Below are 72089 nucleotides of genomic sequence, written 5' to 3'. Positions count from 1 at the left end.
CAAATCAAGACGCATTTTTTTCGCGTTTTAAGATATAAATAGTCCAACATATACGTGGTAAAAAGCATTTTTTAATGATATTTCTGAAATATCGTTTGGCCTGTAAATTGTTTAGTACCAGAATATAATTTGAGTTGAAAAATCCTAGTCTACTATATAAACTTGAAAGAAGTAAGTTGGGGTATCTTAAGCCAAAGAAAGTTTGAATTTCGCGGGTTTTCTCCATATTTTGGTTTTGGTCGTTAATGCTTTTGTGCTTTGCACTGTAGTGAAATCCTTCAGTTTCATACTTATACTTATGGCGTTATTCTACTTATGATAATATATGATTTGTAATCTCCAGGATGCTGTTTTCGAATCACAATGTACGCCAGTATATGTTGATTTAATATCTGGTCTTTAGAAACTTGAGAACCGTACCGCGAATCAATCGATTTCAGACTTTCGCTTCTGCCATATAGTCCCAAAACGGCCAACTAAAAAAAAAAGTACCCAAAATCGTGGTCCGCCACTTAAAGCGTTTCGTGATCTGACGGGAAAGTGAACCCTCCGCTTTCACGACTGGTCTCGAATGCCTTATTCGCCTCGTTTTCGCTGGCTCGTTCGTAACTCCAGGACTTCGTTATGGCTGCCTACGGTGACAGCGGCAGTTCACGGTTCGATGGTTTTGAAACTTGGTTGATCGGCCTATCTAGTGTTTAGCGTGGCCAAAGGACGTCGGTCCCTGGCGTCTTCATCCGCAGCCATGACACACATTAAGCAGCCGTCTGATAAACAAAGGCAGAGATATTGAAATATGGCGTGAACGAAAGCGGCAGGTTGCGAACTTTACCGGACCCTCACTGTCGTGGCCTCGTAATTATCACAGTGCCTCTGGAGGGAAACGTTTCGAACGCCATGAGACGCGAAATATTTTATTCCATCGCGAATTCCACCTGAAATACTGCCTCTCTCAATTGTGACGTATCACCTCACTCTCTATGATTCTAAAATGAATTGTCGTTTCGTGTTCGGTTTATTTTAAGCAGAAATTTCAATTCCGTCATACAACCAGATTTTTCATTTTTTAAATATACTCTAAAAAGATTATTTGTATTTCTACTTTGGAGGAAAAACTATGTTGAGACGATGGTCTATTTGATAGATTTAGTCCCATTTCACCCAAATTAATTTCTCCCAAACTACTTTTCACCCAATCCCATTTCTCCCAAGTCCATTTGACCCAAACCCATTTCTCCCAAGTCCATTTGACCCAAACCCATTTCTCCCAAGTCCATTTCACCCAAACCCATTTCTCCCAAGTCCATTTCACCCAAACCCATTTCCCAAGTCCATTTGACCCAAACCCATTTCTCCCAAGTCCATTTGACCCAAACCCATTTCTCCCAAGTCCATTTCACCTAAACCCATTTCTCCGAATCCATTTCACCCAAACCCATTTCTCCCAAGTCCATTTCACCTAAACCCATTTCTCCGAATCCATTTCACCCAAACCCATTTCTCCGAAGTCCATTTCACCCAAATCTATTTATCCCAAAAAGATATAAAAACGACATCATACGATTCTTCGAACTTCTAACCCATTTCATGTTAACCAGAACACCAACTGCGATAAACTAACTACTTTAACATCTTAATATATGAAACTTAAAAAAACTGTATTTTTTTTTAAAGATTAAACATACAATATTCAAATTTAATGTACATTTTTAATCTATTTTGACTTGTTTTTTTAAAGATTAAACCAAGAATGTATTTATTTATACCCAGGGAGAATGAATATGTAGAGATTATGTTTAGCGTTTCTCCAATTCCACCCGTTGGGGCCCCCGGTATGCTCCTTCGCTTTAATAAAAATCAAATAATACTGCAATCTCATTGGTTCTTAAAAATTACGTTTTTCGACGCGATTAACGCTGCTGCGAGGACGCAAAAAATAAGACAGCTTCCTTTTTCCCTCTACATTCTTGATTAAACATACAATACAAATGTATTCAAATTTAATTTAATGCCATAAATAACTTTATGAATTTTGGGTGAAGTGGCTTTGGGTCAAACGGTACCACTCTTATCTTTTGGGTAAAGTGGGAATTGGGAGAAATGGGTTTGGGTCAAATGGGAACATACCGGTCTATTTGATCTCTACACGAAAAGGGGGAAGAAAACCGTCGCTGTCGGAGGAACCAATGAGATTAAAGGCGTTTCAATATTAGTTTCAACATGGCTTTTGATATTTCATAAACGCTGCTTAGTGGTTTCTTGGATTAATAAATAAATAAATAATAATCAGCTAAGCTAATACCAAAGGCACCCCCTAGGCCTAAGTCATCTCGCGACTTTTAATGCCTTTAAACAGGTGGCCGGTTACAATGCGTAGGAGGGTGGTGGAAAGCCCTTCATGCCACGCGAGCCAACAGCCCCCTACACTAACTATTACCGATAACCTCTATAAGTGTTACACTATTATTAATCCAAGGTGTTTTGTTGCGGATGTAATCCTCAAATTACATTTTAATTCTTAATCTTTTTAATTTCTTGTCTTAAAATACACCGAAAGCCGCTTAGGAAATATATCCGCTGATAACTTATAAAACCGGATTTAAACTTCGTTTCATAAATTTCAGTTTATTTATAAATTGTTATACCCTTTTTCAAACAGCTACAAGTGGACCTGAACGTTTAAATTATAAAATAATATTCCTTTTTTAAGACAAGACAATATTGGTTCCATATGAATTACAAAGCATAAGTAACCTATGAAAAATAATCGTTGTTGTTTACACCATTTTCTACACTGACACTCTCGCCTAACTCAATAAATTTTTGCTAATTGTCATAATTTTTTAGAACAACTTAACTGAAATTAAGAAAAATGAACTTTGATAAAATTAGACGTTAGAACTAAAATTTTAAAACATTAACTCGATTGTACCAAAATACTAGATTTAATACATTTTAATTGCACAACGCGTTCAACAATAAATAAGAAGTTGTTATAATCCCGTTTCTGATTGTTTAATTATATTTTTATAATTTTTAGAACTTGAACAATTTTCTCTTAAATAATAGTATAATTTTATTAAAATTTTAAGATTTGATATAACTATTTATTTTTAATTCTTCATTTTATTTAATTTGCAGCTTTTAAATGAAACCATACACAACTAATATTTTAATGTAACGTTAACAATGGCTTGTTTTAAACAATTTTTTTTGTTATTATGATTTCCATGTAATATTTAAATCATAGATAATTTTTGTAAACAATGTGTTATGACTTGCTGCAGCGAATATACTCTTTCATAGCGTAATAAAATTAATGTAAATTTTAGTTATTAAACTTGGTCTTAAACTTCTTTTGAGCCGTAATCGATGTGGTTAACCCGTAATCACATTGTAATAACTCGGTAATCGGCCATTAATTGCTGAGGGCGATTACATAATCGGTGTACAGAAAAATGTGGAGTGCTATAAATGAACCCATTTATTTGATACAATTAAAAATTTCCCAAATTTACTCTGAAAGACAAGTTATTTTTAACATATCGGGGATTGTATGTACTCCGATGTCTGGCACATTTTGTTTTCAGTTTTTCCAATTATTTTTCCAGTCGTTTGTAAGCCCAAACCGTAGATAAAACTCAACTGAATAAATAAATTAAGACTTTTAAAAGCGGTAGGCCTATTTCTTGAATCAAAACAAAATTAAATAATAAAATCAAATAATAATTTTAAAAACAAATCCATCTATCATTTTCCATTCAAAAAATATACTTTTAATTTAACGCGTTGCTCCAATTACTCATTAATTAAAAACAGCCACAATCTACGTTTTTCTGCGTGTCATTTTGCTCAAAGGTAAACTATTAATTTAAAATTGAAAATGAGAATCACGTAAGACGGGGTTCAATGCTTCCAAGGAAGATTGTCGAACAATAGAACTCTTTTCTTTTCCAGAAATTCCCATAAAGTTTGAATCAAATTTAATTCAATAAATAATTTCTAAATAAACCTTATCTATTAAAAATGACGGAAATTGCGCTGAGCCAATCATTTAAAGAAAGCGCAAAATATTATTTCTTATTATTTTCTATCTTTGAATAAATTGCGGTAATCTTTATAAAAGGAGCAAAAAGGTTTTTTTTTATTTATTAATGGAAAAATAATAGAAAAAAACGGTTATTTTCTTCAGAAATAGGAAGTTGCAAATTGGGTCGAATCAGTTCCTGTCCAACGCCCACCTTGATGGTAGCCTTTTTGTAATATTTATAAATAACAATGCAAAGCTCAGTTGTGTGGAGTAACTTTATTAGATTTTCCCAGATTTCAATCTTTATAGTTTTTGTTTAAAACAAATATAGATAATTTTTTTAATACTTTAAGTACGTAATTATTTTATCAGAATTAAAGTATAAAACACGTGAACTTTTGGACGTTTGTCTAGTAAATGGTGGTTCATTATTTGCATAATTAATGTACGTTTTCAATTCGAGGTGACGCAGAAACAACACAATCCTGTAAAATATAATGTAAATGAATTCCACAATATTGTACTATTTTACTTTCCATAGGGGTCTGACGGAGAACTTTAATTACAACTTGTAATTTTTACATCGGGGTCATTGTATTTTATACGAACCCTACGCAATAGGGACTAGGATTTTTGTAATTCCCACAATACGCCACTATGCGACAGGGTTAATATTATTTACATCAGTGGGTCGGATCATAAAGCGGAAGGCCCACAGCTAGTCTAGATTGAACGATCCAGCCACCGCAAAATTAAATTAATAACGGCTTTGGAAATGAAATAACTGGTTCTGATAGAAAAAAATATATTTAGGGTAAACCATTAAATTCCCTTAAATTGACGTTAAAACTACCGCTACTTTCAATTTAATTTTTTACATTTCTCCGATTGTGGGCTATTTTAATGGTGGTTAGAGTAAAAACCCAGTTTTTCCTTCGTTTCAAAGATTTTTTTTATTTTATTTGGATTTGTTTTTCTGTCTCTAACATCACGTAATCTCTTCCCACCCCGATACAAATATGAAGGAAACGATTTGCAAAAAGAAACGGAATGGGAAACCGCAGGAACTCTTTAAAAAAGTGATGTTTTTGCCCTTTTATTTGAAGCCACCGCAGCCTACTTTCGATTTTCTTTGATTCGCGGAAATTTGTAATAAACATCAACTACTTTTTTTTCCAACGAGATAAGTTGAAACGTATCGCTTTGTCGTAATTTTTCCTCCACATCCCCCCTTCGCAGTGAGATGTAAGCGGTACTCCTAGCGCCATCTGTCTAAATAGCAAAATGTTTAATCTACTCCCCCCCCCCCTCGTTACTGTCGCCATCTATCTAGATGGGCATAAAACGTTTTATTGGACAGCTTGGCATTGTCTGGGAATTACTGATCGGTTTATTTATTTTGTTTTCCTTTGTGTTTGGTGTAATTCTACCATTTGTACAGTATTCTTCGGGATTTTTTTGTTCATTTTCAAATTGCGCGCCTGGTGTGAAGGCCCCCACTATATACACCAAAAACTTGTAAACAAATTATTTCGATCCACCCCCGGCACTGTCTGGGTCTGATAGCAGTGGTAATGGACCAAGAATCTAAAATGAATCCCTTTATCACAACTCGAGGTGTTTATCGACCAAAGCGACCCCAAGTTAGTTCAAAATTAACTAAAAATTGCCATGATTCTCTAGTTCAGTGGTTCAACATATCAAAGCTTGTTCAAGATTTGATCATTTGAACCTGAGATGCTAGTTTGCTTTTAGAGTTATGGTTCATACATCGTAATTTGAGGATGGTTCATGTTGTGATCCATGATTGTCTTCGCGGTACTCCTGGCGCCCTCTATCAAAAACGAGAAAAGAAAATACTTATGTGAAATTAATGCGTTTCGAAATATTTGATGGCGCCACTGAGTCCATAAGAAGGCCTACATATATTTTAAACGAAATTTCTGTCTTAGATTTATCTCTCATTCAAACACGGACAGTATTATATCAAAACTACGATAAACAGACTTTGGTTTAAATATATTTATTTCTTATTTGTAAACATTTGTTAATATTTATTATAGGTGTCGCTCTATGCAACTTAAATTACTTTCTGGTCTAGTGCACAAGCATCAGCATCAGCATCACCCGATTGGCTCTACTTCTATACGACCTTTCATGCCAGATACCATTTAGCGCGGCCCTTTTCATCCCTTTTTCCAAACCCCTTATGCTCCATTTTGGTACTACACGATGTTTTGCTTTACAAGTGACTACGAACGACTATGGTAACGACCGCTTAGGATAAAATTGCAGAACCGATTGATTTCGAAATTACGTTTTTACGCGTGATTCTGCCACTACATTATGGGGTCTAGCGGGTTTATTTACTTACTTTTATGCCCTAACAATACGGCCTATTTTCACGTTAAACACGAATTTTGAGATCGACTGATAGGAAATACAAGAATATATAGAGAGCCTACAGTTTAAGGTGCAAAATACTTTTTGATGTCAGAAGACTAGAAAGGTTTCAGCCGACATATGGGGGGTATGTCAATGCAAGAAGCACTAGTCACTCAGCCGACGCATTGTAAGAATCACTAGCCACTAAAAACGCTTATATATACAATTTTTATTATATTATATTATTTTATTTTGGTAATAAATCATTTAAATGTAAATGTTGTCTGATGTATAAAACTTAATTTTATTTTCCTGCGCTCACTGTTGAGCCACCCTGTCTTCCTGATTGCTGCAATAAAAACTTTAAATCTTTATATTGGCCTAGTAATTTATGATGTATAAAGTTGCATAATATCCAAGTTACCCACAAGAAAGTAATATGTACAACAAATAGTTTCAAAGAGTGCAACTAGACACTGAATAACAGTGACAGTGACTCATTAAGCTCGCCAAGGCTTAGTGATTATGATAGGTTATTAGGTAGTGAATTAGGCAGAGCGGAGATGGATTAATTTAAGTTATCGTCTGCTACCCTAAACCTAGACGAGAACAGTTCACGTCTGTAATATCCCTACAGACGGCTCAAGGCGAACAATAGGATGACGTAGACAGACTTTTAACTCAATAAGCCGCTTAAACCGAACCATCTTTTTCATATGATGTCTCTGATATAAAACTAAACAAGTAGTAGCTATGGTAACCTACTAAATACAGTCAAACCCTTCCTTACAAATCTTCCTTATAATTTTGCCAAAAACGATTTGAAAGTTGCAATGAACCGTTAGAATTGTTTACGTTTTGGCATTCTTAAATACGTCACATGCGCGTCTAAAAGTTCGCAATGACGTACGAAATATTTTCATCCAGATATATTCAAGAACAATACAACGATTACAAAAGGCTTTTATAACCACCGTAAAAAACCGAAAGGGAATAGAAGGGTTGTTCTTCTATATTAGTCCTTGAAATTTTTGCGTAGGTATAGGTACGACATTTGCAAAGGTTCAAGGCCTACAACTGATTACGGATGCCTCTAAAGGTGGAAAGTCAAAATTCCCAAATTTATTTTTATAGAAACTCTATTATTTTTTTAACAGTCATAAACAAGCAATTTTTTCAGTCAAAAAGTGTAAAAAAAAGAGGCTAAAAATGGTCACCCAATAAAATATCAGTGAAAACGATTCACCCTTTTAACGTATTGGGACGCGGATCATTTGTACGCTCCCGTGATCATGTAGGTCGAACGATGTTCTGCTCGCTTTAATTTTGGCGGCTTCTGTACCGCGGGGAAAGGGGCTATCGCGGACAACAATCGAAGGCATTACGAGATCTATATAAAGACGTAAATTATCCCCATTAACACTATATAAGCGCGCGAAAGTAAACCTTTCCAAAGATAGTTGATCGAGTATAAAAAATTATCACCCTAAGCTAGCATTAAAGTCAGCGTTGATTGAATAATCAGCGTACGACTACTCGATTAATTTTCGCGATGACAAAAAGACGGAAATTTTTTTTCAATGGATGAAACCCGATTTGGAAGGAAGGAGTCGAAATAGTCCTCATTCTTGTGGTACCCATAGAAATAGAAATGAGACTAGAACCACTGCTCTTTCCGCCAATCCCAAGGGAAACGGCCAATCTAGAAGGCTGCCATTAGTGGAATCGAGCTATCGGCGCCATCTGGCAAGCGCATTAAACATTGTCGCCATAGTTACGGCGGAAATTTTGAAGGTGACGAGCCACTGACGGTACTTTTGTGTTTGCCTTAATTAGTATAATTAGATAACTAATTGTTATATGCCAGATATAAAAACCTGGAAATGAAAGGGAAAACAATTAGACGTAAGCTTTCTAAGTTTGTTTTATTTCAAGATCAGTAAATTTAAAACGTATATAAAAGAAGCTTTCTGTAATTTACTAATTTACGGTAGTGTAGATTCTTGTGAAAGTTAATGATTTTAAGTAACTTATACAGTCTTTTTTACAACTCTACAATGTCGAAAACCGATCGAAGAACCAGTGGCGTAGCCAGAAATTCATCAAGGGGGGGGGGTTGAAGTATGTGGATATTAATGTCGAGAAGGGGTGGAAATTTAGTATAGTCAAAGGTAGGCCCCAAGGGGTCTGGACCCGGAACCCCCCCTCCCCTTGTCTACGCCACTGCGAAGAACATAAACAAACTGATCAGAGACAACGTTGCATACGACGTTATACCAAGTGATCATATTTAGTTTTAATTTTTTTTATTAGATGGCGCGGATATGCGCGATCCCACTCTAATGGCGGCCTTCTAGCTGGTACATCTCCCCCAATCCGATCGTAGTTCTAGTCTCATTTCTATTTCTATGATTGTACCTGTATTATATAAAAAAATATAGTTTCGATTTTTCTCTTTTCAATAATTTTGAGAAGGTTAATTTTTGTATACACGTGATCCCGCGGACTTCTAGGAAATTAGGGTACGTGTATAAAAAGGGTTTTAGGCAATAATGGGTATAATTACGAACCGATTTTGTTGAACTTTTGGCATAGTCTTGTTGCTCGTAAAAAAACCGGATTATATCGTCGAAGGGGCCCCTTGGCTCTCAGCAAAAAATCCTCTCTCCACTTTTTGGAGAACCGTAATCGTCTGCTCGGTTAGAATAATTTGCGAGAGCTCTCCTTTTACACGATGTTGCTGGCCGGATCGAATGGCCCTTTTTTGTCGATATGGCGATGCCACCGGATTGATAGGCCCTGGGACATTTAATATTAAAATTATTATCATTTCCAAAGCGCCGATCGTGTTTGACGCTCTTGAATCATGTTTTGATGATGGTGAGCGGTGTATTTTGAAATTGATGCACTGCGTATTTTTGTAACGTTTTCGGTAACGCAGGGTACACGAAGGACACGTGTCTCGTTGGGCAATACTAAAGTAAACATACCAAATTTAACCTACAAACCTAACCTAAACTATTCGAGTCTAATCTGTAAAACTAATTTAACCTACAAACCTAACCTAAACTACTCGAGTCTAATCTGTAAAACTAATTTAACCTATAAACCTAACCTAAACTACTCGAGTCTAATCTGTAAAACTAATTTAACCTACAAACCTAACCTAAACTACTCGAGTCTAATCTGTAAAACTAATTTAACCTATAAACCTAACCTAACATACCCTGTAAAATTAATTTAACCCATACCCTAAAAACCTAACCTAACATACACCGTAAAATTAATTTAACCCATAACCTAGCATACCACGTAATATTAATTTAACCCATAACCTTACACACCCTATAAAATTAATTTAACCCATAACCTAGCATACCACGTAATATTAATTTAACCCATAACCTTACACACCCTATAAAATTAATTTAACCCATAACCTAGCATACCACGTAATATTAATTTAACCCATAACCTTACACACCCTATAAAATTAATTTAACCCATAAACTTACACACCCTATAAAATTAATTTAACCCATAACCTTACACACCCTATAAAATTAATTTAACCCATAACCTTACACACCCAATAAAATTAATTTAACCCATAACCTTACACACCCTATAAAATTAATTTAACCCATAACCTTACACACCCTATAAAATTAATTTAACCCATAACCTTACACACCCTATAAAATTAATTTAACCCATAACCTTACACACCCTATAAAATTAATTTAACCCATAACCTTATACACCCTATAAAATTAATTTAACCCATAACCTTATACACCCTATAAAATTAATTTAACTAATACCCTACAAACCTAACCTAACAGCCCCGGTAAAATTAATTTAAGCCATATCCTAACACTCCCTATAAAGTTAAATTAACCCATACCTTACATACCTAACCTAACAAACCCTGTAAAATTAATTTAACCCACACCCTGTAAAAATTATTTAACCCATAACCTATAAACCTAACCTAACAATATTTAACCAAACCTAAAAGTAAGCATAAAACGGTTTCGTCATTTCGGTTTCAGTATTTTTGAAGCACACTTTGATTTTCTAATCCTAACGTGAACGCAGAACCGTGCATACGCGTACCTATTTGGAAGAACACCTTTGTTTCTCCGAGGCGTTCCTTTTCCACCGACAATGAATTACGCATGAAAAGATTTTAATTAAAATTGAATTAGAATTGATACGAAACTTCCGATAGATTTTTCCATACCACTAATCAAATATTGAGCGGAAGAAACAGGAACCGGTTCGGGTTGGTTTGGGGGCGAAAATAAACGGAGCACCCAAGGCTCGTATCTAATTATCTTTCAATAAAAATAAGACTATGCATACATTATTTAGTTGAAAAGGAGTAAAATAGGCGGTGCACCACGCTGTGTCTTTATCGATATCACAGAACTGCGCTTAACGCGCCTTTAAGAGTTTGGGAAATATAATTACCTAGTCCTGCAAGATGCTTATTATTTTACGCCTTTACGCCATAACTTTTTCTTCTTCTAGGTGTAAAATATTTTCTATGAGCCATAAGTCTATAATATTATTCCATAAGGGAGTTTCTTTGGCAAATATTTCACTGAGAGCTATCACGAAGTGAGAATAGAGCTGCATTTGAAGCAGAAACAATAACCATTCTCACCCATTCCCTTTGAAACAATAACCATTTCCACCCATTCCCGTTGAAACAATAACCATTTTCACCCATTCCCTTTGAAACCATAACCATTTCAACCCATTCCCGTTGAAACAATAACCATTTTCCCCCATTCCCTTTGAAACCATAACCATTTCCACCCATTCCCTTTGAAACAATAACCATTGTCACCCATTCCCGTGGAATCCATAACCATTTCTACCCATTCCCGTTGAAACAATAACCATTTTCACCCATTCCCGTTGAAACAATAACTATTTCCACCCATTCCCTTGGAAACAATAACCATTTCCACCCATTCCCGTTGAAACAATAACCATTTCCACCCATTCCCTTTGAAACAATAACCATTTCCACCCATTCCCTTTGAAACAATAACCATTTTCACCCATTCCCGTTGAAACAATAACCATTTCCACCCATTCCCTTTGAAACAATAACTATTTCCACCCATTCCCTTTGAAACAATAACCATTTTCACACATTCCCTTTGAAACCATAACCATTTCAACCCATTCCCGTTGAAACAATAACCATTTTCCCCCATTCCCTTTGAAACCATAACCATTTCCACCCATTCCCTTTGAAACAATAACCATTGTCACCCATTCCCGTGGAATCCATAACCATTTCTACCCATTCCCGTTGAAACAATAACCATTTTCACCCATTCCCGTTGAAACAATAACCATTTCCACCCATTCCCTTTGAAACAATAACCATTTCCACCCATTCCCGTTGAAACAATAACCATTTCCACCCATTCCCTTTGAAACAATAACCATTTCCACCCATTCCCTTTGAAACAATAACCATTTTCACCCATTCTCGTTGAAACAATAACCATTTCCACCCATTCCCTTTGAAACAATAACTATTTCCACCCATTCCCTTTGAAACAATAACCATTTTCACCCATTCCCTTTGAAACCATAACCATTTCAACCCATTCCCGTTGAAACAATAACCATTTTCCCCCATTCCTTTTGAAACCATAACCATTTCCACCCATTCCCTTTGAAACAATAACCATTGTCACCCATTCCCGTGGAATCCATAACCATTTCTACCCATTCCCGTTGAAACAATAACCATTTTCACCCATTCCCGTTGAAACAATAACCATTTCCACCCATTCCCGTTGAAACAATAACCATTTCCACCCATTCCCGTTGAAACAATAACCATTTCCACCCATTCCCTTTGAAACAATAACCATTTCCACCCATTCCCTTTGAAACAATAACCATTTCCACCCATTCCCTTTGAAACAATAACTATTTCCACCCATTCCCTTTGAAACAATAACCATTTTCACCCATTCCCTTTGAAACAATAACTATTTCCACCCATTCCCTTTGAAACAATAACCATTTTCACCCATTCCCTTTGAAACAATAACCATTTTCACCCATTCCCTTTGAAACAATAACCATTTTCACCCATTCCCTTTGAAACAATAACCATTTCCACCCATTCCCTTTGAAACAATAACCATTTCCACCCATTCCCTTTGAAACAATAACCATTTCCACCCATTCTCTTTGAAACAATAACCATTTCCACCCATTCCCTTTGAAACAATAACCATTTCCACCCATTCCCTTTGAAACAATAACCATTTTCACCCATTCCCGTTGAAACAATAACCATTTCCACCCATTCCCTTTGAAACAATAACCATTTCCACCCATTCCCTTTGAAACAATAACCATTTCCACCCATTCCCTTTGAAACAATAACCATTTCCACCCATTCCCTTTGAAACAATAACCATTTCCACCCATTCCCGTTGAAACAATAACCATTTCCACCCATTCCCTTTGAAACAATAACCATTTCCACCCATTCCCTTTGAAACAATAACCATTTCCACCCATTCCCTTTGAAACAATAACCATTTCCACCCATTCCCGTTGAAACAATAACCATTTCCACCCATTCCCTTTGAAACAATAACCATTTCCACCCATTCCCTTTGAAACAATAACCATTTCCACCCATTCCCTTTGAAACAATAACCATTTCCACCCATTCCCTTTGAAACAATAACCATTTCCACCCATTCCCTTTGAAACAATAACCATTTCCACCCATTCCCTTTGAAACAATAACCATTTCCACCCATTCCCTTTGAAACAATAACCATTTCCACCCATTCCCTTTGAAACAATAACCATTTCCACCCATTCTCGTTGAAACAATAACCATTTCCACCCATTCCCTTTGAAACAATAACTATTTCCACCCATTCCCTTTGAAACAATAACCATTGTCACCCATTCCCGTTGAAACCATAACCATTTTCACCCATTCCCGTTGAAACAATTGCAATTCCCATTCCACTCCCGTTGAAACAATTGTCCTTCCGATTCTATTCCCGTTCAAATATTTGTCTTCCATCCATTCCCATCCCATTTCCGTTCAAATATTTGTCTTCCATCCATTCCCATCCCGTTTCCTTTCAAATATTTGTCTTCCATCCATTCCCATCCCGTTTCCGTTCAAATATTTGTCTTCCATCCATTCCCATCCCGTTTCCTTTCAAATATTTGTCTTCCATCCATTCCCATGGCATTTCCGTTCAAATATTTGTCTTCCATCCATTCCCATCCCGTTTCGTTTCAAATATTTGTCTTTTATCCATTCCCATCCCGTTTCCGTTCAAATATTTGTCTTCCATCCATTCCCATCCCGTTTCCGTTCAAATATTTGTCTTCCATCCATTCCCATGGCATTTCCGTTCAAATATTTGTCTTCCATCCATTCCCATGGCATTTCCGTTCAAATATTTATCTTCCATCCATTCCCATCCCGTTTCGTTTCAAATATTTGTCTTCCATCCATTCCCATCCCGTTTCCGTTCAAATATTTGTCTTCCATCCATTCCCATGGCATTTCCGTTCAAATATTTGTCTTCCATCCATTCCCATGGCATTTCCGTTCACATATTTGTCTTACCATCCCTTCCAAATTCAAAATATTGCCATTAGAGAGAAAATCCCTTTCCGAACTCAATAATTATCTTTTTCGTCTATTCCCTAACCGAAATTAAGATATCAAACCATTCTCGTGGTAAATAATAAACACTCGTTTCTATGCAGCTCTCTAGAATTTACGTCATCTACATAGCGAAAGTTGATATATATTGTGTTTAACGAATAGCTCACAATAAAATTTTCACTTGTAAAGAAAAGTGTCATACTTATGGAATATTTTAATTGACTTATGTCTGAACTGTCCGAACTAGACGGGTTAATTATAATTTTTTGGAAAACTTTTCTAGGGTGTTATTGCGAATATTTTGGTGATCTACGTTGGGCGTCATAGAAAGAACCAATTTCAGTGACATTTTTCGAAAGTTTAACGATCTGTTAATGAATTTTAAAATACTTATAATTATCCCCCCCTTACCAACGTTGAGTATATTTTATAAAATGTTAAAAAAATCTTGTTTTGAGAACTAGTTTGCTTTGAAGTGCAAAATTAATTGATATCGAAGGTTCTTTAGTTTTAACTTTTGAACCATAACTTTTAAAATAAAGCGAGTTTATGACGATAAAACAGCGGTTTTTTTCCGGAATTAACATTTATTCCACCAGACTTAACCGAATTTAGTTAACTGGCTCTATAAAACAAGTTGCGAATTTTCGATTTAATATTCAGGTTCATACTGGCGTTCGAAATGTTTTGTAACGAATGCCTAAGTCCTGATAACGAATCTGACCAAATAAATTTCAGTATTTTTCTAGCTGTAGGGGTGGAAACATAAACACGGTGTTGCCCCAAAAATTTCCCTGACTGTTCCCTGTTTACCCTGAGCACTTTTATAATTTTCCCTGACCTTTCTTCAGGCCAAAATGTGAAATTTTGGGACTTCATCAGTGGCGTAGCTAGGGTGGGGGGGGGGGGCGGACGGGCGGACCACCCCGGGCGCCACCATTAGGAGGGCGGCAAAATTGTCCCTTTTTACAAGGATGATTTTGGCGCGTTCATCCCTTCTACTTCGCCTCTCTTCCTATCCTCGTTGGAAATATGGTTCCGCCCCGGGCGACAATATTTCCATGACTTTGTAGGCCTATTTTCAAATTGCCTGTTTTCCCTGTCCTGTTTCAACCATGATAAATTTAGTAGTTGAACGTATAATGAATTTTACTTAAAGGGAGTATAAACGTCACCAAATTTCACATTTATGTCACCAGATTTAACAGAAACTAGGTGTGATTGGCCGGTTGCCTAACTAAAATTTCTAAAAAAACAAATTTTTGAGTAAAAAAATTGGGGGGGGGGGGAAGGGGGGGCAGAGGCCTGAGCACGCTTACCTGGGGCCCGAAAATCCTAGCGCCGGCCCTGTGATTGGCGCTAGTTACGTTTAAAAGGAGTCATAGCACGTGCTATCAGACGAGATTTAATGTCTACTCCCTCTAAAAAGACAAAATATAGTATTGGTAATATCGAGATTGGTTATATTGGAATATATTCTGAAAACCGCAAAAACCGAAAACCAAGGATAGTTTCAACCCAGTAGTTTTTAAACGTAGAGTCGAGGCGTCAAGTACGTTAAGAAATCGTGCAAGTAGGTGTACAAACCCTGTTGAAAACCCCAACTCCACGAAACGGGTAGTTATGCCTTCGAGGAGTACCTGTATCTAACGTAGATGGAATGCGGGAAGAAAATTACATGACATAAAAATCTTGAGCCTGCCGCCACCGAAGCCACAGGGAGGAGGAAGTCGAACACTAACTACCAACGGGGAATCAAGACCCCTGAAGCGACGTGCATCTTCGAAACACGCTTTATTCAAATCTACTTTTTACCAGCCTTCTTCAAAAACGTTTTAAAAAGAAACCACATTATATTTTGCCATTAATATCGAAATAAGATAAATTTGAGATGGTTGAGGAAAATTTATTGAAAATTGCGCCGCGTACAGGGCCGTGCTAACCGCGGGGGGGATTGCTGTTATAGACATTTTTGTCCTGCCCCCTTTCACTCTGGTAAAAACCATTTACTGGCTGTGTAGGCATAAAGTAATAAGAAGTTTGAATGTGGGATGATAGTTGCGTCATGACGTTATTAAAGAGGCGTATGTCAGTTGAAACAGTGTTGCCAATGTGTGGGATAAATCTCACATTGTGGGATTTTTGGCGATTTTTTGGGCTGTGTGGGATAAAGGGATTTTTAAGCGAAAATCATTGATTTGGTGGGATTTTTGGCCTGAATTTTTGAAAAAGCACTATTTCCAGAAATTCATAAACCGAAAATATCAGACTTCTATTTCTCTAACGCTATAAAAATTATTAGTAATTTTTATTTAATTTTTTTCCCGCGCTGGCCTACGAAACTTGAAAATATTTGGCATGTTTTCCGCTGAGTTTTGAGAGGGGGCGTGGCTAAAAACGTGTAGGGGGTTTGGCTGGAAATTTTGGAACTTATGCAACTTGAAACCTCGTACGATACATTTATACAGGCTTCTCTCGTTTAAATCAGTAATTTAAATCGCAATTTAATTCAATACAAATATTTTTTTTAAAATCATTGGATTTAAATCAAATACTTCTTGTATTCAAGTATATGTAAATTTTAGTTTATATATTAATGTGAATTCAGAGAAAACTCAATTAAAATAGTAACTAAATTTAATTCAGATTAATTTAATTTTTACTTAACCGCTTCGTGAAAATAGTTATTCTTTATCAAAAAGTGGTATTAAATGTTTAAAAATTAATAAAATAAAAAAATACTATTTAAATAAATATTGTTTTTAGTTTAAAAAAATATTACTAACCCTGTTTTTATGGTAATTTATATAATCAAATCTATGATGGACATGTAGGGAGGAATCTACGGTGGATGGTAATTCGGTCAATTATATTTGACAGGCGGTAGAAAATAGTTAAAAAGTTATATAAATATAACTTTCTAATGGCTTGTTGCTACGCGTTTAAATATACGGGCGACTCCACCCGCGGTTCGAAATATTTTGTCAAATTCTTCGACCTAATTATATTAAAAAAAACCACATATTGTAGGAAACAAATTATTTGAATTCTTAACTTTTTATATACCTAACGATGCTTTTTTTTTAAATATTTTTCCTTTTCGTTTTATCTCTTTTATTGTTTCTTTTAAAAATTCCTTAGACAATAAACGCGGGTATTTTTGTACAATTCGAAAGTCGAAAAAAAAGGCAGGAAATGTCTGTTATTAGAAAAACGTATTCACTCTTTTTTTAACGTAAATATTAGAATTTTTCGTAGATGCGTTTTCGCAATTCGTATTTGGTAATTTTCTTAATATTTTCTTTGATTTTGCGAGGAAACATTGTTCGCGAAGCAAGCAAATTCTTTTGGGGAATAACCTTTAGTTCTGACCCCTAAAAGGGTGTTCCTAAATCTTTTGTATATAAAAAAGGCTTATTCATTTTCTTAGAAAATAGGGGTTGGAATTTGACACTATGAAGGGAATGCGAGTGCTGGAATGTAACCTGGGAAGTGACGGGGTACAAATTCTTTATTTCCTTACAACTTCCGATCCTTACGCGAGTTATTTTGGGTGATCTAAATTCCAAAAACAAACTATTTAAGGGGTCGTGAACAAACATCAATAATTCATATTGATATCTGGGTTAATACAAATGTCGTTTCGAAAGCACCGTTGCGGAAACTAAAATTAAATTAAATTAAATGTACAATCCCGATAATGTAATTGTTTAATTTTAAAACGACTAGAATGGTGTGTTTGTACGATTTTAATGAAATTTGCCTCGTCGGACCAGCTAGAACTGCTTTTCGACTGGGTTCATTTCTACGGTAGACCGGTCTTTGGGATTTTAAAGAGCGCTTTCAAGCTCTCCCCGGTTTTTGTAAGCCCCCCCCCCCTTCATCGAGGCCGCCATGATTTTTTCTATCGTCAACATCGAGGTAGCCGGCTTTTGATTGGTCCAGCCGCGGAAGGTAAGCGGTCGGAGGGGAGCCATTTTGGGAGTTTCATTGTACCCGTTTTGCGAGGGGACCGCATTCCTATCTCTCGCCGAAGGGCTTCGCGCGGGCTTAGCTTTAACGTCGACAACGACACACCTGTTTGCGCGCCGCCGCCGAAACTTTTATGGAAGAGTCCGATGAACACGTAGGCTGAGAAACCGGCCCGCGCGACCCATCGAAAACTTTTTGGCGAGTTTGGCTCGTTGTATCCGCGATTTTTTTTCCACGACGCAATTTCCGTCTCGTATCCGTCTGTGTGCGTGGTAATTATTTTTTCGACAGTTTTTTTTTATCAGTTTTCGGGCGGACATCTTTTTCGGCGAAAGGATTATTTATCTTCGCGAAAAGTGATCGGCCATCGTTTTGGCGTCGAATGTGAGCCTTTTGTGTTTAGTTTGGAGTCGGACTCGGTGACGAAGGTTTAAAAATATTACCGTAACAAAGTAAGTGTATCGTTATTATAACAAAACTTAGTCGCGTTACGTACGCGAAAAAATCAGACCTTGAAACATTTTTTTTCCTTTTAATTTCGCAACTTTTAGCGCTCGCGGGAAAGGACGGTTTAGTCCTGGGTCCCGCTCTTCGGGTGGGTTGTGAAATCGCCGCCATAATACCGCGCGGAGGATAGGAACAAAATGTCTACCACCCCAATATGTCGATGTCGGGTTCTGTACTTGGGTTCCTCAGTTCCTCATATTACCAAAGATGGGCTGCAAGGGATTCAGGAACCATTGCGCGAACTCTACCCGGATCAGGGTCCATCCACCGCCAAGGGAATCGATTCGTGGTTGAGTGTCTGGAGTAACGGCCTGCTACTGGAGAACGTGGACGAGTCTCGGCGTCAAATTACCAGGTTCTTCCCTATCGAGTCTCTCCATTACTGCGCCGCTGTCCGATACGTCGTGGTTCCCGGCGGCAGCAGCGACAGGGTCGAAAAGTTCTTACCTCTGGACAGTCCCTTCGCCAAACACGCCACCAGCCAACCACCCCTCTTCGCCTGTATCCTGAGACGCACTTCCGGTATTAAGGTTCTAGAATGCCACGCGTTCATCGCCAAAAAGGAGACTGCGGCCAACGCTTTGGTCCGTTGTTGCTTCCACGCTTACGCCGACAGCATGTACGCCCGGCAACTCGAAGAGAACCCTTACTACATGGAGACCAAGAGAGCCCAGTCCATGCCGGCCTTCAGCCCAGCGGACAAAGTGGAAGCGTGGAGACATTTAAACGGCCGGGAATTACCCGAGAGACCTTCGCCTTCCAACATGAACGGCACCACAAACGGACACCACTCTCCGCCATCAGAATCGGGGATTAGCAACGCCAACGATAAAACGTTGGACGAAGAAAATTACAAGGTTTGGGTCGGAGCGGCTCCCACAGAGAGGGAAATGATTTACATGGACACGTCTGGGACAGTTCGCAGCGTTCGATCGACGACGGCCGGGTCGACCTTGGGTGGCGCCCAATCCAATTCCAAACCGAACCGGCCGAGACAGATGATATTGCCGGCTGGCCCTCCGCCACCGCCTCCCATACCCGCCAGCGGACTCGGTCCTCCGGGAAGGCCCGGACAGAAGGACAACAAAGGGAATAAGAAAGGGAAAGGTGGTAAGTTTATGCCGCCCAACGGTTTCGCCAACGTCTATCCGGGACAACAACCCCATCCTCACAGCATCTACGCCGCCGCCGGTTATTACAGCGAGCGACAAGCCAAAAGAGTAGAACGCCCGGTGCTGTCCAGCATGGAAGAACCCTTGTACCTTCCTTCGACACGACCTTTGAGCCCCGTCGCCTCCTACCAGCCGGGACAGTTCCCTTACGAACAGTACTACATGCAGCAGCAATACGCGACCACCTCGAGGTCCGAGGCGCACGCCAAGAAGAACAAGTTAAAGGCCAAGAACGGGGAGAAGTCGGACAAAGGTTCGGACGCGGAATCGCCCTTCAACACGGGCATCTATCGCAAGAAAGGACATTTGAACGAACGCGCTTTCTCGTACTCGATTCGCCAGGAGCACAGGTCTCGATCGACCAGCTTGGCCAACCTGCACTTCATGACGAATGGCGAAGGAGGGCAGAACGGGCCCGAGAACGGACACGCGACGAACGGACACGGACCATCATCGGCCGGAGGACAGAATGGAAACGGGAACGCTTCTCTCGAAGAGATCAGTAAGAAGGAACGGGAATTAGCTCAAATGGTGTCTGATTTGCGCGTCAGGGAAAACGGACACGGCGGTGGTGGTAATCACCATTACAATCCTGCGACCAACGGTGCCGGACCTTCCGGACATCAGTCGCATCATTCTGGTTCATCGGACTCGAACTTCATCAGGAAAAAGGCCGCGGCCTACCACCAGAGATGAGGTAACGCATCTTCTTCAATTAACTCGTGTTTGTTTGTGTCCCGTACTTTTATTAAGCCCCTGGACGTAGTGTAGCCCCAGCTTTCGCGTATTAATTGCTATTCAAGGAATTCGTTGGTATAGCTGATGACGTAAATGTACGGTTACCTTGAAAACCGGTTGTTATTACACTTATTGAATCGGATGCCTCCGAGAATTTTGCGCTGTGGAAGTTAAATGCAGGGTCTGTTCTAATTGTTTTTTGGCGTCTAGTTAGGAGAGTTCTTTTCGGGGGTTTATAGCTTAGCTGATGGCGCAAGGACCCACCCCGTAATTAGAAACTCTTTAATACCATCATTTAAAACGTGCGTCAAACAAACGAGTCTTCTTGGAAAATATCCATTGCTATTATCAGAAGTTTATATTGTAACCAAATAATATAAAGCCTCCAGGAATGGAAGGATTGATATTATTGGCCGCGTGTTTTGGCTGCGCTAGAAACTTCCGGCAAAGCAAATCAGAGTAACCGGAAACGGTTACCGCAACCCGGTCTCTCTTAAAAACGAGAGGCGCAGAAGTTCCACTAGACGGAGCTACACCTTCCACTCCTGGGGCTTTATATTCTTTGTGGTAACTATAGAGTAGTAGCACTCCGTAACTATGGCCATGGCCGCCATTGTGGGCGCGAATTTTTTATGAATAGGAAAAAGCATGGGTGACGTTGTGTGACGTAGCACTGCCATTACTTTATTACGAGTAAATTATCTATCCAGGCTATTACGTTGAGATATTTGCTTTCGGACGCTAGAAATATTATACTATGTAAAAATTACACTGAAACTTTGATATAATAATTATAGAATCAGTTGGAACCTTCGAAGATACATGTTTCGAGCTAATAAAATTAGCATTATAAGGATGCTTATCTCGTTAAACATGTATTATAAACGAGGGGCAGGTCACTTCCATTTTGGGTGCGTCTTAATCATAGTAAAATGATTAAATCAAGGTAATCGTGATTAAATCAGGGTAATCTAGATTAGAAAATCTAATCACGATTTAAACGAGATTTAATCATTCTAATCATGATCTAATCTTTTTAATTAGATTTAAATTTAATCGTTTTAATTAGATTTAATCGTTTTAATTAGATTTAATCGTTTTAATTAGATTTAATCGTTTTAATTAGATTTAATCGTTTTAATTAGATTTAATCGTTTTAATTAGATTTAATCGTTTTAATTAGATTTAATCGTTTTAATTAGATTTAATCGTTTTAATTAGATTTAATCGTTTTAATTAGATTTAATCGTTTTAATTAGATTTAATCGTTTTAATTAGATTTAATCGTTTTAATTAGATTTAATCGTTTTAATTAGATTTAATCGTTTTAATTAGATTTAATCGTTTTAATTAGATTTAATCGTTTTAATTAGATTTAATCGTTTTAATTAGATTTAATCGTTTTAATTAGATTTAATCGTTTTAATCAGATTTAATCGTTTTAATCAGATTTAATCATTTTAATCAGATTTAATCATTTTAATCACGATTTAATCAATATAGTCGGTCGAATCGAGAATTTATCATTAAAATAAAAACTAAAGTACGATTTAATCATAATAATCACGATATAATTTTTCAATCAGCATTTAATCATATACAGATTTAATCATTTAATCATGATTAAATCAGATTTAATTATTCTAATCATGACTAAACGTGATTTAATCAACTTAATCGTGATTAAATTGAATTTAATCAAAATAATCACGATTAAATCGGATTTAATCTTTTGAGGGGTGCGTCGTTAATCAAGGAAGTGACCTGCCCCTTGTCTGAAAGTATCCAACTGTTTCATCAAGTTCTAAACTTTAGTCTACAATTCCCCGATGACAGAACGTAAGATAAAATTAAAAAAGGTTCAGGGAAGTATTGATATATTTAAGTAAATCTTTATTTAATTTTCACGCTTTATTTTGGGAGTTAATTGTTAAAACACGGCGAATTCCATCAAAGAAAATCCGCTTAACGACCGAAAAGCGAAAGTTAAAGTTCTTGCACCTGCTTTTTTTGCCCTTACTAAGGTAAAGTCACGTAGAAGTGAACAGGGATAATAGATTCTGCGGGGAAAAAGGAATGAAAAGAGGCCTCCGTATGAGATTTCTTTTGTTAAATTTTTACCATTTTTACCTCTTCTCAACTAGGGACACTTCTTACGTTTCGCAACCATGCTTGAAACTACACGACTGTCGTACAGAAATAGACCCACATTCTTTTTACACGGGATAAATGAATTATCACGCACATTTTACAACTTTCAATATTTAATAGTGAGTTTTTCGAGTATGGAAATTGAAACTAAAGTGGGGGATTTACTACCGCGGTGGACAGTTCTTGCAAAGAAGCGGAAATGACCAAGAGTTTCAATTGATGCCTCTATTGTGCTCGCTGAGTTCGTTGGACTTTGATGATAGCCCGAACGATATTTCTTCTCTCGGTTGGGGGTTTTTTTTTTACGTCGTCGCATTTTTTACCGATTCGAAGTCGTGCCTTACTAATGTGGAGCAAATTTTGGCTTAATATTAAACAGCTTTTATTGCAAAGAGTTATTTGGATTATTTTTCTGAAAGGTGTGTAAATTTAGGACGTTAAATTTCCCTGGAAGTACCTTTAACGGGTATTTCGGAGAAAACTAGGTTAGTGGTATCTTTTAATTCCTTCAAAATTGAATGAATGGAACATTCAAAAAAGCACTCCCTAAGGTCGAGTTCAATTTTCAATTGGTTCATTGGGTTAAAACTGACGTAACTAAGTTGCATTATAAATGAAGTTACTTCTATGGTTTAAGCGGATGAAAGTAGACTGTGATATTAGTTTCTTAAATGACGTCAGAAGTATATACAAAGTTTACGCTTGATAAGTGTGCACCTCCCTGGTAACGTTATTCGCTAGAAACATGTACTTCGCAGGTTTCCGCAGATTGTGGGGTGGCGGAGGGATTAGCGCTTTCGCCTCGCAGCAAGAGGAGCCGGGTTCGGTCCTAACTTGTGGCACTGGGTGAAAACTCTGAACTACTCCTTGTGCGTTGAGTTTGCAAGTTCTCTCCCCACTGGTTTAAGGGGTTTTCCCCCGACCTCTTCGGTTTCCCCTTCCATAAAAACTTGGTGAGGTTAACTGTAATAGTTAGTTTAGGGAGCTGTTGGCTGGCGTGGCATGTAGGGCTTGCCACCACCCTCCTACGCAATGTAACCCGGAGACCTGTTTAAAGGCATAATAAGTCGCTAGATGACTTGAGCCTAAGGTGGTGCCTTGGGTATTAGCCTAGCTGATTATTATTATTATTTTTCAATATACATAAAATAATAATTAAAACTGTTATAAAATATAATTTATATTGTGTCATTTTTACTCGAGGTACATTTTTAGCATAATGTTGTGTACATGCTTCCGCGGTTGGTGGATAGCTTGCGAGAAAACTGCCTCAAATCAGCGAAGGATACTTATCGCGTAGAATAAATATATAAAAACTTTTGGTAAAGCGTAACTTTCTCACTGGGCGTCTCCGTGTTCTTAAAGGGTGTGTCAATGTTCTATTTGGTCCAAGGTTATGTATTTTTAAAAAGATAAGTGGCAAAGTTTCGTCTGTTGAAACCCTTTTTCACTTCAACAATACCAATTTAGTGATCCGTGTTTCATCCGGTTTAGCAGAAGACGCGGTTATCGGTCTAAATAACTACGTGAGAAAATATTTAGTGGATCGTATAATGCCAGGAGGATTGGAGATTCTGTTCCGAATCGGCACTGGGATGCCACTGCGTTCTCATTTTCTACTTCCTCCCTTAGAGAGTCTACACTTCAAAAAAATCGAAACCATCCCATTGTTCAAATGGTCCTTGGAACCTAGAAGAGTTCCAGATAAAGCTTAGCTAGGTCTACCTCAATTTTAATTCTTCTATTGTCTTAGGGGTACCTATTACGCGAAGATGATCTGGAAGAATCGGTAAAAGTCGTCTGTAGACGTAGCCTTTAGTTTCTAACCACGTCGCACCGATAGTTTTCATTTCTCCGCTCCAGCGATTTTCTAGGAAAGTCCACGACTATCTTTTTCACACCCGATTTAAAATTTGGGAGCATCATTTCTTTTTATAAAACGAACACGTATTTTTAATTATTTGTCCGATCTCAATTCGAAAAATTACTTAATTTTCTCGTACAGTCTCTCCAAGCGGCAACATTCGCCAATTGATTTAATTCGAAAGCACGTTTTGTTTACATAAAATTATTAAAACACCAAAATAAAGCAAAGACAGTCGCTACCGGAAATGTTCCTTTTCAGGGTTGGCTGATTTAAATCAATTTGATTTCAATTATGATTTAAGTCAAAATTTGAATAAAGTTATTTTTCTAAAAAAAATTGCCACAATGGAGAAATAAAAAATGTCAAAAACTATATTTTAGGACAATTCCAAATTTCCAATACAAAGCCAATCTGAACAAACAAAAAGATTATAAAGTAATTAATTATATTTAGATTTTATTTAATTTTAGTTTATTTAAGTATATACTGGAAAACGAGCAATTATTTGATTAAAAATCCAGATTTAAATAAAATTATTGATTTTATTTTATTAAACAATTACCAATTCTGTTCTGCCAAATGAATCGTGCATTTCACGGAAATGTTATTAAAGTTTGTCCATGTTGAACTGTCAAAATACTGGGGGAGTTTTAAAGTTCGGGTGGTCCCATCTTCTTGAAGTGTAGAAATCTTTTAGTTTATGAGTGAAATGATGTTTATGGTAGATAAAAATCTGGTTATCTTTCTAACCTTTCGCGTTAGCTGAACCGGTTAAGTCTTTGTGCTGGACTGTATTTTTCACCCGTTTCTGGCGAGGGTACTAACCACTCTTAGAAGGTATGTACACCGGATTACACTTAGATTAGCACTGCCAAAGACAGCGACTTCAAAGATTACGCGTAATCCCATTAGTACAGTCAAGGTACGGCTCTGTACACCGATTACGCGGAGTGATCAGCCCCACGGTTTCTGGTCATTACGAAAGCGAAGTCGTGTGGATTGGTAAATATTTCGCAACTTCTAAAAGTTGATTTTTCGATTCGCGTTACAGATTATACAATATCGTCAGACACCTAATATTACCCCTAAGGCTACGTCATTACGAAATGTTAGATTCCAGTTTGACCAAACTGGAGCTCGATTGTAATTTAATGTGCCGTTCCATTATCTTAATGCGAAATGCTTCATCCCAGTAATTTTGATATTATAAGGTTAGTTTTACTGTCGCGAATATAGTTGACGCGTGAGTCAATGCGGAAGAGCCTACGCAGACAGCCTTCAAATGTCGGTTCGAAAAACCCTTCGATTGGCGTAACTTCTGCTTTTAATGGTAGGGTCAACATCCCGAACGGGTTCTATCGTCATCTTCCACACCCCAGCGATTTTCCTCGAGATGTCGGTTGGTCTCCTTTGGTCAAAAACACGGCTGTCCCCGCCAAGGTTATTACTATCGCGCTGTCGTTTCTTAGAAAATAAAGAGTCAAAAAGCACACCCACCAAATAATCTCACCATCTATTTATTACTGTCAAAAGGCCGTCACATACTGTCATTTTGTACAAGATACGCTGAACTTTGCGTTACAAGCCAGGCGTATTTTTCGTAAGCGACGATTCCGCGATATATCAGTTTTACGTGTTTTATGACAGATTTTAGTTTATTTTTTGCGGGTTTGTTTAAAGGGAATATGACCTCCAACGCGTACAATTTTATTAGATTATCTCCGCAACATACCAGCGCCCAAAATGTCAATAGCCATTGGAGCAACTGGCAAATATTGGAACCTTTTTGAGGGTTGCGTGAAGTACTAGATTATATTCCTTTTAAGATTTCAGAATTATGGCTTCATGGGACATGGTAGTTAAATCTGGTACCGCCACGAAGGAATATCTTGCTGCGGTACTTTTTAGTAAAAGCAAGGATTCTTTATCCTTGGTAAAAGTACTGTTTTCCCAAACGATTTCCCTAGTATTTCTAATGGTTACCAACAAAGACTGTTACAAGAGTTTAACCTTTACATAGTAAATTAAGGAAGTTTTAATATCGGATCAGGAAATTGATAGAGACAACCCAAATTTACCATCAAACGAGAAGGAGCGGAATACTTGTTGCTTATGGCATTACAGCGTTGAAATTTCAGTGTTTATGTAATTTATCTCCTTCAGATAATTGGTTGCGGGGTGTTAAAATTCCAACATTCTTGGAGTCAGATAACTTAAAAAGAACGAACAGAAATATTTAGGTCGAGGTTCAAATAAAATTTTGACGTCGCCACCGCGATATTTTAAAAACTAAATTGCTCGCAATTTCTCGTAAGGAAAAACTTGTTTCTCGATTTTTAGAAGCGAATCAAGGACGTACTCGAATTCCTCTTTAGCTCGGGACAAACTTTGGAGCGGCCTCAAAACGCTAGTTGAAAAAATGTGTAATCGTACAACTTTAGGCCATTTTTTCAATTAAAATAAACAGGTTTTTTTTAAATAAAAAGCGACGTGGTGGCTTATGTACGTTCCCAATTACGTTTAACTCTATCTTAATTTGTACCGCGTATATTGAATGTCCTAATGTATTTTCATTTGTTTCTTCCGCAGGAATTGCTCAATACAGTTGCGTCAACGCCAAAGTTTAGAATGAAAACCAAGCTTCTCTAATTTTCAATTTTATTATTTGTTATTGATATCTCAATTTCAACACGGACGATTTCATGTTTATATAAATTCAAGAATAAAGAGTTTCTGATTGCCGTTTTTAAATTATGAAGTATAATAATTCTTAGTCTTTACGTTACTTTTTGAATTACAGAACATTTTATAAACGAACAATCGCGGTTTCTTTACAATTTTATAATTTTATGGCTTAAAAAGAAAAATGTTTTGGTTGTATATAACGTCATTTAGTCAAATGGAATTGGTGATTATACGGAAAAAAATGAACTTTACCGTTGAAGATGTAAGCTGCCTTGTTTCATTAACGTAATTGTTAGCTACGCGGGGTCCCGATTGGAACTCAAATTAAAGATTTTGTATAATGTTATCCCTTCAAATGTGCCACTGAATGTAAATAAATAAAATAGGCCTAATCAATATTATAAATATAGTTAAAAGTTCTGTTAATCGTTTGATGGCTAGGCATAATTTTTCGAGAAGAAATAGCAAAATATTAAGAAATATTAATTTGTAACTTTTTGTTTGTGAAAGTAATAAATCACTTTCTTTATTTTTGTCTTTCTCAAGTTTACTTGGAATATGTAAATTAGCGCTAACTTACACGTGCTGCTTCCATAAGTGACGTAATAACGGTTAACCAGAAGTTACTAGAAAGATTATCCTAATCCGTAATCCGGAAATTATGTGGTCTGTGTGATTCTTCTGTCCTATTGGCAGGTGAAATTCAAATTCAACTGATAAACTCCACATAAAACTAGTTTTGTTCTCGCAAATATTAGCTTAAAACAGTTCTATTATTTTTAGTAATCAATCCCATTTAATAATTAATAATTATTTGGCCAAAAAAAACTTTACTTATCATTTTGAAAGAGTTTTAATTTTTAAACATAATCTGACATCAGGGAGCGTAAGCGACGTAACTTAGAACTACATTTATCTAATTAACACTTATTACATTTATCTAACTAATTAAAACTATCGGAAACGAACTTAAAGGGAATATAACCCGCAAAGTAATCTTTATGGAAGACCCCTTCAATTTTTCAAATATGCCTGTACAGTGGCGCCAAACTTTTTTAAAGCCAAAGGCAAGAGCGGCCAGAGCTGCAAACGTTGGTGTTCCACACCAAATACCTGAGGTTATATTCCCTTTAAGGCAAAAATAACTAATATCGTTGAAGTTGCGTAACTGCTTTAGTAAAATTTACTAAAACAGTAATTTCTCAGTGGCGTGGTTCAAATTGAGTTTATTTAGTTTAGCCACTGTTGCCTGAAAGAGGAAATCACAAAATATGTAACATAATACATTGATTTAAATATGCCCTTTTGGAAAGTTACGTGCTTTTTGCTTTTAGACGATATCATGCTCTCTCGGTTTCATGGTTAGTGCACTAACCACTTGGAAGAAGTCATTGACACCGATTACCATGAAACTTAGATTTAGATGCATCTCGATGCGAGCAATTTAATGTTACTCGGTTTTTGAAAGGACTTTATTATTTTCGAGATATTTAGGGTTAAAGACATTGACATCTCAATCACCCCAGGGGTCCGATGCCGACTAGGTTCTCTAAAAAAAATCCACATGGTTTTCTACGAAAAAATTCGGTAAAGGACCCAGCACATTTCCTATGGAAATTGTCTTTCGGCTAAATTTTCTGACATTCGGGTATGTTATACTTTCGGACATGCTGATCAAAAGTGTCAATAGGCCCGAATTTCTATAACCAATATTCTGGTGTAGTGGTTAGCCCACGTACTTCAGTTCATACACTTCTTAATTAAAAATGTGCATTAGAAAACAATAGATAATTAGCATGGATTGTTCGATTTTTGGACGTCTCTAACTGCCAGAATATTGGTTATAGAAATTCGGGCTTATTGACACTTTTGATCAGCATGCCCGAAAGTATAACATACCCGAATGTCAGAAAATTTAGCCGAAAGACAATTTCCTTAGGAAATGTGTGGGGTCCTTTATATTTAAAGGGGCTCCAAAGTTCGGTGGCCAAATGTGTATAAAGTCCGTAAAGTGCGAAATTTACCGTTGTCTGTGCCCGCCTCTGCCAAGGCCGAGTGAGGGGTTGCGCTATTATCCGGGTGGGGTGCATTTGGCCGACTCCGCATTTGGCCGACTCCTCATTTGACCGACTTTTCCTTTGGCCGACTGCTCATATGTCCGAATGCCCATTTGGCCGACAGCTCATTTGGTCGACTTTTCGGTCGGCCAAATGAGCAGACCATATGGCCGACTACTCATTTGGCCGACTACTCTTTTAGCTGAAATTCTGGTCGGCCAAATGAGCAGCCCGTTTGACCGACTGCTCATTTGTCCGACTACTCATTTGACCGACTGCTCGTTTGGCCAACTGCTCGTTTGGCCGACTACTCATTTGACCGACTGCTCATTTGGCCGACTGCTCATTTGAACGACTGCTCATTTGAACGACTGCTCATTTGACCGACTGCTCATTTCACTGACTCTTATACTATAGCCTGTCCTTATCTATGTCTTTAGTGTTAGGTTGACTTATAGAACGGGCAATGTATTCTAAGTATTGGCGCCTGACGGCGCCGCGCACTCGCTTCGCTAGAGCGCTGGGGGGCCGGACCGGCGCCCCCCCAGCCCCGTTCTTTATAACCAAGCTGGGCCTTCTAAAACGCGACCTAGAGGACAGTACCTAGCCAAACGCACCTAGTATCGTCTAAATGACATATGAGCAGTCGGCGAAATGAGTAGTCGGCCAAATGAGTAGTCGGCCAAACGAGTAGTCGGCCAAACGAGCAGTCGGCCAAACGAGCAGTCGGCCAAACGAGCAGTCGGCCAAACGAGCAGTCGGCTAAATGAGTAGTCGGAAAAATGAGCAGTCGGTCTAATGCACTGTCCATTTGGCCGACTGCCCATTTGGCCGAATTCTCAGTCGGCCAAATGGACAGTCGGTCAAATGAGAAGTCCATTTGGCCGACTGTCCATATGACCGACTTCTCAGTCGGACAAATGTGCAGTCGGCCAAATGGACAGTCGGCGTAACGTGTATTTTGTGGTCGGCCAAATGAGAAGTCGGCCAAACGAAACTCTCCCTATTATCCTTGGTTGGGGGGAAGGAAAAGCATGTTCAATTTTCTTTTTTTTGCCACCGAACTTTGGAGTCTCTTTAAAGTAATTGAGTGCTCACCAATCACTCTCAAATTCGGAACTCTTTGAAAGAGATCACGGTTCAAAGTAAAGGTCGCCACGGAACAACGTTAAAACACGCTCCAGATCTGTTGATCCGAGAATTCTTCAGACCAACTTTTCGTTTCTCTTGGTCGGAGTGAGTAGCCAGTGCAATGCGCGAATCTCATCATGAGATGCTCTGAGATTGCCAACGGAGTGTGGAAATTCATCGCTAGCACTACGAGAGCATTTGAGATCATCGAGTGAAAAACGTCATCACTGAGATCGTAGTACGCTCACATCTTTTCCCAGGCTCATAGTGCTCTAAGCTTTCTACGTAATTTAGCATCTTAATGCAAATGCCAGTTCCTTTTTCTACTCACGTTACGCCGATTTCAGGTCGATTGCAAAAGTTAGTTGGTGAAAATTCGTTCTAACCAAAGATAATATAACTACGTACCCTAGTTTCTCGATAGCCCGTTTTCTCGTGAGGCTTTTACTGAGTTCGCGCCGGAAGTCGGAAAAATCGGGCTCCATAGCAGGGTGAGAAATAAGGAATTTCAATAGATAACCCAAAATTATATTACTCACCTTTATAGTTTTCTTTCGTTTAGAATTTTTTTTTTAGAGCTACAGGCATGATCCATTATTGTTTTAAAACAATATAGCGCAAAAATATCTGGTATCTTGAAAACCGCAAGTCAAAAACCACAGCGCAATTTTCACTAAAACTTTTTAACTAGATGTTGGTAGACCTGCCAGCAGCGGCTCAATGGGGGCAGTTTTTTCCGACTTCTGCCGGGAACTCAGTAAGAGCCTGCATTACGTTCAAGGAGCTTGATTTCCAATCTAGGGTACGTAGTTATATTATCTTTGTTCTAACCATCTTGTGAAGACTGACTTCTCCAACAACATAACGTCGTCTATTCCATCGTCTGCTCTCCGACACAACATAGGAATAGATCTACACAGATCCAATCGCCGTGGACTGCGGCGAAAATGCGCAATTTGGAAATGGTACAGTCTGCTTTCCCACCTCGATCGGGTACCTGTGTGATCTAAGCACCACTTGGGTACTTCAAAATGTCAATTGGCCTTCCCTCGTTCCGCGTCAACTTGTCAAACGCCTCATGACAGTCAAACTCGATCATTTTCATAGATAACGGTGCGCTCAATCTTGGCATTGATGCCGCCTTCCCGTAGTTCACTACGGGGGAATTCTTACATCCTTCCCTTTATAAAGACGTAGCCCTGACGAAATTCTATTGTACTCACATGAGTGCCTGACTGGAACTCGCTACCGAATCTGCACTCCGGTATAATACGATCAGAGTTTTTCCCACGTTTACACCGTAAGTTGTTTATCACGAAAAATCTTCCACCAAATTAGGAGGAACGTACGAAGGATACGTTCACTCGTACGAATTCCGCTTTTGACGCTAAAAATAGAGGCTCCTATGCTATAGGACCTATAGACCTTTCATCCTAAAAACACAATCAAGTGCCATTTAAAACCGTTCATAGTTCACTGGTGAGCTACGGCAATCGATAATCAAGACAATTTTAAGAAGTAATTCTGGCACACTGTAGCGTAATGAGCATCACCATTTACCAAAAATCATAATATTTAGAAATTTGAAATGACCACATAAGAAGGGGAACTATACAGGGTGTTTCAAAAGGTTATGCAAAAATTTGAAGGAGTTGTAGTATGCCTGTTTTCCCCCCATTTTCCTACGATGAGTTAAAAAAGCGCCAGAGAGCTTCAAAGTGTGGTCTACTATAATAATAATCAGCTAGACTAATCACCCAAAGCACCACCTTAGGCCTAAGTCATCAAGCGAATTTTTAAGCCCTTAATTCAGGTGGCCGGGTTACAATGCGTAGGAGGGTGGTGGCAAGCCCTGCATGCCACGCGAGCCAACAGCTCCCTACAGTTACTATTTCCGTTAACCTCTACAAGTTTTTATTTGAAGGAGAAACCGAAGAACTTGGGGAAACACCTTTAACCATTATGAAATTGCAAACTCAACGCAGTAGCTGCGAACGAACCAGGGTCCTCTTGTTACGAGGTGAAAGTGCTAACCACTCCGCTACCCCACATTTCTCTTACTCAGCGTAGTCGCAACGTTTATCTTCTTTCTTGGGGGCTCTGAGCCCCTATTCTGTTAACGATCGAGTCTATTTGCGTCCGAAAACTATAGCTACGGCCCCTTTGGTTCGACATTGAAACCTAGATATATAGCGGCTAAAGCAGATGCTATTAGTTTTTCCCCGTCGTTATTCGTAAATTTGACTTTTTAAATAATGATACTTGAATTGTAATATAATTTTTGCATCGATTTGCTTAAGGTTCTTATGGCTTTTTAATTTGACTATAAAAGACGCTAGATCTTAACAGTGGCATAGTGGGGGGGGCAGGGGGGGCATACGCCCCAGGCGCCGACGGTCAGGGGGGCGCCAAAGAGGCGCCTTAAGTATTAAAGCGGGTATTGGAAACATGAAAATTTTTTAATATATCAATTAAATTAATATTTATTTTGTTATTGATAATGATTTGGTTTCGTTTAAAAACAAGGAATTTTATGGCCTTGGGCGCCAAATAACCTCACTACGCCACTGGATCTTAATCGCTACCTCGGAGAAGCTAGCGCCGTTACGCCACCTAGACACGTTTCAGTCGCGAATTCGATTACGATTCCGAAGTTTACCAGTTCGATCGAGATCAACAATTGAAGATTTTCGTATTCTGGAAAGACTTTCGTTACCAGAGTCATCGATCTTCGATATCTCGCTACATTTAAAAGCCAATGAGAAGTGTTACATTTTGACCCAGACGACGGGAGGATTAATTCAAGTGAAACAAGTTTTTCAAGCGACTTTTTCTGAGACTTAAGCCGCGTTCACACTAAACACTTTGGAAACGGTTTAAAATGGTTTCAACAGATCAAACAAGGGCGTATTTGAGGGGGGGGTTGGGGGTTCAACCCCCCCCCCGAAATGCTGATTGACTGGGGGGGGGGGTGCCTAATAAAAATCAGTGAAACTTCCGTCAGCACCCCCCCTTGAAATTTTCCCTCAAAACCCCCCCTGAAATAAAATCCTGAATACGCCCTTGAGATCAAATAGTAAAATTTGGTGTCGAATGTATTTATCGTATGCCTATTAATACAGTTGTCGTCGAAAATGTTTTATTTGATCTTTCGAAACCATTTTAAAACGTTTCCAAAGTGTCTAGTGTGAACGTGGCTTTATTTGAAGTAACAAATTTAAATTTAAACATTGATTGATAATTATCATTGGCAAGCTCTAAACTAGCAAAAGACAATAGTTGAATTTTTAGAGTTAAGTAGATTTTATGTTACAAGGAAATTCATTGGTAACTTTACTTAACGAGTCGCAATCTAGATGAAATGTGGGAAAAATTAACCGATAGCGTTTTCCATTTGACGCCGTTGTTGACGGAAATTAATCTCAGTTGAGTCAGTCCGATCTATGGAAAAAGGAACATTGAAACGTCCAAGGAGTAACGGCGCTAGCTTTACTGAGGTTGTGCCTATGATCTAGAGTCTACTACAAATTAAAAAGTCATAAGATCGTTATTTCTTATATTAACTTATCAAAATATAAGCAAACGATGCCAAAATTATATTAAAATGCAAGTATCATTATTTATAAAATCAAATTTACCAAAAACGATAAGGAAAAAATAATATCGTCTGCTTAAGCCTTTACTTATCTAGGTTTCAATGGCGAACCAAAGGGGGCGTAGCGATAGTTTTCAGTCGCGAGTACCTTATAACTGATTATTTTCATAATATTCGCATTGGACAATAATTATTTGCTGCCACATCTCTTTGGTTGTTGGTGTCAAAGGCCTGGCACCACCCACCACCAACACCATTTATGTTAAAAAAAAAGCTGCTACTGTCTTCTGCTACTTCTCATAACATATGTTTAATACGTGGCTAAAGAGTGAAGAAATTTTTTTGAATAACTAAAATGCAGGTGAGCAATTTAAACAATGCGATAAATGTTTAAAATGAATGGTTTTTTAATGATAACAACAATTTGGTTAAGCATGTATTAAGACAGACTGGTTTCAATTTTAGGGTCACACTCCAGCAAGGGAAAATTTCATTCCCATTGATATTCACAGCAACAAGCTTCTAGGTATCTATACGCAACGTTCTGAAATAACTTAAAGTTTGAAAGGCTTAAAACGATTAATACTGGAATATTTAGACTGGCTTGTCAGCCGCAGACATTGCAATCGTGATTGGCAAGATACCGTGATAACAATAAGAAAGAAAATAAATAATGCCATTGAAGACATGCCTGAAGTTCAAGAAATCAAGGAATTGTTGGCTGGAAGCTGTGCGTAATCTTTCAAAACTACCTAAATATGTATATTGTCATATGTGGAATACAGTTATTATCTTATTAGGAATTAATTCAGTTCCTCCTCCACCCAAAATTACATTAACGTATTTTTCATTCCTACAGATATCAACTATTTTCATTGTCAAAGAATTGTTGAAATATTGAGGGAGACAGAGAAGAACTCTAAAAACATATTTGGTCAGTACTCATCGCAGCGTATGAAAGATTGGCAAGAAATAGTTCGGCTCTATGAAACCAATAATATATATTTAGGTATTGCTAATTCACAATAAAATTGTTTACACTTTTTAAAAATTACTTGATATGTACCTTTTCTTTATTTTTTTCAAAGCCGAAGTGGCCCAGATGTTAAGTAGGAATATCAGCTATGAAGTGCCGTCACTCAGAAAGCAAATTGCCAAATGCCAACAAACTCAGGAGGTTAATTCCATTTGTAACTCAATTTTTATGAAATATGAATATTTTTTAATAATATATTAATATTCCAGGAATGTGCAAGAAAAGAAATAGAGTATGGAAAGATGGCCCAAGAGATGAAAGATAAGTATTTGGCAGCCTGCAAGGACATTGGAATTGAAGTAATTTCTAGCATAAACCACTTCTACGCCAAAGGAAACCTAAATAATAAATATCTAATTATTATTAAATAATTAAAAGGGTAAAAATCTCCGAAAAGAACTCCTGGAACTCTTGAAGGATCTTCCTGAGGCGTTTAACAAAGTTACGGACAGCTCAAAGGCCTTAAAAGAAGCTCGTGAATTTTACGTTGCCTTTTTAATATTTACCCTCGGAAAGTACGTAAGAATATAATAAAGTCTTATCAGAAGAACAAACAATTATCTCTCATATTTAATTCCCATTAGTGAAGAAATAGCCAAGTGCAGTTTGCCATTGTTGAAACACATAATAGATAAGGGGAATACCACAGTTTATGAATACAAGTATAAAGAAGTCCCTGAAGTAGTTGAAGAAATTAAACCAGAATGCCCTATCGATGTTGAAAGCAAAAATGGAGGTTCAGAAGAGGTATTGTCTGAGAAAATGCTTTATATTAAATATCGTTGTTGAATTTTTCAATTCCTCCAGATTGATTTTGGGGATGATACAGGTGGAATTGACTTTGGTGATGAAACCTCGAGTAGCATAACCAATGGCGACTTTGTTCATGTAGAAAAGGTAATCATGGAACAAATGCAAATGCTGGATTGTAGAACTAAAACCCACGACGATTACAGATTGATTTTGGGGATGAAGATCAGATAATTGAACTAGGCTCGCCCGCAATTTCCGAGTCGAACTTTGATTTCCCTTCAGAAACTGCGGAAATTCCACCAGGTATTTTTATCATATTGCATTTTATTTATTGCTGGCATAATTTAAGAAATATTAACTATTGGATTCTAGAAAGTAAAGTCGCTAAAGGCGTAAACGCTCTTTGCGTGTTGGATTATCAAGAAACTAGGAATGGATTTTTAAACGACCTTAGAGAGGTATGTAAATTAGAATTGTTTTTTTGTAGATACAAAGTAACAATTGGCTTACAGATACAAATTTTCTAGCTAAAGTTTTGGATTACTTTTAAACTATACATCATATATCACTAAAGTAAAATCACGAGCTTCTATATTCCACTCAGGGAGTTGGTTGCAATGCTACTGTGTTGAGGGCCTAAAGTACCCATGTTTATAGGGATACACAGGGTGCTACATTTCCCTTTAGGCCAGTAATAAGTGGGTAAATTGTAACTTTGAAGGAATGGAGGAATTTTGAACCAAAACAATTAGACGTCAATATGATTTACGGTCATTATATCAAGCTAACTTGTTAAATTACTTTCTATTGAAAATGGATTTTCATTGACAATTATTTAGCTTCATTTTTTAAAGGAGTATGGGTTGCCACACGTCAGGGAAATCAGGGTATTTAAAAATGGGCCTAAAAGTCAGGGAATTTTAAGAATTTGTAAAAAGTCTAGGAATTCTATTTTATCTTGACACTTTTTGAAGGTAATTTTACTTTTGATCTATGACAAATTCTATGATTATCATTTAGTTCCTTGAAAGTTTGGCTAATTTTGTAACATTGCAATAAACTTTTTACTGAAATATAAGTTGATTTAAATTATACTTATAAACAAAGTTAAATAAAAAATTTTCCCTTAAAAAGTCAGGGAAAATCTCTTAAAACAATCATGGAATTTGAATCTGAAAGTTAGGTAGCAACTATGTTCTAAATCAAAAGTTTCTACGCTATGATTGTTTTTAACGATAATAGTGGCAGCTAGGAGCAACAAACACAGAACCCCACACAAGGAGAATGCAACCCATACAAAGTCGTGGATTTTCTTGCGTACAGTTTTCATTGGTTAGACTCTTTAGCGCTGCTGCCGTCGGAAGGGGAAAATGCAGAAATTGTCTTCCCCCTTTCCGTAAAACGTTCAGCATAAATGATCACCCAATGAAATTTGTACACAACACTGCGTTAGCGTGTTTAAATTCTAGCTGTGTTCTCCTTGTGTTTGTTGCTCCTAGGTGGCAGTAACTTTGGGATCAGAAAATAACTTTAATCCTGCAAAAGTTTCGTTACACTTTAACAATGCAAGCTATGGGGCACAAATAGAACTTGATAAATATTTTATAACAAAATGTTGTCTTAACCAACTCAGCTAGTATTGAAATGAAGTTCAATCATGCTAATTCCAGGCAAAATTCAAACCAGCCCATGTTTCCCCACAACTTGTCTCTCAATTGAAATAACCAATTTAAGCGAAAAAATAATTCCTTTTAATTACATTTCCAATCCACAAAAAGATTTGCCCAACTATAAAGAAAATAATCACTTAAGAACAATATTAGCAATAAAATATATTTGTAGAGTTGTAATAATTTGTCCTGTAAACAGTTGGAGGGCTTTATAGAACAAAGATTGTTAGAAATGCAAATGGAAAGTGACGTTTTATCAGCCAATCAATTTCAATCGGCACCTCAGATCGTTCAACTACAAACATCCGACTCTTTAGACCGAATGCAAAGACTAGTGCATGATGTTTTATCTCAAATGGTTACCCTGAAAATGCAACATTTATATTTGATCCAAGAATCACCAAAGTAATGCCATTAATCCTAATATTATCTCCAACTTTATCATGAATAAAATGCACTTCTTTGTTTTCTTAACAGGTACGTAGACCGACTAGTAGATAATTTGCAACAGAAACTCAACTCATCTGAAAAAATGTTGCTGTCACAAGAAGCTGTACGAGTAAAGCAATCGGAAGCCCAGGAGGAACAAAAGTCGTTACTTCCCAAAGTTAATCTTATCGTGGAGAAGACCAAAATTCTTCAAAAAGAGGTATGTTTTTTTTATGTATTCCTGTGTTGTTTGCCCTCTTTCTTTTGTTGAAGTTGATGAAACATGGTAACATGGGCCAATAAAAGATTTATTTTAATGACCCATGAACTTGAGGCCCTGGTACCTGGAAAAGTCTGGGAATTTAAGTATGGGTCTAAAAATCAGGGATATGTCAGGAAATTTAATTTCAGTTGCAAATAGGAAACCTTTACTAAAATTAATTATAAAAAATACAAAATTTTGGAAAAATATAAGTCAGGGAAAACCTGGAAAAGTCAGGAAATTTAAATTGCAAAAACTGTGGCAACCCTGCATGAATAAAGATGCCCAAAACACATAGCGAAATGTGATTAATTTCTTTATCAAATATTTTTATTCTAGATTGAGAGTGATATTTCAAAGAAATACAAAGATAGACCTGTAAATATTTTGGGTGGTATAAATGCCATGTGAAATTTGTTGATTTTTATAATTTTCGGTTTGCCGGTGTTCAATGGGTGCAATGTATATAAGGCTGTATTCACAATTTGTACAAAAATAAATAAGAAAATGTTTTGTAACTAAGTTTTATTTGTTATTACAAAGTTTTCAACAATCTAATTTCAATGGCTTTTTTACAAGGCATTGGTGATAACATTAGTTTATAATTATCTTTTCACATAAGTATGTTAATTCCCTATCTATGCATGTTCAATTTTTACTGAGAGGCAGCCATTTCTAGAATGACCACCCATTTTTGGTGGACTTCAGACTAAGTCCTTAATCAGACTCTTTGCCTCATCGTCATAATGAGCGCGTGCGGGGCACCGTGCCTAGGCGTAGCACTTATTACTTTTTATTTTTCTCACTAGAGGCGCGCTTATCTTTTTAGATATGACGTCAATATCTACGTCACTCCACGCATAACTATCTTATCATTTCCACTGACACACTTAAGGGATGTAATTATAGACTTATGATGATAACCTTAAAGCAAAATTGTGCTTGGCTGCGTATGTGTATTATCTACAAGGAATGACAATCTTTGGTTTTGCGTAAATTGTGTAAAAGTGTTAGGGCTGGCCTATATTCAAATCCAGTCATTTCTACAATTTGCATACTGATAAACTAAAAGTATACAGTATGACTAGGAGATTAGGGGCTTTGGCGTCATTTACTTATGGGAGAGATCATAACTGGCTTTTGTTATAGCATTTTGGATGGCCTACTAAATTTCTCTGGTCAAACCATAGTGCCACACAGGAGTTTGAAATATCTCGGTGAAAATCGAGTAGCTCATGAAATCATGATAGCAGATCCTGCTTGTCACATTCTGTAATATTTACAGCCCTATTGCTGGGGCTCGCGCTTGAAACAAGTAATATTAAAACGACTACAATTTTACTAAAGCATGGAGGAAGAAACTACTTTCTTGAAACAAATACTTTAGCAGGCTCGACGCGAGTTCCAAACTTCCAATCAACGAGCATGAATTTCCCGCGGAAGCATACTCCTCATCACGGCTTAAAAGTTACCGCTGCTTTACTCCGCCAGCCAATGTAAAATGTAAAAATTTAATTGCATATGGAGTGTTTCAACGCGAATAACATTTGCGTCATTTTTCTTTGGGCTGCTCCGAAACTGCTCTCAACTCCCACTCGCATAAAGCAAATTTTGCAGTTGACGTTATCATTCGTGCTAAAGGATATACCAATAAAAACCGCGATGTTTTTACTAGCGGTATTTCTGGAAAATTTTGTGTATAAATTTGAAAGAAAGGAATAGAAAAGTTTTATATATTTTATGTAACTCAATGGGACCCACATCGACATTTCGAAGCACCCTGGGAGCAATCAGAGTAGTCCAAAGAAAAACGCCATAAGTTATATGAGTATATAGATATTTATATTTAAGACATATATTATTTGGGACCGAAAACTACCGCTACGCCCCCTTTGGTTCGCCATTGAAACCAAAAAGAGTCTAGGTGGCGTAACGGCGTTAGCTTCTTCGATGTTGCGCCTATGATCTATAGCGTCTGCAATAGTCAAATTAAAAAATCATAAGAACGTTTTTTTTAAATAAACTTATCAAAATGTAAGCAAACAATGTAAAAATTATATTAAAAAGCCAGTATCATATGTAACATAATTACTCAAAAGTATGCCACTGCACCTTTATTCCATTCAAAAAACTTACTAACGGTTTGTCACACTATTGGCTACTAACATATGTATTTAAGCCAATGGAAAACCTCTAATTGTGAAGGCATTTTTGGTGTCGGAATTTTAGTCAGACCAATGTAGCTTTATCGGAATTTATAAACTCGCTCGGTTTGTGCGGATGAAGTTAAATAATGAGTATTTTAGAAAATAAAAGGTTGTGGGAAAATGTAAATTTATTTTAGAACGTGAGTCTCCGAGAACTTCTTTAATTTACAAATTAATTACATTAACAGAACTTGACACTATATTTTAGTTCATTTTAGCTCCAAAGCCTTGGTTGTTCAAACCGGTTTGTTTACTAAAAAATGGCCGTCTGTTTATCAGACGTAGAGCTAATTGTGCGATGGCATAATCGGCATTTGAGATTGATGACGTCAAATATTACGTAGGGTACGGATAGCGCAATATCTATGAAACAAACCGTTAGTGAAGAAATAGAGCTAGTAGCATACTTATGAGTAATTATGTTACATATGGTAAAACTAATAGCGTCTGCTTTAGCCGCTACCTATCTAGGTTTCAATAGCGAACCAAAGGGGGCGTAGCGATAGTTTTCGGTTGCGAATACTTAAAAATGTATAAGCCAATCCACGCTTGGTTGGTAAAAATATACTAGATATTTAACTTAATGTAAATTCCTGTCAGAGCAGACGAAATTTTATAATTGCACTGCCGTCATCTCTAGATTAGTTGGTCAACCACTATTTAGCAAATAATAGTTTCTGCAAATCCGCGAGCTTTAATTGCTGATTAATAGTTCAGTAATGACTTTAGAGATTTTGACACGTTTGCGGCTCGCCCTGACAGGGTGGGATTGGTTTATTAACGAACGCAAAAACGTCCAGGAATGTGGACCAAAAGATCATTTTAAACTGACGAGCCGCTTTACGCAGTAGTGGAATCACCTGAAGAAGTTCACCATTTCTATGATATTAAGAGTTAACCTAGAAAGCATATGCATGGTTGCCATATCTCGAGTCTTAGTCTGTTGATAACATTTAACCTCGGAATATTGGTAAATAAGTTCGCTTTAAACATCCAAGTTTATTTTTCGGGCAAGGAAATTTTCGTATGCATCTCGCGAACGCACGATCGCATTCGCAGAGCTGTAGAGCGCACTCTGCCGGTAATCCTGCCAAACTGCCCAGTTCTGCAATTGAGTATTACAAGAATTAGGGTATGGTAATCGGTTAGGAAATAGTTACCATATACGTACCACATTGAGGGTAGCCCGCGCCGAGACACGACCATTCGTAAGGAATAAAATACATCAAAAACTGTGGGCACGAAATATGACTGTAGCACCAGTCGTGCTCCAAACAGCACCTGCAAAATTCAAATTATAAACGATAAAACATTGATATTTAGCAAAGCCGTTATTCTGAGTTATATGATTTTTTCTTTGGTCTACTCTGAGAGTGCTCTCAACTCCCACTCGTATCAAAAAAGTTTTCCTCGTAAAGAGACGCTTCAATAAAACGTCTTCAAGTAAATTTCCAATAAGTAATATTTCCGAGAGCCAGGACCTGCAAGCTACTGTTTATATAGCGCTTGTTGATATAATTTAAACTTTTCACTTGTACGGTATGCAACAAGTGTTTCCTTTTAAACAGGAAGCCTTTTTTTTAAATATTCAGGCTTAGCAAAAACAGGCCGTTCTTTTTCCAGGTGAAAAGATTCCATTATTTCAACAAGCACTATATAAACAGAGACTTTAATGTTCTCGGAAATTTCAGTCTGGGTTATTCAACTTTTAGGAGGTTAGATTACGACGTTATACCAGTAGTAAAAACGCGTGTCCCACTCTCCCCTTCCTGGTTGTAGGAGGGCGATTTTAAATGGATTAATCAACAGCGCCCTCTATTGCAGATAAATAAAATAAATAACAATGGTGGAGTTGATTAATTTGGTAAATATTTAAATAAAATTAATTTTTCCACTTGGAAAGTAAAAATATTCGGTAATTATTTATTTAAAGATTTGGTTATCTGTAATCAATGTAATTAACCTAGATGGCGCTCCTGTACCATAACGATAAATAAAGGGAATTTTGGGTAAGAAAGTCTAACTTATAGGCTCCACCTGAAAGCATCCGTAACCTAACCACCCAAAATTAAATAACCCTAACCCAGTTAGCGAGCATTAATTCGTTCTTAATTTTTAATTGGCTGTGGATTACGTTTCTGAAGTTCGTGATAATTTGCTAAGTTTTCACAGTATTTTGATTAGATTATTTTAATAATTTTGACCAATGGAAATCTAAAATTCCAATTAAAAGCATGGCTACGTTATATAATCTTCCCATAAAGATTAAACAAGATATGTCAGTAATCATCAAAAAAGCTGCATTTTCTATAAATCCATCAATTATAAAATTTTAAAACTCAAAAATAATTTTTAAAAAAATCAAAATTTGTTCCCAATTTCAGCCCTAAGAAAATCGCCACATTTATAGTTTAACAATTTTTAATGTTTAGGGTTAGTTTCTCTTTTCGGTGTAATAGTAGCAAGCCAGGTTAGCCAGCCTTCCCGCACGGTACTGACGATTCCCAAATAGGACGAAACCGGTCTACCGTTGGAAATTCTGGCTATTTTATTTTATTTAATTTAATTTAATTTAATTATTCACTCGAAGATCTATTTGGTCCGAGTTTCGCGTCTTTTTGTTTGCTCGATGACCTATCGGTACGAGCTATTTGTAAGTTTTTAAATTTCTTTAAATTTGTTTAGGGTTTAGCTAATTTTATCATCCTTTATAGTTAACAAGGCCTTTCCATAAATGCTTTAGCCTTTTTTAATCACAAAAAGTAAACATAGATGGCGTTCGCTTACGTGAAACAGTGTCACGAAACCTCAAAGCAGTTGAACTTTCGCTACAAAGTATGCGAAGGTGGGGTTTCAAATCTCCGCAGTCCCATATTCTTAGTTACCCGAATGCATTCTTGGTTTTAGTGGATTCGGAATATAGGGTGAAAAACTTGTTCGCGTTTCAGAGCCGGTCAACATCTCCGAGGCGCCGAACTGGCGAATTGCTATCGGGAAGGTCACCCAAATATTTCAAAAGAAAATGAACTTGTCTTCACCCGAGCTAGCTATAAACGTGGGTTAAGGGATTCGATTCTTCAAACTGTTTAATTCCTTCAAGTACGCCCTACTTTAGACGCATTTTTCAACGAATTATTCAGAGTTTTGCTTTATTTAGAACGCCATCCTTGGTAATGAAATTATTGAGAGGAAAATTCCAGTCTCAATGATAAATAATCGCGGTTACCAAGAGCTCTCTGTTGACAGGGAGGAGATACTTCATACTCTTTCCCAGTGCGGACCCGGACCCCGGTAAAACAATAATTCCGGGCTCCAAGAGACATTCTTACGTTTTCTAGGAGAAACCCTGGAAACGGGAATCTCGTTAGTTCAAATCCGGGTCCCTCGGGCTGCAAGGATCCCCTCTCATCGGGCCTGCTGTCTCCCAGTACAGCTAAATAGATTTGATTTCGGGTTAACTGGAGCTTTCTATTTAAAGAGTCGCCGACATCAGGCCAGGGCCCCAGAAAACAATAGTTTTGAGCCACAAAATAGTCCCTCTCCCTCACCGCGAGCTTCTGGGCCCCAGAAAACAATCATTTTGGGCCCCAAATGAGCCGGGGCCCCATAAAACAATAATTTTGGTCCCCCAAATGAACCGCCGACAACGAGCCGGGGTCCCAGAAAATAATAATTTTGTACCCCAAATGTACAGCGACAGCGAGCTGGGGCCCCAGAAAACAATCATTTTGGGCCCCAAATGAGCCGGGGTCCCAGAAAATAATAATTTTGTACCCCAAATGTACAGCCGACAACGAGCCGGGGCCCCATAAAACAATAATTTTGGTCCCCCAAATGAACCGCCGACAACGAGCCGGGACCCCAGAAAACAATAATTTTGGGCTTCAAAGCTATGGTCTTACCTGTCAATTTCATCCATCGGATAACCGGCACCCATGTAACCGCAGTAGCAGCCATAACCTTTGTACAAGAGTGGGTTGCAGCCCGTGACGCATCTGAGCATGCCGGCGAGCTGGACCACACTTCGGCGTCGGCGTCTTCGGCCTTTGAACCCACGAATAGACTTCGTCCGGTTTAACCCGTGCTGATGGTCAATTTCTATCGTTCCAGAACTGTTTTGGCGTAATCCTAGTGGCGTTGGAAGAAGCCCAACTTCCACGGTCGAGTTTCCAATCATAGATGTGTACCGACTTGAGATCTGAGCGTGGCAAACTAGGAAATGGATTTAAAATAGTTAAGATGAGCTCCTTTTTAACTAATGAATTGCTGCGTAAGTTTTCCATTCCATTGACACCCTTAAAACTTTACATTTATATATAAAATATTCCGAATACAAACTATCCTAGCCTCGGTAAATCGTGGATTAATTAACTCGCTTCGCTAAAGCAGGGTTATAGCCCTAGCTAAAGGATATACCTTTAAAATGATAGATTTGTGTTCCGAACACCACCTAGAGGAAATAGGTTGTTTCTGGGTTCAATAAAACCGTCACCATGGTTACAAGCGGAGGTATAGCTAGAAATCCACTTCCGTTACCATGGGGACGGAAGAACAATAATTATCGCGAGCTCAGTGTCGAAATTTCCCGATTTAGATATCATCCTATTTAGCGAAGCCAGTTAATAAGCGTTGTGACAAGTACCAACCTAATAGTTAATTTTAAAGCCGATAGATGGCGGTGCGGTTATAGAAAAACTCTCTTATTAATAGAATAAAATTATTTGGAGAAAAGAGTTAGGGAAAGACACAAATTAACTGTCTTGGTTTTGGATATTTTTCTGATGAGTTATAGCCAATGATTGTACGTTAATTAATTATAAAATATGACATTTCAAGGAATTGTTAATCTTTGGGTTTTGTATTAAAAAACATTTGCTTGCAATTATAATCTCATTATTTAAAGGGAGTAGAAATTAAATAGAAAAATCGCCTGCTAAAACGCCCTAGCTTCTGTTAAACCTGGTGGAAAGAATTGAAATTCGTTCATCCAACATAAAAATTTAATTTTAGGTAACGTGATATAACTCTTATCTGCGAAACGAAATTGTATAGTGGCACTCACGACGAACGAATATCATTTTCAAATGCACCATCGACAAACTACCCCAAAGGATCTCTTACCGAAGAGTCATTCCACGTGACTTGGCGAAAATTTTACTATTTTTTTTAATTTATATTTCAAATTTGTTTTGAAGGAAGTTGAAAAATAAATTTAATTATCTATAAGAAATTTAAATAACAGGTTATGCCAAAGATATTAAATTTAACACATGACAAAAATTGGAAAATGAACGCCATCGTAACCCAACAAATATCAAATTATTTGGTTTAGTAATTACAATAGATATATTTAAGCTTAGTCTTCCATTTTCATTTATTACACTCAAACATAATCTCGAAAACTGACGAGGTGAAAAGAATATCTCTTAAGGCCTGCAACAAACGATTGCTCCTAAATGCCTGAACCATTTAAAGACTCAAAACGCGTTTTCCCGAGATACAACGGCACTCGCGATTTAGTGTTATTAAAGATTTTTAATTACACTTAAGCATAATCTAGAAAACAAACAAGGTATAAATTGAGACCCACCCGAAACTGATTGCCCCTAGATGCACTAATCATTTAAAGACTCTGATGTGACACGACTTCGCAAATTTTGTCTGGAAAATACTACAATGAAATTTAAGTGAATATTGTAATGTCATTTAGGATGTCTGTTAGTAAATTTTTTCGTTTGTATCTATTGGAAAATTAGCCGAAACTTGGATGATTTTCCTAAGAACTAATAAAATATATTCAAGAACATTGTCTCATTTATAATGTTTGTTGATAAATTTGCTCGTTCGTAACTGTCCCAGTATAAACCATTTCAGTAAGTACCATAACTCAATTTACACCGTTATTATCTAGATTGCAGCCCCCCGATAAGGAAAATACACTACTCTATCAAAATAAGCCTAAAATTGCAATGTAGTATTGTCCAGACACAATTGTCGTCGTCGTGTATCCTACTACTTACAATAATATTATGGCGGAAGTAAAGAACTTCCTAAGACTCAAAACAAGTATTACAGTGATACAACGAAACACGTGATTTGGTGTATTAAAGATTTTTAATTACACACAAACATAATCTAGAAAAAGAACAAGGTATCTTTTAAGAACCGCCCCAAACGATTGTCTCTAGCTGCCTGAACCATTTAAAGACTCAAAACGCGTATTCCACAGATGCAACAGGACTCGTGATTTAGAGTTATTAAATAGTTTCAATTACACTCAAACGTAATCTAGAAAACAATCAATGTAACTCTTGAAACAGTCCCAAACGATTGCCTCTAGCTGCTCGAACCATTTAAAGACTCAAAACGCGTATTCCGCAGATGCAACGGAACTCGTGATTTCGTGTTATTAAAGATATTCAAAAGAAAGTTGGTACTTACGATTCGATGATATTAGCGCTACGCATACTGTCAGAATTGCAATAGCCGCGGCATTTTTCCCGGTTATGCCAATCCGCATTCCGCGATTGCCACCGCATCACTTTCGCAAAATAACCGACAATCCTTGGCGCGCGTTCCACCAAATATTACACTCTTAAAACAATAAAAGTTATCGCACGACCTTCCCTTCCAAAAATATTCCTCTTTATTACGAGAGGAAATCTCGAAAATTTTTATCACATAAATTTATTTGATGGTTGAAACGGTTACTTTTCGAAATTAACCAAAGGTTTCTCGAAATATCCACGTTTTGCGAAGGTTTTCCGTATTTTGGTCGAACATTTTTAAACGAGTAAATTCTTCCTGCGATCAGATTTCGTTTCAGTTGCACTCGGCGCGTGGATCGCGTCCCGTCCGAACGTACAATGAGCTTTCTAATCAAAGATTGACCGATTTTTCCTCATTTTTAGCCTGGTCGTTTTTTTGGCTTATCCGAAAGTCACGCGTACTAGAGAGGCGGTTGTGGTTCTGGATCTAACCCCATTAAAAAAAGGAGGAGGCATGTTTGGGCCCGACGCAGATCCTTGTTTAATTGTCCGTTCTTCAGTATTATCTCTCCCCCCCCCCCCCGCGCGCGCGAGTCTCCCTTTTCTGCGCGTTCTGTTATTTTCTAATAATTTTTACACGCTTTGATTGAGCAGAAAACCTTATTTCCAGCGCAACCCCCCGCCCTCACTTCATTCCCCCCTCTTGTTCTCTCACGTGTAAACATAATCATTTTCGCTCTCGAAAGAGTCCCCATGTGTTTGTGTTTTCGTCTAGCGCCGCATTCGGTATGGTGAAACTATAGCTATAGCCTATACTGTTTCTGTAGCTGTTGGATTGGTTATCGCATTGTCGCTGCGAAGACGACAACATTAAACTTGGCGGAAAAATAGATGGTAGCTAGGAGTAACAAACACAGCACCCCGCACAAAGAGAGCGCAACCCGTCAAAAGTCGTGGATTTTCTTGTGTACAGTTTTCATTGGTTAGCGCCTGCTGCCGTCGGAAGGGGAAAATTTGAAAATTGTCTTCCTTCAAATTGTAATCTATAGCTCTCTAGTCTTCATTTTTAAATCGACCCATAATGAAGTGCACAATGAATTTAAATTTAACACGAACTCTATTTACGACTTCCGAAATAAAAAATACTCCTAACAACTCAGCCTAAACTTAGTCATAGACTATACTCTATTTTTCCCTTAATATTGATAATATAAATACGTTATCAGCTTTCAAAAAAATTGCTCGAGATTATGTACTGAATTTTGGCTAGAAAATATTTTATATTTTCTAATTGTTAACTTACTGTGTTGTCAATAACCATTTCCTTTATTTTTTATGTAGATTTTTTTAACTGCGTTATAGGGCTTAAAAGTCTAACCATAGACTTAGCCCAGCACAATTGTAGCGAGGAAAACTGTTCTCTGTCAATAAAGAATTATTATTAAAATTATTAAGTTGAAGACGACGCTATATTTGTTTTTGCATTATGTAATACGACTTATAATATTATAATAGTGTTTAAATAAAAGATAATTAAGACGAAATCGTTACTAGTATACCAAAAGAAACATTTTCGGTAAACCAGGGTACACGAATACAATATTGTGTGTTTAGACAATGCTCACATAAATAATAAACGGAGTGATTTGGTATAATGTTCAAACTTTTATTTTGATCATCGTGTACCCTATTTTAGCAAAAACGTGTTAAAATTATGCCGTAAATCTTATAAGTTTTCTTTAACCGTCGAACTGAAAGCACTCTTAACCTGTTTTAAAGAACTAGGTTCTCTTAACGTTGTTGTTCAAACTTCAACATTAATAATTTTTTAAATGTTTATCCTTAAAAAGAGTATGCACTAAATAAACAAAATCGCCTGTTAACACGCGCTACGTCTTGTTTCTAACATGATCATCTCTAGCTTACGTTAAACATGGTGAAACCCAAATTTCTATCCCGCGACGGTCTTGTTTGTTGAAAAATATTTTTATAATACGGAATAAGTAGAATTGGATACGGATTTTTTAAAGTTCCACTATGTCAATTAAGCAGCACCCTGTTACTGAGAACCTCGGTTAATTAACTTAATTCCTTTTGTCTAACAAGGCGTTATAGGAAGTCTGAATTACGCGGAAGCACGTCGAATTTTGGTTCTAGTGATTATCCAATCCAAATCAGATGGTATTTCCGATATTTCCAGGAAATAAGAAAATTTGCCATGATAACTTATAATTATAGACGGTATTTGACTATTTTACCATTTTGAAGATCTACTTTTTTATTTATTTTATTTATTCTAAATTTCTAACAACAGAAATTTCCAGGATAAATTATAATTATAGACAGTATTTGACTATTTTAACATTTTGAAGTTTTACATTTTTATCTTCTCTATTTAATGGGAATTGTTACTAACAGTAGTTTATAATACATAATATAATAAGTACGAAGTGCCTACACTTATTGGAACCTGTGTCTTGAACAATAATAAATTAAATTATAAACAATTATGAGAAATTATCAAATTTGAATGCATTTAAATTTTAGATAGACAAATAAATTTAACGAAAAAACCTTAGCAAGCTCGCGGCTGTTTTCAATTAGAGCTACTTTCTTGACAAAACCGCGGAAGCATACACCGCATCGCGACTGTAGTACTCCACCTAACGACGTAAAATTTAAAAATTACACTGCATAGACATATTTACTTATTTATAAACCATATTTTTTCGATGAAATAGTTTTAGAAAAACGACTATACATGTATAGCAACGTATTGAAAAACGCACTACTTTGTTCTTTAGAAATGTATATAGAATAATCAACGGGAGCCAGCGAAGAAAATGACATCAGCAGTATAAGCGGATGAATACTTCACTGACTGATATATTATATACTTTTGTGACCAGTTTTTAAGAGGGTCAAAACCATCATGGCTACTAAAAGCCGTGATATTTCCAGTATTTAAAAAAGAAACGTGTATTTCTCGTACAACGTTGATGACAGTTTTATGGCTCTTAATAATATATCAAATTTTCCTACAATCGGGAAATTAATGTTTCATTAACATTATTCGTTCGAGTTTTGGTCTCAATCGAGCTTGAACTCCGGAGGTCATCCTCAGCCAGGATTTTCCGCTTTTACAACACTAGGATCTTCGTTGCCTACTTAAGAGTGTTTTTCTTCTTAAAGAAATCGCGTAGGAGGGCATGTATAATAAATAGCTAAAGTGGGTAGACCCATTTTAGCGCGCTTACGATCTGACCAGCCTAATGGCTAGAATATTATTTCTGCCGCTCGTTTGAGACACGCGAAAAAAGGGCCAATTTTGTATGTTAATGGAACATGAGCGCTGTGTCCAGTTGCTTCAATTTATTGTTCCGTAGTTTCGCGTTCGAACTGGAACGCGTGAGATTGCACGGGGCTTTTGTAAAAGCCTAGACGTTCGGACGTATAGCGCTTAAACCCTCTAAAGCCACGTTCACACTTACCCCTAGAATCGCTTAGTTTTAGATAACTAATTTCCAAAACTAGCGTGAGAAATCGCTTCTTGTTGGTTCGGGAAGCAACTCGTCCAAGTCGGTTCGCTTAGAATCGCTTTCAGAACGATAAGGCGGGCAAGTAAAATTGCTCGTATTTTCCAAAATAAAGGGAATAAAATTCTAAATATTGTCAAATAATATTACTGTATGTATAGTAAACATGATTCACTAATTGTTTTGGGATACATTTTAGTATTTTAAAAATTCTGGTCATAATTTGAAATGGCGTTAAGCCTTGGCTATAAGCGAACCGGGGTGAAGCGATTTTGAACGTGTGAACCAAGAATTATCGTCGGCGGTCAAAACTGGCATTCAAACTGACCTAAACTGGGTTTTAGGCTCTAGTGTGAACGTGGCTTAATTTAACCGTAACTATATAATGTTTTAAAAGAGGGTTCCAGCGAGAGAGGTGGTTCAAAACCCGTTTACCGTTTCGAAACTGGTTCAGATTGGCGCGTTGAAGATCTTTTTGGGAATTGAGGATGAAACGTCCTTGACTTTCGGCGCTAGAAGGTCAAGTACGAAGAAACCAGAAACTTTTTATTTGCCCGTTCCTCTTTCGCGTTTCAATTCGTTCAGACGCCAGTGACAGTGTTTCTCGAGTTCGACCCCTTTCCAAGTTTCGCCTTTTTCTTCGGCTACTTCTTCTTGCAGTTGTTGTTGCAGGTCAGATTTTTCCTAGGTTACCTTTTAGGTCGTTATGGCAACGGGAACTCCTTTTCAGGTAGCCGGATGGTCAAGGAGCTTACGAAATCTGCTTTACATGTAGGGAGAAATTACAATAATTATTTTTGGGTATCTAAAAAATATACCAGAAATGGCGGTAATATCTAAGAAATAGCAGTAATATCCTGGAAATATCTGTAATATCCAAGAAATATATCGGTAACACCTAAGAAATATCGGTAATATCTAAGAAATATTTCAGAAATATCGGTAATATCTAAGAAATATCGGTAATATCCAAGAAATATCGGTAATATCTAAGACATATTTGATAAATATTTTCATATTTGAAACATCTGATAAATATTTTAAATGTCTGAAAAATATTGAAAAATATTTCATAAATATTGATAAATATTTGATAAATATTGATAAATATTTGATAAATATTGATAAATATTTGATAAATATTGATAAATATTTGATAAATATTGAAAAATATTTGATAAATATTGATAAATATTTGATAAATATTGAAAAATATTTGATAAATATTGATAAATATTGATAAATATTTGATAAATATTGATAAATATTTGATAAATATTAATAAATATTTGATAAATATTAATAAATATTTGATAAATATTGAGAAATATTTGATAAATATTGAGAAATATTTGATAAATATTAAGAAATATTTGATAAATATTGATAAATATTTGATAAATATTGAAAAATATTTGATAAATATTGAGAAATATTTGATAAATATTGAGAAATATTTGATAAATATTAAGAAATATTTGATAAATATTGATAAATATTTGATAAATATTGAAAAATATTTGATAAATATTGAAAAATATTTGATAAATATTGAAAAATATTTGATAAATATTGATAAATATTTGATAAATATTGATAAATATTTTATAAATATTGATAAATATTTTATAAATATTGATAAATATTTTATAAATATTGATAAATATTTGAGAAATATTGATAAATATTGAGCCATATTTTATAAATATTGATAAATATTTGAAAAATATTGATAAATATTGATAAATATTTGAGAAATATTGAGAAATATTTGAGAAATATTGAGAAATATTTGATAAATATTGAGAAATATTGATAAATATTTGATAAATATTGATAAATATTTGATAAATATTTGATAAATATTGATAAAAATTTGATAAATATTGATAAATATTTGAGAAATATTGATAAATATTGATAAATATTTGAGAAATATTGATAAATATTTGAGAAATATTGATAAATATTTGAGAAATATTGATAAATATTTGATAAATATTGATAAATATTTGAGAAATATTGATAAATATTGATAAATATTTGATAAATATTGATAAATATTTGATAAATATTGATAAATATTTGATAAATATTGATAAATATTTGAGAAATATTGATAAAGATTTGATAAATATTGATAAATATTTGAGAAATATTGATAAATATTTGATAAATATTGATAAATATTTGAGAAATATTGATAAATATTGATAAATATTTGATAAATATTGATAAATATTTGATAAATATTGATAAATATTTGAGAAATATTGATAAATATTTGAGAAATATTGATAAATATTTGATAAATATTGATAAATATTTGATAAATATTGATAAATATTGATAAATATTTGATAAATATTGATAAATATTTGAGAAATATTGATAAATATTTGATAAATATTGATAAATATTTGATAAATATTGATAAATATTTGATAAATATTGATAAATATTTGATAAATATTGATAAATATTGATAAATATTGATAAATATTTGATAAATATTGATAAATATTTGAGAAATATTGATAAATATTTGATAAATATTGATAAATATTTGATAAATATTGATAAATATTTGAGAAATATTGATAAATATTGATAAATATTTGAGAAATATTGATAAATATTTGAGAAATATTGATAAATATTTGAGAAATATTGATAAATATTTGATAAATATTGAGAAATATTTGATAAATATTTGAGAAATATTGATAAATATTTGAGAAATATTGATAAATATTTGATAAATATTGATAAATATTTGATAAATATTGATAAATATTTGAGAAATATTGATAAATATTGATAAATATTTGATAAATATTGATAAATATTTGAGAAATATTGATAAATATTTGATAAATATTGATAAATATTGATAAATATTTGATAAATATTGATAAATATTTGATAAATATTGATAAATATTTGATAAATATTGATAAATATTTGAGAAATATTGATAAATATTTGATAAATATTGATAAATATTTGATAAATATTGATAAATATTGATAAATATTGATAAATATTTGATAAATATTGATAAATATTTGAGAAATATTGATAAATATTTGATAAATATTGATAAATATTTGATAAATATTGATAAATATTTGATAAATATTGATAAATATTTGATAAATATTGATAAATATTTGATAAATATTGATAAATATTTGAGAAATATTGATAAATATTGATAAATATTTGATAAATATTGATAAATATTTGATAAATATTGATAAATATTTGAGAAATATTGATAAATATTTGAGAAATATTGAGAAATATTTGATAAATATTGAGAAATATTTGATAAATATTTAAGAAATATTGATAAATATTTGATAAATATTGAGAAATATTTGATAAATATTTTAAACATCTGATAAATATTTTAAATGTCTGAAAAATATTGAGAAATATTCGATAAATATTGGGAAATATCTAAAATATTGGGAAATATCTAAAATATTGGGAAATATCTAAAATATTGGGAAATATCTAAACTATTGGGAAATATCTAAAATATTGGGAAATATCTAAAATATTGGGAAATATCTAAAATATTGGGAAATATCTAAAATATTGGGAAATATCTAAAATATTGGGAAATATCTAAAATATTGGGAAATATCGAAACAAAACTCAAAAACTAGAGAAATACAATAGAAATATATGTGATGTTGACATTAGCTGATGTGGTGAATCTTGAAAAGCGCACGGAATGACAAAATAACGCGACAACAACTTTGTATGAAGTGAGACTTCGTATATTCCTTAGACGTCTGTTTTTGAACATTCTATTTTTAGGTTATCGTTCAGTTGAAAATCGTGTTTTTTGAAATTCTATAATTTATTATTTTTATTTGTTAGCCACGAAGTTTCGTTTGGCACGCGGTAACCGAATTCAAGGCCATTGCTAAACGATACAACCAAGGTCATGACCGGGCGAAATTTCTGTTAACAATTAATCCGACGAGTCACTTTCGCCTTTGCCATGATTAGCAGCGTGAGTCGTCAAAGGAACTGCGCTAAAATTAGCATACTAAGAGAGCCATGGACGTATATATTCGCGCCACTTGAAAGTATCAGGGTTAGTGGGTCATTTTTCATTGCCACGAGTGTTGTCAAATCTTTTGTTTCGTTCGCTTTTCATACAGAAAGAATCGCGAGTAAAGCTGATGAAAATGTCCGTTACGACGAGCACGAGTGAAAACGGATTCTGATTACTAATAATAACGCGTCTTGAGAGCGGATAGTCACGCTAGCGAGGACACCCTCGCTCCAGCTCGACAGGGCTTTCGACAAAATTTGCAGCCCGAAATTTCACGCATCAGAGATAAGCTACTCCACTACTTACTATTTGTTCCTAAAAGTTGTTGATAGTTGCGAAAATGTTTAAGGCCTGCTTTTCACTCGTGCAAAAACGCACCAACGGCGAGTGTCTGCTCAAAAAAATTCTTTTAGGCCTAAGACAGAGATTTTTGCGTCGATGATCGCCATTGTAGCGATTTTGCGTAAGTAACGTAATAACATAAGTCTATAATATTGTTTCATAAGTTTATCACTTTGGGGAATATTTTACTGACAAGGAGACGACCCGAGGTGTTACACACCGATTTTCTTCAAACTCGGGGGATTGGTAGACCTTCATGAAACTTGAAAAATGCTAAAGGGAATTTGTTCAATGGACAACGGTTTTGCCATGGCAACGAAAAATGTTTTTGACAACATAAAAATGAAATTTTCCTATTTAAAAATTTTAAAATACCAAAATTATAAAAAAAAAAATTAAAAATTGACGAAAAAAATCAAAATTGATCACATTTTGATCAATTTGAACCAAATGGGTGAAAATGAACCGATATGGCTTAAATAGGAAAAATTTCAATTTTATGTTGTCAAAAACATTTTTTGTTGCCATGGCAAAACCGTTACCCATTGAATAAATTCCCTTTAGGATTTTTCAAGTTACATGAAGGTCTACCAATCCCCCGAGTTTGAACGAAATCGGTGTGTAACACCTCGGGTCGTCTCCTTGTGAGTGCTAGTAAAGGAGTGACGTCATCCCAAGAAAATCGCCCCCTACCGAGGCGCTGTCAAAGGCTAAGTGTGACGCGGGGGCGAGCGGACGCAAAACGGCGACGAAGCCCGTAATGCAGTCTGTCTTGTGAATAACTCTCAGTAAAGTGTCACACAATATTATACACTTATGGTAATAACCATAAGTATGACTCTTCCTATTGTTCTAATGAAAATTTCGGTACCGAACCTTTCTCAACACTGACACTCTGGATTTGCAATTGAAATGAGTAGTTTATTTCGCCTTGGGCTTACATATGTGTAGAAAAATTTATATTTTCAATGGTAACTCCATTAGTGGACAATATTTAAATACCCGAAGTCTTACCAGATGGCACCAATAGTCTGAAATGTCATGTCTGTCAAAAATACGTTAATTGAAGACTGCGAAAATTTCTAGCGAATAATAACAAAAGTGACATAATTACCAAAAGTGTGTCAATCGGACCTATTTCGTAATGAATGTTACGAGCGAAATAAAAGTTGGGAGGGGAGAAGGGAAAGTATGCCTTGGGGAGGGAATGAAGTTAAAACCAACAAATAACGCCTCGTAGTGAGGAACGGAGGAACTAAATAGCACTGGTCAAAGTTAGTGTATTTTTTGATTTTACGATATAATACCATAGACTAAAAAAGATCCAGAAAGGCGACAATAAATAGTCTTTTATGTGGTGGATCTCGAGTCGAGCATTCATTAAACCTTTAGCAGGGATTGTCACTTTTGGTAATTATAATGACTTTAAGCGAATATTAGCATCACATAAGAATATATTATATTATAATTTATCATATAGCAAGTTTCTAAGACTATTACAGAAGGAAAATATGATATATTAATTAGTATATATTTTTATGTGGTGTAATTTTAACATTTTACATGATTAGGAGAAGAAATACGATAAATAAAACTTTGGGCGGTGAGGCGATGACGAGAATTTTGTGCCCAGTCAAGCCTATGAAGATGGACCCTTCTTTCGTAAAATATATTTTGTGAACTTAAATAGTATTTCTATTAAAAAATAAAAAAAATGGATTTAATTTAATGCAACAACGTAATGACATGATACATGGCGCGATTGAAATTATTGAATGGACATTTAACGCGTGGCTTGCGGCGAAAACAGCTTTTCATCATTGGTAGAGCGGAGCGTTTTGCTAAACCACAAAGTAGTCAAACTTAGGAGCACAATCAAGCAGACCGAGATTGTAACCATGGCCGAGAACGTTGCCTGTCGTAAGCATATCGTTCCGTCCGTTGGACCTGCCCCAAAAAAACAAAACGATGTTAAGGATCTTTGTGACCATTTTATTTTAGTCAGCGTTACCATAAGACTATAATTACATAACATAAGTATGTTATAATTACTGCTAGCTTTATGTGGATTGACTTAGTATTGACTCTATACCCAAAAATACCTAAAGGTAAAAACAAATCGGCTAGGCTAGGCTAATACCCAAGGCACCACCTTAGGCCTAAGTCATCAAGCGACTTTGAAAGCCTTTAATTCAGGTGACCGGGTTACAATGCGTAGGAGGGTGGTGGCAAGCCCTTAATGCTAAGCGAGCCAACAGATCCCTACACTAACTATTACCGTTAACCTCAACAAGTTTTTTTGGAAGGGGAAACCGAAGAGCTCGGGGGAAACCCCTTAAACCAGTGGGGAGAGAACTTGCAAACTCAACGCGGAAGGAGTTGTTCCGAGTTTTCACCCAGTGCCACAAGTTGGGATCGAACCCGGCTCCTCTTGCTGCGAGGCGAAAGTGCTAATCACTCCGCTCCTCCTAGCAGGGAAGGTCAAGCTTCCATTATTACTCACTGGTGGCGCGACAGTCTAGAACGTAGTACTGTTCCGCCGCCGATCCAACGCCGCCGTCGCCGTTATTTTATCTGGTGCCGAACCACTGCCGCCGAATCATTTACTTTTCAGCGCGCCGCCGTTATATTTTGATCCCGCCGCCGATTTTGTTTTGAGATTTTCTAAGTAACTTTATTATTTTTTTCCTTCAAAAACATTTTGGAATTTTATTTTTCTAGGGGGGGGGGGGGGGGAGTTTTGCCGCTTCGCGCCGCCGCGGCCACCGAATAGTCACATATAGTCACTCGCAAATACTACGCGTTGGACAAGACAAAGAGCTCATATTAGGCTTAATAACTTAGTAGTCAACCAAATATATGTTTTCAGTTTAGTAAAATTTTAATACTCGGAAGATACGCCACTGACAGACTTATGTGAAATATTGTATAGACTCTTAAACGCGCCTTCCCAATCGACCGCCATTACCTTACAGTCTACGGCAGTGTGAGAAATAAGGCACTATCACAGACCAATCACCAGTTTAAAAATAAAATGCTTGAGGTGTTAGTGGCCCTAGTGACCACTTAATTAATTCAAAAGTTTTTTCCCTTCAAGATTTTAGTTCATTAAAAAAATACTAAATTAATCCCTAAAATTGTTTGGTCTTTGCTTGTATGCTGTGTGCTTGGCCTTGTGTCAATTGTGTGAAAGCCTGATTTTTAAGGTTAAAAATGGTAAGTGGCCAGTGTCCAGTTTCTTAATTAAACTACCTAGGCTCTACTGGCCACAGGTCCAGTTTAGAAAAATTCCTTATTTCTCAGCCTGGTATACGGGGAGGGTGATGAAAAAACCGGTTTTGAGGGGATGAAATTTCTGCGGTAGAGGGCTTGTTCGTTAGTTGTCTGTACGATAATGGCGGCGCCCAGTAAATGTTTCTAAAAAGAGTCTATAAGCTTATGTCGTTACCTTGAATCGCGACTAAGGCTTCGTTGGTCGACTCGTGACGGACGTCCAAGGCCTGCATCAAGCTGACGCTTTCGGACATAGCGGTGTCGTTTCGTTCCGATTCGTCCGTAGATCGTTTGGTCAAACTTCGCCAGTAGCAGCGTTGCGGCTATTGGTTATAAAAGGACATGGTCAAGGTCATTGAATTTCAGATCCGCCCAAACACGGAAAAGGTTGATCAAGTTCCAGATGCACTTTAACTTACGGGGCAGGTTCCGTGGCACATTCTAACGTCGCATTCCAAGTACAAAGCTGGACTTCCGGTGAACCTGAAGGCCTTGAGGAAAGCGTACAAGGTGACCTTTTCCTCCTCCGTGTCCACGCTGTTGAAGCCTCGGAATCGACTGATTAATTTCTCGCTCAGGACGCATCTAAGAATAACCGACTGCCTATTACTACCGAATCTTTATGACACGGTGTTCAGCTAAAGACCTACCCATTGGCATCTATTAGTTGCAGCTTTTTCTGACCACCGTTGTGAGCCACACAGTTACTGACCACGATATCGAAACCAACTGCCAAAAAGATTGAATTTAGCCAACTAGTTAAAAAAACTACACGCCATGGTGCTTTATACCGGTAATGCTTTTCATATGTATCATCAAAGTAAGAGCGTCTCCGACCGTCACTGGTCCCGCGATCCTGGTTCCCGTCGTCCCGTAACCTTTCCTGATCTCCATGGTGCACTGCGGAGGGGTCAAGGTGAAGGCCATGGCGGCTTGACCCGTGTTGATTCTCTTGGAGAATAGAAGGAAGGAACTGCTTGAGAAAGAAACCAACGGTTATTGTTCGATTCGCGAATTGTAACAACGAGGAGCAACAAACGCAAGGAGAACGCAGCTAGCCTTTAAACACGCTAACGCAGTGTTGTGTACAAATTTCATTGGACGAGCCTTTACGCTGCACGTTTTAAGGAAAGGGGTAAGACAATTTCCGCATTTTCCCCATCCGACGTCTAACCAATGACAACTGTATACAAGAAATTGCACGATTTTTGACGAGTTGCGCTCTCCTTGTGTGGGGTACTGTGTTTGTTGCTCCTAGGTAACAGCGTCATTCCGCATGATTTCGACCAGTGATCCCACCAGAGATTGACCGATTTTTATAAAATTTTACACACAACGTAGTGTGTTGAAGTAATTCAAATATCGAAGTATTAGCGTAAAATATTGAGAAGTTAATCATTGTTCGAAATCATATGGAATGACCGAAAAAGGCAGAAAAATCTCGATCTTACTCCACGTTGACCACCGGGAAATTGACCGTTTTCCAATAATCGTTGCCGTACTCGCAAGAAACCCGGATCTGTTCATCTTCCTCCTCCTCAATCAATTTGTTGAACTGCACAGTCAGCGTGTTGAACATGAATTGGTTGCTGTTTTGCTGCTCAAAATACATCGCAACTTGTGGCTTTTGTACAACAATGACAAAGGGAAAATGAACTTGAATACCATGGCGGTTTCTCCTGGGATCCCGTATTTGGTAATCGAGGCGGAGTAACCACGATATTGGGCGGTCGCTGTGCTCTGGCCTTCTTTTTCTCCCAAAGTACCACACCGATTTAATCGGATGAAGAACTGGTAGGAGGTGGCGCCAGTACCGTTGACGTAGACGCATTCGGTGTCCAAGGCGTACCCCGTGCTGTAGATGAGGCCGTTGAAGGAGCCGTTGAATCTCAAGGTCACCCGCATGTAATTGCTGTAGCAATCGGCTGATAGATCTGTGTTAAGTGAGAAGCGCTTGTAAAAACGGAAGGGTCAAAGAATATAAAAGGAATTTATATATTTATACACTCGGAATGTTTAAAGAAGACTATGGTGATCCTGATGATTCCCTTAGAAACGGACGTGGCTTACAACCGAGATTTTTAATTGCTACGCGATAACCTAAGCTTAAGCCTTGTCTGGAATAGAAGTTCACCTATACCGCGGAACCAGGGGGCCTATTCTGTAAATATTCGAAATCCAATTTTCGATCGAAAACTACATTTCGAACTTCGAGATCTCGACGAATGGTATTCGGTAAAGATTTCGAATAAGCATAAATCAATACAAACTGTCGAAGTCGATCTCGACATGGTATAGGGTATCGAGATCGAATTCCCATTCGATTTCTTACAGAATCGACCCCAAGGTCAGTTTTTTGAAGAAAATTATAAATTTTCCAAGATTTTCAGTGTGAAAACTAATCAGGGTTTCTAGTGTCTATTTTCCAACAACGGCGGCCAACAAATGAATTTGAAAATATTTGTTGTACATGTATTCAAACTTCGGACGTTTTTCGGCAGAGGGGCAATGAAGCTTTTGACATACTAAGTATATAGAAATATAATTTCCCGGATATACCCACGTTGAACTTTGGTGAGGTTCCCACGTAGGGCGCTGCCAAAACTGGGAAGGTTCGCGGTTTGATAGGGTGGTTGTTTGAATTCCGGTTTGGGGTACCGGTAAGCCGAAGCGTCCCTGGTGATACCGATACTGACTGGCGTCTGAGAGCGGAACTTTTCCCTCACCCGGGAATTTCTTTGGGTATCTTCTTTGTCTTTGATATCGTTGACGTTGGTCGAAGTTTCGTCGTTCGTTTGATCCTCTCCCTCCCCAAATTCGGTACTCGCCATTGAACCCTCTCTGAAAATTTGCAAACTACGCATAAATTTTGTATTTAGTTTTATCATGAATGTATTCATTTCGACCATGGTAATCTGAGTACTGGTCTGCTTTATCATCACGATGGTGCCGTGGTTCTAACGATTTTATTCGTCAACCTTTCGAAACTCAGTAATGTTTATTGCCAAGGCTTAACAGCTAAATTTTATTTTGTAATATTTGAACACCCGTCTTTTGGTTTGAACAAAAAATAATAAAAATATCAATATTACACGCCTTTGTTAATTATAATTAATATGTTTCGTAGTTATTTTTCTAATAATGACGAGTAAATTGATCCACCGGTTAACGCGCGAAATTCATGGTAGAAATCAATACCTTCATGGAGTTATTTATGTGTAAGGTAGTATTAATTACTCATAATCCTCTCGCTTGTAGTATTCTATCGTAGTTGCGTTGACATCTTCCGGTGATAAATCAACCGTTAGGGTAGTGGATTCGGTCGTTAGTTGAATTTCGTCCATCAAATCCGGGTTGGACGTTTGCGTCGGCAGTTCGGTCGCTATCGTCGTTATATTAGTTTCAATCGTATCTTCGTTTGATAAGGCGTTTGATTTTATAAAAATCTATCAAATAATATAATTAATTTGTGTCTGTAACTAAATATATTTGGTGGTTTAAAGGGAATAGAACCTCTAATATCAAGAATGAATTAAGATACCAAGAATATGGGAAAAATATTCTAAACCCCAATGGTGGCAATTACCTATTTAAGCTTTATCAGGGCCCCTCTGACCTTGATTTAGCGTCGTCTCGAGGCCCCGTTTTGTCAAAGACTCCCCGGGCCCCTAGGCTTATAGCTTATTCAGGGCTTCTATGACCTTGATATAGCGTCGTATCGGGGCCCTCGTTATTGGTAAAGGCTTCCCGGGCCCCTAGGCTTATAGCTTATTTAGGGCTTCTATGACCTTGATATAGCGTCGTATCGGGGCCCTCGTTATTGGTAAAGGCTCCCCGGGCCCCTAGGCTTTTAAGCCTACTTAGCCTATTGGTTAATCCGCATTCTTTGTAGCGAAATATCGTCTGCTTTCGATTTCTCGTATCACTCTTCCGTCATCTATCTTTACTATTCGTGTTTAAAAAGCAGACGAACTTACTCTACGAAGTACGAGAGGATAATACCAGAAGCTAATGCTATACTCCCACATTCTTAAATACGTAATTACAGGCTCACTGTGGCGACGCGGCAAATAATGTGTGGTCATTCTATAATTCGTTCTCACAAGGAGACATCCCGAAGTGTAACCCACCGATTTTGTTCAAACTCGGGGGATTGGTAGACCTTCATGTAACTTGAAAAATCCTAAAGGGAATTTATACAATGGGCAACCGTTTTGACATGGCAACGAAAAATGTTTTTGACAACAACAAATTTAAATTTTCCCATTGAAAATAACATGGGATTCTGACCGATTCCTAGGACCCCCCCCCCCCCCCTGTGAAAAATTTGAACAAATTTCAAAATTTCGAAAATGCCAAAAATAGAAAAAAATAGATAAAAATTGACAAAAAAAATCAAAATTGATCAACTTTAGATCAATTTGAGGTCAAAATCCCATGTTATTTTCAATGGGAAAATTTAATATTTTGTGTTGTCAAAAACATTTTTCGTTGCCATGGCAAAACGGTTGCCCATTGAATAAATTCCCTTTAGGATTTTTCATGATACATGAAGGTCTACCAATCCCCCGAGTTTGAACAAAATCATTGGGTTTCATTTCGGGATGTCTCCTTGTCAGTAAACATTTAAAGCGCTGAAACCAGGGAAGCCACACACTTATTTGAATGGTTATTATAAGCGCATGGCTTTACCTTGAAGGGCGACTAAGGCTTCGTTGGAGGTTATATTCCCTTTAAGCCAGGAAAGTAGCTTTCCGACTGAGTGATAACTCGTGGCAACTCCCATCCGCACTCGTGTTAATGACATTTCTTTTCGAATTTGGGGTGTTTGGCAAATAACTGGCCTAACGCACAATGATGCGCTGCATTTGATATTCGGCTCTGATGCCTTTTTCGTGCGAGGTTCGTTGCCTTTGAATTGAAAACTTTCTATTTCCATTCACGGAAAATCGTCTTTGCGAACGACGGAAGTTGTCATTTTTTAGGCATTTGCTTGGTGAACTCACGACTCTCTAAATTTGATTATAACCCGCGCTATTAAAATACCGGGATTAGCCGGAGCTGTGGGACTAACCTTTGACTACTAAATTGTTATATAACTATGGTTTAAGCCTCCAAAACGTCATTACGGATTTTGGAGGATGCTTGGTATCAGAAGTACAGGTACAAGGCTATTTTCGGTGTCTTTTTCGGATAATAACGAAGAAGTTTATAATATCTATCTTATCTTTTTCCGATAATAACGAATTTAGCCCACGCTATTTTTATTTTCTAAACCAATTTAAAAAAAATCAAGCTCACAACGTAAGCGGTATAAAATTACGAATATATATTTTTGTAAGAGTGTTTTTTATACGTCTGAATGCATAACGTTTTTCGTTGGCGAAACTTTCCCATAGTTGAACAATTTGAAACGGTGTTTTTGCTAGAACTATAAAACAAATGGGGGTCATTTAAATGTAAAAGACCGTGAATATATTCCTGGCCGTGGTCAATGGCCTAGTTCCATTCTCCCTTTTTTACAATTTTGAGATTTAAAAAAAAAAACCCCTGTGAATTAATTCCTTCAAAGGAACAATAAACATTCATTCATGGGAAAGGCAAGACTTGAACATCACCAAAAGGATTCTCGGTCGAAGGGGAGGTCTCGGAATAAAACTATTTAAATAAGCGCGATCACATATCTTCTTTTTTAAAGAACTTTATTGTTCCTCACTTCTGTATCGTAAAATTGAAATTCAATTTTTATTTTTATTTCAATGTAAACCTTGTAAATATTTTGTAGTTCCTTGGTAATTTTATCTTTTATACTATATGTTTATTTCGCTATCAGAGAAAGTGTAGTTTTTATTTTTAATAAATCCTGCTCGCGGATCCATTAATAGGTGTTTCTATAAAATAAATCAATAAAAATTATAAGTATAAAATGTTTTTATCTGCATCACGAGCGCAAGTTATTTATGTGCTTTATAGAGGTCGGGGATGGTTAACTTTTATTCAATAGATAAAGCTCTCAAAATTATTCGTAAAACATTTTGATCAAGTAATTTATATTTCTGTATTATCCGATTAATTTTTTTATAAATTTGTAAAATTAATCGGAAAAACGACGTTTTTTTCGATAAAAAACTCAAATTTTACGAATAATACATGTTTTTTAATCATTATCCGAAATATTAACCGGTAAATTTCTATGTTTACATTTTTTTCCACGAAAAAATAAATTTAAACATGGATAATGATTAACCGTCCCCGACCTCTAGTCCTTTACTTGCACGCCAGATTTGCACGCGGGTTTCGGATTCGGAAGGGTCCAGCGACTGCAGCGCGTGCTCTCTACCTTCAAGAGCTACAGCTAAGTGACGTAGACAAAACATATCACATGACCTCCCGTATTTTATAGAAACACCTATTTGATTCCTCTTTGATATAAAAGTGGTTTGTACAAAAAAACCTCTTTGTAAATTTGAGATTGGTATTGTAAATTTGTTTTAGGTAAATATGTAGTTAATTGTAAATCAAATTTGTAACTCGAGAACTTTGAAACATTTTACTGTTCTTCCCTGATTTAAAAAGGATTCTTGTAAGAGTTAATAAAAATGCATTCATTCATTCATCGTGGTTAGGACACTTATACAGGCGTTACTTTTTCGAGTCACTTTGAGCTTGTGGTCGGTAACCTCTCAGGTCGTGAGTCCATAACCAAAGACAATAAAGGTGCGAAGAAAGAGTGCTAAAAAAGTGGCGAGTGAAAGCCACCCTTTTTGCCAAGAAACTGGAAAATGGTCTAGATAATCTACGTTGATGTGGTCTGGGGGGAAATCGCTTTATTTTGGAAAGCGCCGTGTTTAAGGGCGGGTCTCCGAAACGTTGCTTTTGGATTATCCACCTTGCGCTTACCAGATTTACGGTCACGACCAGCAACATCCACCGCCGCGTAGGACATTCCATCCTTCCGAGATAAATCGTACGTTTACCTCAATTCGCACCTATTAGAGAAGGTATAAGATAATTGAAAAAGTCCGGAATTGAGATATAGAAATACAGTCGTTTAGCTAGACAATTATCCAACGCAAAGTTCCAAAGATTTAGATTTAGAGCGTTTTTGTCTCCGCATCAGGACGCGAATCATGGCACTCTGCTCGAATGATTTTGAAACGTCCGGACCCCCCAAAATTCGCGCCTTTTAAAGAACCAGAAGCTTTACCATCTTGCTGGTTTGGGTTGCGGTTTTTCCTCGCGATGACTGGTCGTTGAGGCGCCTTGGTAATTACCGTCCAGACCATGTGTGTTCTTTTATTTTGTCTCGCGAGTAACCTCAAGTCATGTATGACCATTATACGCGCGGGTACTGCTTCAATGGTTACTAACACTCTTTTTTTCTCTTTTTATTTGGTTCTTTGTCTACGTACTTAAGTCGAATGCCGGTATAATTAAGGTCTTACGTCATGTCCGTCGTACACCTCCCTCGCGCCGTTTAGGGCTAGTTTTCACTAGTCCAAAAACGCCACGACGGTTGGCTTCGACGCAAAAAATTCCCGTTAGGCCTAATACAATATTTTTGCGTCCGCCGTCGCCGTCGTCCTGTTTCTGTCCTAGTGAAAACCAGCCTTAACTTGACGATTTCGGAGTTTTATGTTTATTGTCTCGAAGACACTTCTGAACATTTTCCTCGGACCCAGTTTACTAATCTAACGAAAGCGTTCTTTCTTAATGGTTACGGGCTAGTTGGTGGTCTACCGCCGTTTTTATACCATTTAAAGAGGCGTATTGTTTGAATTCTTTGTGCAGATGTGAACAATGCCGTAAATCAAAAACGTTTAAAAGAATCGCTAATCTTTATTCTTTTCTATAACTGTCGCGGTGAAAAAAACAACTTGAATATTTTACGCATGGAAGCAGAAACGATTTATTGTAGTGAGACGGAACTCCTTTAAACTTGCCCGTATAACAGATGTATTTTATGAGAACGACAATGACATTTTACACATTTGGGTTTCAGTTGGAAGTATATAATAATATGTTTTTTTTAGTTTGATAATTTCTTTCACTCCGTTAAACTTATATTATTTTTAATAGTTTAAGCCGTAGTTTAAGGTATTAAATTATGTTGTATAACTAATTTCTAAGACTTGTACACTTGTAAAATAATGTAGACTAGGTTTCTGATTGCCAAGATTTTCTTGGATTTCCAAAGTTTTCTTTCGATTCGCAATGATTTTATGATTTCCAAAATAATCTTGGATTTCACAATATTTCTTTCGATTCCCAATTATTTTATAATCTCAGAAATAATCTTGGATTTATAAAAAATTCTTTTGATTCCCATTGATTTTAGGATTTCAAAAATAATCTTGGATTTCCAAATATTTCTTCCGATTCCCAATTATTTTATAATCTCAGAAATGATCTTGGATTTATAAAAATTTCTTTTGATTCCCATTGATTTTAGGATTTCAAAAATAATCTTGGATTTATAAATATTTCCTTCGGTTCTCATTGATTTTATGATTTCCAAAATAATCTTGGATATTTAGGATAGCCATTAAAGATTTTCCGATTATTTGGTTGAATTCATATGATTTTCTTGATTTTTTACGGATTACAAAGATTTTTCGAATTTATAAAAAATTCTTGCGATGGCCAACGATTTTATGATTTCAAAAATAATATTAGATTTTAAAGATTTAAATTAAAGATTTCGATTTTATGTTGAAGCCATGATTTACTGTATTTTTTACTGATTAGCAAAGATTTTCCAGAATTCAAGATTTCTTGATTTTTGAGATCATTTTAGATTATTTTCCAATTTCACCGATATTTTGAGATTTAGAAATCTTACTGGAAATTATAAGTAATCCGAATTTTATTTGGAAATATACACCCGATTTCTCTTGTCAAATACCAAAGTTTACTTCTAATTATAATATTTTAAAGTATGTGTCGTAATTTTCAAAAAAATTATTAAAAAATGAATACATTAATCGAGATTAATGATGGAAATCAGCCATCATGGAAAATTCCGGCCCAGTTACATTAAAACTATCCTCATCCAATTTCAACGGTTTAAAGCGAAAAATGTCATTTTCATATAATTTAAAAAAAAAATTTGAATCACAATTTATAAATTAAACCAAATTTCCTAAAAAAGAGTTACTTCTGAAATAATAAAAAAATTTCGACTAGAAATAATTTATTGCATTTTAAGAAAATAAATAACTTTGGTATTTTGTTTAAAGTTTTAATTGTACTTCAAAAACCGTTTATTAACGACCAAATACCTTAGTACAAATATTTAGTTTAAAAACCAAGGAACAATTCGAGCTATAACTCTTGAAAATTGGAGGCGATCATAATGAGGTAATAGTGATTTTGCGTAATTAAGCCGCCATTTTCCAAGATGTCAGATTTTCCCCAGATGACTAGTTGGGGAATTTCTCAGCACGTGAGTGCCTAAAGTTCTATAAAAGGCTTTAAAAGCCTTAAGTTAACAAATATAAATATTTGTTTTGAATTTTGAAATAACCTTCAAAAATTACAACATAACTATTTTTAAAATAAACTAATTAGAATTACATTTTATCCGGTACAATTAGTGATACGAGTTAAACTAATATTTTAAAACCACGATTTAAATTATTCATAATTAGTTAGACTCCATATTATTTAGCTTCATGCAAACCAAATTAAAAAGGATTAAATTTTGCAAATTTTTATTAATCTTACCTTAAATAAATTTTATATAGAATCCTAAGAAATTTCAATTGTTACCAATAACTAAAATACAGTTACACTACTTCGACTCAAAATTATAATAAAGTTTAAAAATTATTTCCAAATGAAATTGAACTTTCTCTGAAATAATGTTGGATCGGAAGTGAGTGACCATTCGGGGTTGGTTACGAATTCAGTTTGGAGACTGTTCGGGGGCCGGTCTGGCACCAGCACGATGGGAAAGTCAACTTTCTTTCAGCCCTCCCTGTTTTTTGCTGCCCCGAAAAAGAAGAGTGAGTGAGAGTGAGAAAGAGATGCCTATTGTTGTTCTCTCCCATTTCACGGTGATTTTAACCACAGTCGGGCTAATGCTCATCCCGTGATCGTGCTTCGCGATTATCATCCGTGCTATGATGGCTCGCGTTTTGTCAGAAGAAACATTGATTTATTTTAGGGATTAGCTCAGAAGATAGGTATCCGTCGAAGACGTTAAAATGAAATATTATCAAGCTCGATGAACTTTCCAATAACTGCGTACACCACAAAACTGCTCGATATGTACCGCTTACTAATATAAAATGCCAAAATTACACCGCGTAGGGATATTTAATCATTTTGGATCACATGGTTTTTCTGTAATAGTTTTAGAAAATCATTATATGACCAGAAGTATATAATTTATATCTTACCAGAGAAGTAACAATCTACCAGTATCGCTAATGTTATTCGTTTGTAACACGCACCTACGCCGGTTCCCGTTGATTTTTACAAAAAAAACGTTTGGCAAGAAAAAGTAGTGCGGGGTGAAAACCGTCATATTGAGATTCTTAAATGCTATTTTATACGGAAAATTTAGTTTAACACTAGGTAAATATTTCTACGCAGTGTTACTTTTATATTTTACACTTTTAATCGAAGTAAGAGACTAGGTATATTTTGAACCGTGATGCTTATTGACTATTTCGCACTATTTTCACCCGAAACGTATTTTGAAAAATAATCGGTAACCTACAAAGGTTAAATAAATAATAATCAGCTAGTCTAAAACCCTAGGCTCTAGTCATCGAGCGACTTTTAATGTCTTTAAACAGGTGGCCGGGTTACAATGCGTAAGGAGGCTGGTACGAGGGGTCGGACATTTGCCTGTTTTGTGTACGGGATTTTGGATTTTTAAAAAATCCAGGATTTTTTATTGTGGATTTGTCATACAAAGTCTATGGGAGAAAAATTCTTGGATTTTGGATTTGTGGATTTTTTTCTAAATTTTGTACGGGATTTGGCCAAATGACCGACCCCTCGGGCTGGTAGCGAGCACTTCATGCCACGCGAGCCAATTCACACTAACTATTACCGTTAACCTCTACAAGGTACATGTTTCAACTAAATAACATTAACGTTATAAATAGGGAGATGGATATATCTGAGTATTCGTATTTTATTCGAATACATTATCCCTGAGCTGTGTGTCACCGGAAAGTTTGAACTTGATCTTGCCTCGTCTATCAGAAGTTTCAAAATTCGGATGTTTTATTTATCGCAGAACCTAAATTTTATTTCTTTATTTTTTTGAGAAATATTTCAACTTCAAGATACACGCGTACAACATCGAACGGTTGTTTCTATGCCGTGACATGTTGCCTTTTCAAATATAATATTTGCGCGTGCACGATCTCTCCCCTACCTACTCGAGTTTCTGGGGCTTTTTTTACTTTACAGGTATTTCAGGCGGTGTGTTGTACCATAGGTTTATAAAATATCTCTTACCACAGAAGTATTCATCTAAGCCATAAAAATGAAACACGTACCTTCGGCGCATGTGTACACCATTTCAATCACCCGCGTGTACATCATTCCAATTCACCCGCGTGTACATCATTCCAATCCACCTACGTGTACACCATTTCAATCCCCCGCGTGTACATCACGACCATCCCCCGCGTGTACATCATTCCAATTCACCAGCGTGTACATCATTCCAATTCACCAGCGTGTACATCATTCCAATTCACCAGCGTGTACATCATTCCAATTCATCAGCGTGTACATCATTCCAATTCACCAGCGCGTACATCATTCCAATTCACCAGCGCGTACATAACTCGAATCCACCCGCGTGTACATCATTCCAATTCACCAGCGCGTACATAACTCGAATCCACCCACGCGTACATCATTCCAATTCGCCAGCGTGTACATCGAAATTTATAGAGACAATTATTTTGCTTAAAGGTGTATAATATAAAAATTACACTGCCTAGGAATATTTAACTATTTGTAAACCATATTTTAAGTATCAGAAAATCTATATAAGACGGTCTTCAACCCACACTTTTTTTTGCAAAATCAATCGGGTACACGGTTCGAGCGATTAACATATTAGCAGGATAGGTAGATGAATACTAATTATCTCGTAAAAGTATATTGTACACTAAGCTTCTGGTGATACTGATCGATGATTATAACTTAGGAATTGTTCCGATTCATGTATTTTATTGCGTTTCTACTCGCGACTCAAAGTATTTATATTCCTAACAATGTGAAATGTTAAAATTAAACTAAATAGCAGTATGTACTTATTTATAAATCAATTTAGCCCAGAACTATTGTTTCTTCCCAAATCATTTTGAAAAATCATCAGGATCCTGAGAAGTTTCACGTTTCGAGCGATTAACATCAGCAGTATAAATGTAATTTGACTATTGAACAAAAATGATAACTGTCATGTCGGCCACTATTAATACTACAGCTGTGACGTTACAATTTTTCAAAATCGTATCAGACGAAAGCATTCTCTATTATACACTTGTGGTTCAACATCTTGGGAGATTTGAAATACCACAAGTATTTGGAATTTATAGCTATGAATGTGTCACAGAAATTTTGAAATAAGATATGTTGTTATGGCAACTGATTGATTTAATTTACGCAATAAAATTTACACGTAACGTCACAGCGCAAATATATTCACATCAATGTTAGTCTATTACAAACGCCAAGTGTCCGTAGTCTCCGTGGACTAAGAGAGACATTTCATTTTTCTTTTTGCGTAATGGTAGTGCCCTCTTTTATTCGGTAGTCACACTAGGATTGATTCCATTAAATAATAAACGATGGCGCCACTATATCCGTAACCAACCTTTTCTAATAAACTTTCTCTCGCTAAATTCCTCTGAGAGCAAAAAAAACGCCTCTTATTTAAAAAAAAAACCTGTCTTTCGTTAGCTTAGGTAGGGGCTATTACGCATGGCCAAATTTAAATTTACTATTATAGTTATTTTACGGAATAGGAAATAATCCACCAATAATTACAATAATTTTTGGTTAAAAACCGCTGCGATAAAAATCGTATAAGAAATTGATAATTCACTATTAAAGGCGAAACAATGGGTCTTCATGAATTCAATCGAATTGTACGTTCCAAAACTTGGAAAAGAGGACGTTTTATGAATAAATACAATCTGGCAACGTTAGATTCTGATCTTTTTCTGTCACTGCATTGCTAAGGTGTCTTTTACTTGTAGGTTTATTTTTCGTAGCTTTTGTTATATGTTATGGCTCTAGGTAAGATTTTAATTAAGCCGTTAACTATTATTTGTACGCGAAGTGGTGGTCATAAAGCCTTCCGTTTGACCTTACGTTCTACTCAAACTTGGACTAACGTATTAAAAGAGGGAGAGACTTATTTAAACCGAGTTGCACCGGCAACAACGGAAGTGTTCCCTTCCATCAACGCTCCATTTCGATTCTTAAGTCGGACGCTGCTTAAGAATCCAGAGGTAGTAGCTAGTGTCTTGAAACAAATGCGTCAACTTGGACATCCTTTGGCGGCTGAACTGAAGTAGGTGAACATTCAGTAAAAAGATATACTGGATTGGCAAATCTATTGGATTTTGGGTCGAGATTTGTGGACTTTTAAAAAATTCAACTGTATTTTTAAAAAAGCCACGGATCTGTGGATTTTTCTTTGGATTTGTGGATTTTTCAAGAATCCAGGTGTATTTCTTAATAAATTAACGGATTTGTATTTTTGTTAGAATTTTCTTTTGGATTTTGTAGGTTTGCCGAGGGGTCCGACATTGGTCTATTTTGTGCACGGGATTTTGAATCTCAAATTGATTTCAGAAATCAGAAACTGATTTTGAGATTTCAGAGCACGATTTTCGAGTTGATTTCTGTTTGTTAGGCTGATTTCGAGATTTTGGAACTGATTTTCACCCAGATTTCGGGATTTCCAGATTTATTTCAACAGTGTACGAAATTTTTACTAATGTCGGCTCCCTCGAAATTTGTGGACTGTTTAGGCGGGTTTTGTGGGTTTGGTAAA

At 36.5% G+C, this 72089-nt stretch overlaps 4 protein-coding genes across 4 annotated transcripts; 2 read left to right on the top strand and 2 right to left on the bottom strand.

The window, feature by feature from the left end:
• Window positions 1-18002: 18002 nt before the first annotated feature.
• Window positions 18003-27492, top strand: LOC149922279 (uncharacterized). Its single transcript, XM_090162901.1, has 3 exons — window positions 18003-18529; window positions 18629-20453; window positions 27102-27492. The coding sequence occupies exon 2, from the start codon at window positions 18722-18724 to the stop codon at window positions 20450-20452; it is 1731 nt and encodes a 576-aa protein (XP_090019027.1). The 5' UTR covers window positions 18003-18529; window positions 18629-18721; the 3' UTR covers window position 20453; window positions 27102-27492.
• A 6732-nt stretch (window positions 27493-34224) lies between these two features.
• Window positions 34225-38638, top strand: LOC149922278 (CDK5 regulatory subunit-associated protein 3). The gene is made up of 14 exons (XM_090162795.1): window positions 34225-34341; window positions 34446-34506; window positions 34579-34710; window positions 34840-34989; window positions 35069-35157; window positions 35226-35315; window positions 35395-35531; window positions 35601-35763; window positions 35824-35913; window positions 35973-36072; window positions 36142-36227; window positions 37639-37844; window positions 37917-38088; window positions 38470-38638. The coding sequence occupies exons 1-14, from the start codon at window positions 34336-34338 to the stop codon at window positions 38539-38541; spliced, it is 1554 nt and encodes a 517-aa protein (XP_090018921.1). The 5' UTR covers window positions 34225-34335; the 3' UTR covers window positions 38542-38638.
• A 2652-nt stretch (window positions 38639-41290) lies between these two features.
• LOC149922277 (basic phospholipase A2 acanthin-1-like) lies at window positions 41291-44514 on the bottom strand. The gene is made up of 3 exons (XM_090162274.1): window positions 44240-44514; window positions 41509-41618; window positions 41291-41442 (listed from the first exon to the last, which is right to left on the bottom strand). Exons 1-3 carry the CDS (start codon window positions 44512-44514, stop codon window positions 41291-41293), a joined length of 537 nt encoding a protein of 178 aa, XP_090018400.1.
• A 13692-nt stretch (window positions 44515-58206) lies between these two features.
• Window positions 58207-64997, bottom strand: LOC149922276 (uncharacterized). The gene is made up of 9 exons (XM_090162273.1): window positions 64952-64997; window positions 61289-61463; window positions 60615-60892; window positions 59799-59985; window positions 59503-59691; window positions 58843-59000; window positions 58702-58780; window positions 58471-58636; window positions 58207-58374 (listed from the first exon to the last, which is right to left on the bottom strand). The coding sequence occupies exons 1-9, from the start codon at window positions 64995-64997 to the stop codon at window positions 58207-58209; spliced, it is 1446 nt and encodes a 481-aa protein (XP_090018399.1).
• Between the last annotated feature and the right edge of the window lie 7092 nt (window positions 64998-72089).

The sequence above is a fragment of the Leiobunum rupestre genome, chromosome 11 (assembly GCF_980474605.1).
Source record: "Leiobunum rupestre chromosome 11, qqLeiRupe1.1.hap1, whole genome shotgun sequence".
NCBI lineage: Eukaryota > Metazoa > Arthropoda > Arachnida > Opiliones > Sclerosomatidae > Leiobunum > Leiobunum rupestre.
Note: the sequence above shows the minus strand (reverse complement) of the source record. Positions and strands in the feature narration are given on the sequence as shown.

Coding starts and splice junctions, on each gene's coding strand:
- LOC149922279 (XM_090162901.1), top strand. CDS start 18,722: ATGTCTACCACCCCAATATGTCGATGTCGGGTTCTGTACTTGGGTTCC.
- LOC149922278 (XM_090162795.1), top strand. Junction 35,532..35,600: donor TTAATATTTACCCTCGGAAA/GTACGTAAGAAT, acceptor AATTCCCATTAG/TGAAGAAATAGCCAAGTGCA. Junction 36,073..36,141: donor AACTGCGGAAATTCCACCAG/GTATTTTTATCA, acceptor ATTGGATTCTAG/AAAGTAAAGTCGCTAAAGGC.
- LOC149922277 (XM_090162274.1), bottom strand. CDS start 44,514: ATGATTGGAAACTCGACCGTGGAAGTTGGGCTTCTTCCAACGCCACTA. Junction 41,619..44,239: donor CCGATGGATGAAATTGACAG/GTAAGACCATAG, acceptor TGAATTTTGCAG/GTGCTGTTTGGAGCACGACT. Junction 41,443..41,508: donor CGCGGGCTACCCTCAATGTG/GTACGTATATGG, acceptor ACTCAATTGCAG/AACTGGGCAGTTTGGCAGGA.
- LOC149922276 (XM_090162273.1), bottom strand. CDS start 64,997: ATGTCCTACGCGGCGGTGGATGTTGCTGGTCGTGACCGTAAATCTG. Junction 60,893..61,288: donor TACAAGCGAGAGGATTATGA/GTAATTAATACT, acceptor GCAAATTTTCAG/AGAGGGTTCAATGGCGAGTA. Junction 58,637..58,701: donor CAACTAATAGATGCCAATGG/GTAGGTCTTTAG, acceptor GGTTATTCTTAG/ATGCGTCCTGAGCGAGAAAT.